The 68743-nt window shown below is 35.8% G+C and overlaps 3 protein-coding genes across 4 annotated transcripts; 2 read left to right on the top strand and 1 right to left on the bottom strand.

The window, feature by feature from the left end:
- The first annotated feature begins 15266 nt into the window (after positions 1-15266).
- On the top strand, positions 15267-16703 carry LOC115696570 (uncharacterized). The gene has a single exon (XM_030623464.1). The coding sequence runs from the start codon at positions 15267-15269 to the stop codon at positions 16701-16703; it is 1437 nt and encodes a 478-aa protein (XP_030479324.1).
- Positions 16704-33670: 16967 nt separating this feature from the next.
- On the top strand, positions 33671-43382 carry LOC115698026 (CBBY-like protein). 2 transcript variants are annotated; one of them, XM_030625208.2, is made up of 12 exons: positions 33671-34072; positions 35502-35551; positions 35658-35721; positions 35898-35946; positions 36040-36108; positions 38259-38320; positions 39411-39491; positions 41093-41247; positions 41343-41427; positions 41765-41908; positions 42598-42705; positions 43120-43382. In XM_030625208.2, exons 1-11 carry the CDS (start codon positions 33783-33785, stop codon positions 42698-42700), a joined length of 1152 nt encoding a protein of 383 aa, XP_030481068.1. In that variant the 5' UTR covers positions 33671-33782; the 3' UTR covers positions 42701-42705; positions 43120-43382. The 2 variants fall into 2 exon arrangements, with proteins under 2 accessions (XP_030481068.1, XP_030481067.1); XM_030625207.2 differs by lacking the exon at positions 43120-43382 and having other exon boundaries at positions 42598-42926.
- Positions 43383-57058: 13676 nt separating this feature from the next.
- Positions 57059-57883, bottom strand: LOC115696568 (uncharacterized). The gene has a single exon (XM_030623462.1). It carries the CDS (start codon positions 57881-57883, stop codon positions 57059-57061), a length of 825 nt encoding a protein of 274 aa, XP_030479322.1.
- Between the last annotated feature and the right edge of the window lie 10860 nt (positions 57884-68743).

Raw genomic sequence — 68743 nt, 5'->3', positions numbered from 1 at the left:
AAGATCAGGCATGACCTGATGATCACCACAGACGACAGCACCGCCTATGCTCAGATGGTGGAGAAGGCACTGCGAGCTGAGGGCGCAGTGGGGTGCATGTCAGAATCAGCCAGTACTTCGGTGAGTGGCGGAGCTCCTACCCCTCCTGCATCAGGCTATAGCAGGGGGAGTAGTGGTTCGGCCATTGATCAGAGGAAGAGGGCACCCACTGCTTCCGGTGGCTCGAGTCAGAACAAGAGGTTCCGGGGGAACCGCAACGAGAGGGAGTCGTCCCGGTGGTACTGAGACCCGATTCTCCTATCCCGAGTGCCCTAGCTGCAAGAGGCACCATCGGGGTGAGTGCAAAGGTCAGGGATGCTTTCATTGTGGCATGCCCGGACACTTCAAGAGGGAATGTCCCCAGCTCCGATCAGAGGCACCGAGAGCTCCGGCGATACCCACTCCGGCCTGGGGTGTTCGCTATCACGCAGCCGATGCAGATGCCAGCCCATCAGTAGTCACAGGTCAGCTTTCTATTAACAACTCGCTATATTCAGTGCTGTTTGATTCTGGGGCTACACATTCTTATGTGGCGGCCAGGGTCTTTAGTAAGTTGGGTAGACCCTTTGATAGATATGAATCAGGGTTTGGAACCCTGTTACCTGGCGGAGAATTGGTTATCTCCAATAGGTGGATTAGGTCTATGCCGATCAGGATAGATGGTAGAGAGTTAAGCGCTGATCTGATAGAGATGAGCTTAGTCGAATTTGATATTATTTTAGGAATGGATTTCCTATCTAAATATTCGGCGAGCATTGACTGTAAAAGGAAGATGGTGGTCTTCCAACCGGAAAGTGAAGAACCGTTTGTATTTGTGGGTTCAGTTCAGGGATCTCGGATCCCGGTGATCTCGGCTATGTCAGCGAGAGAATTGTTGCACGGCGGGTGCTTAGGGTTTCTGGCCGTGGTGGTGGACACCACTCGGCCAGACACCATTCGGCCAGAGGACATCAGAGTGGTTCGGGAATTTTTGGACGTTTTTCCCGAAGAACTTCCAGGGTTACCACCTCAGCGGGAGATTGATTTCGTGATTGACTTGGCACCAGGGGTGGAACCGGTTTCCAAAGCCCCGTATAGGATGGCTCCAGCTGAACTTAAGGAATTAAAGATTCAGCTCCAAGGGTTGCTTGACATAGGGTTCATTCGGCCCAGTGTGTCACCCTGGGGAGCCCCGGTTTTGTTCGTCAAGAAGAAGGATGGATCTATGAGGATGTGCATCGACTACAGGGAGTTGAACAAGCTGACGGTGAAGAATAAATATCCATTACCTAGGATCGATGACTTGTTCGATCAGCTTCAGGGGAAGACGGTCTTTTCTAAGATTGATCTTCGTTCGGGTTATCATCAGTTGAGGATCCGAGAGGAGGACATTCCAAAGACGGCTTTCTGCACTAGGTATGGACATTACGAGTTTCTGGTTATGTCATTCGGACTAACCAATGCTCCTGCAGCATTCATGGACCTGATGAATAGAGTATTCAAGGATTTCCTCGATATCTGTGTGATTGTGTTTATCGACGACATCCTCGTGTACTCTCAATCAGAAGAGGAGCATGGGTTACATCTTCAGATGGTACTGCAACGACTTCGAGAACATAAGCTTTAGGCCAAGTTCAAGAAATGTGAATTCTGGCTATCTCAGGTGTCCTTCCTAGGGCACATTGTGAGTAAAGATGGGATCAAGGTGGATCCCGGGAAGATTGAATCCGTCAGGGATTGGCCGAGACCGAAGACAGTGACAGAGATCAGAAGCTTCTTGGGATTAGCTGGGTACTACCGTAGGTTCGTGGAGGGGTTCTCCAAAATCTCAATGCCCCTAACCGAGCTTACAAAGAAAAATCAGAGATTTATTTGGTCAGATAAATGTGAAGCTAGCTTTCAGGAGCTGAAACAGAGATTGATTACTGCACCGGTACTAGCTTTGCCTTCGGACAAGGAGAAGTTCGTAGTTTACTGTGACGCATCCAAACAGGGTTTAGGGTGTGTGTTGATGCAAGCCGACCGGGTTATCGCTTATGCCTCTCGTCAGTTAAAGGATTATGAACAGCGATACCCGACTCATGATCTAGAATTGGCCGCAGTGGTTTTTGCACTGAAGATTTGGCGGCATTATCTTTACGGGGAGAAGTGTGAGATCTATACCGACCATAAAAGTCTCAAGTATTTCTTTACTCAGAAAGATTTGAACATGAGACAAAGGCGTTGGTTGGAATTAGTGAAGGATTATGATTGTGAGATCCTCTATCATCCCGGAAAAGCCAATGTAGTGGCTGATGCCCTGAGCAGAAAGGGTCCCGGGCAAGTAGCTAATATGATTCAGATCTCACCTCAGCTAGCTGAGGATATGGTTAGATCCAGCATTGAGTTTGTGGTAGGTCAACTTCACAACTTGACGCTGCAATCTGATCTATTGGAAAGAATAAAAGTCGCTCAGATGACAGATCCGGAATTAGTGAAGATCCGAGATGAGGTATTGGCTGGTCAAGCCAAGGACTTTTCAGTGTCAGACAATGGGATGCTTTTGTATAAAGCCAGGGTTTGTGTTCCGAACAGTGTGGAACTTAGAAACGAGATCTTTGAGGAGGCTCATTCTACTCCGTATTCTCTGCATCCCGGCACCACCAAGATGTACCAAGATCTAAAACCGTACTTCTGGTGGAGCGGTATGAAGAAGAATTTGGTAGAATTCGTATCGAGATGCCTCACTTGTCAGCAGATTAAGGCTGAACATCAGAGACCAGCAGGGTTGTTGCAGCCTCTAACCCTACCAGAATGGAAATGGGAGGATATTACGATGGATTTTGTGGTCGGGTTACCTAGGACCACGGGTTTGTATGATTCCATCTGGGTTGTGGTAGATCGATTTACGAAATCTGCTCATTTTCTGCCGGTCAGAACAACGTTCACAGTGGATCAGTTGGCAGAACTGTACGTCAGAGAGATAGTAAGACTTCACGGGGTACCGAAGTCTATAGTTTCGGACAGGGATCCGAAATTCACCTCCAAATTTTGGCAAAGTTTGCAACGGGCAATGGGTACAAAGCTAAAATTTAGTACAGCATTCCATCCTCAGACAGATGGTCAGTCCGAAAGGACAATTCAGATATTGGAGGATATGTTGAGAGCCTGTGTTATGGACTTTGAGGGCTCATGGAGTAAGTATCTACCGTTGATAGAATTCTCTTACAACAACAGTTATCAGAGTACGATAGGGATGGCTCCCTATGAACTGTTGTACGGTAGGAAATGCAGATCCCCTATCCACTGGGATGAGACAGGGGAGAGGAAATACTTAGGTCCTGAGTCAGTACAGCGGACCAATGAGGCGATAGAGAAGATAAAAGCTAGAATGCTTGCCTCACAGAAAGGCATGTAAGAGTTACGCAGATCCGAAACGCAGAGATGTTGAGTTCCGAGTAGGGGACCATGTGTTTTTACGAGTATCTCCGATGAAGGGGATTAAACGTTTCGGGAAAAGAGGCAAGTTATGCCCTAGATTTACAGGACCTTTCGAGATTCTCGAGAAGATAGGTCAAGTGGCATATCGGTTAGCATTGCCTCCAGCCTTATCAGCAGTTCACAACGTATTCCATGTCTCGATGTTGAGAAAATACGTTTCAGACCCCTCTCATATACTCGATTATGAGTACGCGGCTACGACCGGACATGACTTATGAGGAACAGCCAGTGCAGATCCTGGATAGAAAGGATAAAGTCCTTCGGAATAAGACCATAACATTGGTCAAGGTTCTCTGGAGGAACAGTAAGGTGGAAGAAGCCACCTAGGAGCTAGAGTCAGATATGGAAGCTCAATATCCAGAGTTATTCAGGTTAGATTTCAGGGACGAAATCCTTTTAAGGGGGGGATAGTTGTAAAGCCCGCTTAGTTAATTTGGAAATTATCAGTTGTTTGTGATTAATTATGGAATTATTTATAGCTATTTAAATAATTTATTATACTGTTATTTATGTTATTCAGTAGCTTGCATATTTTGCATTTCCGGTGTCCGGTATTTTGGAACTCGGCGTTTGGCTCAGTAGAAATCACAACTTAGTATGTTAGTAATTTGGGGACGGGTTTTTGACATTGGGAATGTCGGGAATGGCCGGGAATTTAGAATTTCCCAAAAATACCCCTTTAGTATGATTTTCATGATTTTATGGTGGAGGGGCAAAATGGTCTTTTTGCCCCATTAGTGTTTTGTCTTATGTGAGTTTATTATTTGAAAAATAAATAATTATTTAAGTGTATACTTGGCTGAAATGAATAGTGTATGTGTTATATTTCATTTTCTCTTTTTATCAAAAAAATCTCTAAGTAAAGAAAAGAAAGAAAATTTCAAAGAAAAGCCTTCAAAACCTCTCTCTTTCCTTCTCATTTTCGGCTGGGTTTTGGGATTCAAAGGCTGGGTTTTTCAAGCTTGATTCAACCTATATTTGTGAATTCTTGTTTGTGGTATGTAATCTCTAACTTTTTCTCTTTAATTTCTTGAAAAAAATGATGAAAATGGTGATGCATGCTTGAGGTTTTGATGTTGTTGCTGCTGGTTATTGTTGTTGTTATTTCTGTGTGTAAAGTGTTGAATTCAGTAGGTTTGATGAGATTGAATTGCATGCTTAAGTTCTTGTTCTAGTTGGTTAGATGTTTATGTGAAAAAGTTATGAATTTTTGAAAGAAATGGTTCAAATTGTTGCTGTGAAGTTGCTGGATATTCTTAGTTGTTTTCAGAGGCTTAATTATGCATGATTTAATAGATTCTAGCTTGTTTGAATGCATGATTGTGGGAATTGCTCAAGTTTGAGTTTAGAACTCAAAGCTTGAGCTTTAATGGTGATTTTTGCATCTATGAATTCTGGGTTAGTTTGATGCCTAGGATTTGTTCTTTGGGGTATTTAGAGCAGGTCTGGAAGGTTTGGATTGATTTGGGTATGAATTGATCAAGTTAGGAATTTTTGAAAAATTCCTGCGAGGAACCGAAATTCCGGTTGTGCAACCGGAATTCCGGATGGGTGTCCAGTAATTCCCAGAACCGGAATTCCGGTTGGGCAACCGGTCTACCGGTTGGGGAATTTTCTGAAACCCTAGTTTTCCTCGTTTTTATGTTTTTAGGGGTATTGCCATGCTTTTTATCGATAGGGAAACTTTTAGTTCCAAGTTTTAGTCCCCGGGAAGTGATTTAGCGTGTCACTTATAGCGTTGTGATTTTTATGGTTTAGGAGCCGATGTCCGCCGCTCGGCTTCGGTTCCGGTCGGGTTGACCGCACACACGAAATCGGAATCCGTGTAAGATTAGTATAACAAGATGCATATGTAGATTACATGTTTAGCGTGCATGTAGGAAGCCCGCTAGATTACATTAGTTATGTATATAGGCTTCGAACCATCCAACCCTGTCACGTCGGTACAGGCTGGAGTATGACCAGCAGCCGGAGTATGACCGGTTCGACCGATGAGGCTGACATTTGGTTGGTGGTTCAGTGCTATTGACCTATCCCGTCGGTACAGGCTGGAGTATGACCAGCAGCCGGAGTATGACCGGTTCGACCGATCAGGTGGATATTTGTCAATAGTACCGTCCCTGTGAACGTTCAAAACTCAGTACCATGTTGGACATGGCAGTAGTGGCTCAGTACCATGTTGGACATGGCAGTAGCGGGACTCAGTATCGTGTTGGACACGGCAGTTAGAATTATGTATGATATTATTATGCTTTTCTTGCTGAGTCTGTCGACTCACAGTTTATGTTCATGTGTAGGTAAAGGCAAGGCTATAGCTGATGGACCGTGAGCGAGCTTATGAGATTGTACATGTCGGAGCGGTTAGGCCTGGAGCGTACGATCCTCGGGACAGCAAGGCTGAATTTTTGTAACTGGTCGTTAGACGACTTTTATTTTGATGTAACAGTTAAACAGTTAAACTTTTTGTAAATATTTTTATAATCGGGATCCCGAGCCTTTTGTAATATTATTTTACAAGTTTAATCAAAAAGCAAAATTTTAATTAATCACGTTTTTCCATAAACCTCGTTGATTAGCAACGAGCTGCACAGTACGTTTAAAAATCACGTAATACGCCTAAGTTAGTTAGGGTGTTACATTAAGAATCTTAATAACTAATGCCTAGGATTCCTCAACTTAATTTAAAATTTAAATAAAATATTCAAATTTAAGTTAGATAAGAAAAATCAGTTGATACAACTAATTTATAACTTAAATAGGAATATTTAATTAAATAAGTTCGAGAAAGAATCTAGTTAGTTAAAATTCTTAATTTAATTAAATACAAGAAAAATACAAATAGTTTGTCTAGAAATAATATCTAAAACTAAAAGTGTTTTTCTTAAAATTAACTTTAAAATATTAAAATGAAAATAAATTTTCACATATTTTAAAAGTTAATTATGTTGCTAATTCAATTTTATTAGGTCAAACTAATATAATTAACCTAGTACAGTTATTCAAATCAGGCAAATGAGCCTTCATAATTGGGGTAGTTCATGTGAGGGGGTGCTGTGTTCAGTATGTCGTACCCACTTCTATGGCTCCCAACTCTCACACAAGGCCCAAAAGAGAGGAATTTAACCTTAAAATAAATAACTGTTATTAATTGAATAGGTCCAATAACTAAATGGACCTAAATAAAATCTATCATGCTGTGACATTTTATTTAGCAACAACCTATATGCATCTATATAATAAAATAAACACATAGGCTCACACAGGTACACACTTGGATGGATCCTATCATGTTGCTAGGTCATACACAGATGAAAGAAGATTGTAAAATTTACCTGTTACAAATTATTAACTTGACCAAGGGAGCCATCAGATCAATAGATCTGGCAAAAAAGTAACCATGGCTATTTGCAATCAAGTAATAATAGGTTTTGAAAACTTACACACAAGCTAAAACCACATACTCCTGCAACAAGGTTAGCTGGATAGTTGGAAGTAGGATTTATTTAATTTTAAATAAATAAATTTCGAAAATAAATAAATAAAATAAATATTTAATTTTGAAAAATAAAATAAATAATAATATTAATTTATTTTTCGAAAAAATAAAATAAAATAAAATTTCATTTTCGAAAAAAAAAAATTATTTATTTTCAAAAAAAATATTATTAATTTAAATTTCGAAATTATTAAAAAAGTTTAAAATTAAACTTACAATTTTGAAAAATTAGGTTTCAACTAACCTAAATATCATTTCAAAATTTGCTAACTACTTTTAAAAATTAAATGTTATTTTATAAATAAAAATCAAATAAAAAATTAAAAAAGATAAAATAAATATCTTTTTCAAATTTTAAATTTAATTTAAATAAAATAAAATAACAAAATTTAAAAGTTAGCAAAATATCTTACATGTATTTAAAATTACATGATTATAGTTATCTTATTTTAACTTTAAATAAGGTCAAATAATTTAAAAAAAAAAATTCATTTAAAAAAGTTTAATATCTGACCTTAAATTTAAAAATAAGATAATATATAATCAAATTTAAAAATAAGATAGATAATTAAGCAAAAAGATAGATATTTACTAATTTCAAATTCAAATTACACTAATATCATGAATTAAATTTAAAAAATATTAAATTAATTCATTATGATAATTAGAGTTGAATTAGGAATAGTAAATATATAAATACAAAACTACACAAAAAATCGGAACTTAAATCCATGAAAAAGCATGAAAAATCGAAGAAAAACGAAAAACTTGGGAGCTGTACGGACGGTATGCGTTGCATACTGTCCGCGCGCGCAACCTGGGACGCTGGCCGAGAAACCTCGGCGGACAGGGTGATCTGCAGCATTCCTGCGCGCGCAGGGAGGCTTCAGACAGTGATCCGCAGCAAGCTCGGTCGTTGCTGTCTGAATCCGCGCGCGCGTGAAGGTGCACAACCACCTTATCTTTTTTCCGAATCTTCAAAAAATCATAACTAATTCAAATTAAATCGAAATTGAGTTCTGTAAAAAAGTAACTTGCTTAATTTTTTCCATAATATCCAATAAAAATAATTCCAGAAACAAAATTTCAATTATTTTTTACGAAAATTCACAAACATCAATCAATCATCATATAACACTCAATACAACATGAAACCATCCAAATAACAAATAATCATTTTAAAGTCCAAATTTCTTGCAAGCAAATCAATTACCATGGCTCTGAGGCCAGTTTTTGGAAATATTTATTTTACCAGGATCTTAGATCTACTCACAAGTATGTTGTTTAAACACCCTAAATATGAACTTTCTAAAACGATAAATTAAACACATATAAAGTTAAGAAAACCTTACATTGATGCAGCGGAATTAATGTCTCCTTCCACTCAGATCTCTAACCCTTGTATCCTTTCTGTAGCAGAGTATAATCAAGATGTGAGCCCGAATGTCCTTCTTCTTTAAGTTTGATCATTCACAGTCTTCCAATCTATGATTGAGTTACTGCTTGCTGTGTGTGGGCACTCACTCTTTCACTAGGGTCACGAAATTGATGAAGAGAAAAGAGAAGGATGATTTAGGCTAGGTATAGAAAGTAAGGAAGGCTCAGTTTTTCTCAAGAGAGAAATTTCTGTCAGAAGATGTTATGAAAACTTGTGTTTTGAGTAAGCCATCACTTTCTATTTATAGGCAACTACTAGGTTTAGGTTAGGAATTATTTGGCATTAAAATAATGAAAATATTAATTTGAAATCCCACAAATAGTGGCCGGCCATGGTGTGTTAGTGGGCCCCACTTGATTTTGCAGTTTTAACAAATTTTATTTCTATTTTCTCAAAAATGCCAATTTTCCAATTCTAACCTTTTAAATGCCAAAACTATTTATTTAATAACTAAAATAGATTATTAAATAATATTTTCATTTAATTTAATTATTAACTAGACATATAAAGTCTATTAATAAATAAATAAACCTAGAATCTCTTTTCTTTACAATTTCACCCCTGCTTAGTGAAAATTCATAAAATTAGACATAGTCTAACTTTAGAATTATAATTGATCAATCACTAATCAATTAATGAGGCTTACAAGCAGAATGTTCTCAACTAAAATGGGGACCATGGATCTATATGCTGAGCTTCCAATAAGTGAACCAAATTTACCAAGTAAATTCCTACTTATTAATTCTTCGTTGAATCCACTCTTAGAACTTAGAATTGCACTCTCAGACTTATATAGAGCATATTATATGTTCCACGATATCAATATGCTATCTTATTTAACCATTGTTATAATCTTATTGTGATTTAAAGATCCTCTATATAGATTATCTACATCGAGATGGGATTTCTTTACCGTTCTCACCCCTCAATGTATTTGTCCCTTAAAACACTTAGCTACCTGTAAATAGTGTTTAGTGATCTAATAATTAGTCAGTTAAACAAGAGCTCATCCATTTACTTCTATTTGCTAAGTTCGAAGGGAATCATCACTTGACTTCTATACACCAGTAGAAGCTATAGATTCCATATTTATGTTCAGCACTCCCACTCAATCGTACTATCATGTTCCCAAAATATACGTATCACCCTGACCTAAAAGTAGGCTTAACTAATAAATCAAAGAACATGAATAGCACTCCTGAGTTGAGCCTAAGCATATCAGGATTTAGATTCTTTTAATCTTAAGATCAACAACTGATATTGACTTGGAAAGATATATATAACGGTAAGTTTGTAATATCTTAACTTAGTTGCAATATCGGTCCAGTCCAATATATACTCCATACATTCAAAACCAGTATACTTTACTAATGTCCTGGAAAGAACATAACACTTACTCCAAGTGTAAGTACACATCATCGCTGATTATCACATTAGTGTAAATCCAAAACACTGATGAAACAGGGACCTATTCTTTTGATTCATATGATCACAATCACATTCCACTGTGTTGACGATACTGTAATTGTGAATGAACATATGATCTGGATTTAACTGATTCTGTGTGTAAATGTAATAAACATATTAAACCATCAGCATGTAGAATTCATGCAAACATCAATCACTTCAAATTTCTTATATTGATAACTAATCAGATTGTAAAGAGTTTTATTTAGGGCATAAAACCCAACAAGGTCCTATTCTCGAGTTGGGTCGGTAGCTTGCTATGGGTGTCCTGGGTTTGATTTCGGGTCCTGGGATCGGGTTCAGGGTCGGGGTGTGAGTCAGGGCCAGTCTTGAGGTACATGAGGCTTATGACAAAATTAAATTTTAAGATCCCTATATAAATAGTTAATCATCATGAAATTAATAATTTTAGTACTATGTTGTAGTGGTATTTTTTTTAGAGTAATTTGCGGCAAAAATACTTAAGTTTTATTTCGAGTAGCAGATAAATACCTAAGTTGTATTTTTTGCGGTAAAAATACCTTCCGTCACACTTTTCGACCTTCCGTAGGTACCTCTCCGTTTTCTTCTAGGTAATTGTCCATGTGTCACCCTTGTATTAGTCCACATCATAAATTTTTATTTTTCATTTTAAAAATGAAATTTGATTTTATATACTTAAAAAATTAAAAAAATTTATTATTAAACCAAAACCCTAAACCCTAAAAAAACTATGACTTTTTTTTTCAAAACCTCTAAAATACCCCCTCACAATTCAAACCCATTCTGTCTCTGCATCATCTCTCTCTCTATCTCGCATCCCAACCGCCCACCCTCACCACCACCTCCGACCTCCGACCCTCACCACCACCTCCGACCACCCGCACCAACACCCTCGACCCAGCTCCACTCTCTCGGACCACCCAAATGTCGCACCCCCTCAACCCCACTCTCTCTTCCTCTCTCTGAAATCGCAAAAAAAATAAAAAAAAAATAAAAAATTCCCCCAGGTCCGATGGTCGGACCATGGGGTCCGACCATCGGACCTGTATATTTTATTTATTTATTTTTTTTTTGCGATTTCAGAGAGAGGAAGAGAGATTGGGGCTGAGGGGGTGCGACGTTTGGGTGGTCCGAGAGAGGGGGCTGGGTCGAGGGTGTTGGTGCGAGTGGTCGAAGGTGATGGTGAGGGTCCGAGGTCGGAGGTGGTGGTGAGGGTGGACGGTTGGGATGAGAGAGAGAGAGAGAGAGAGAGAGAGAGAGAGAGAGAGAGAGAGAGAGAGAGAGAGAGAGAGAGAGAGAGAGAGAGAGAGAGAGAGAGAGAGAGAGAGAGAGAGAGAGAGAGAGAGAGAGAGAGAGAGAGAGATGATGCAGAGAGAGAATGGGTTTGAATTGTGAGGGGGGTATTTTTGGGGTTTTGAAAAAAATGTCATAGTTTTTTTAGGGTTTAGGGTTTTGGTGTAATAATAAATTTTTTTAATATTTTAAGTATATAAAATCAAAATTCCCTTTTAAAATTCATTAAAACTTATTTAAAAATTATTTTAAAATAAAAATAATATATTTGAAATGTATAAAAAATAAAAATAAAAGTTATTTTTTAAATTAAAAAAATTACAAAATTAAAAAACACATAAACTTAAAATCTAATTCCTACAAAATAGATTAATATTAAAAATCCTATATAACCGTGAGAATACAATATAATTAAACATAAACACTTAAAATTAAATTAAATACAAACCTAGAAAATTTGAGAAGTGAGAACACTAAAATCTCGTTCTTCTCCCCCTTCTCTTCTGCGATTCAGGGGTCAATTTCTTCTCCCTCATCGTATTGTGGGAACAAGGGGTGCGAACCAGGGGATCATCGTTCTTCACCCTCATCAGCGTCGACCTGCGAACATCCCCCATCGTCATCATCTTCTTCCTCCTCACCATCAACAACAGCCCTATTTCACCACATCTCATCCTCTTTTTCTTCCTTTTTTTCTCTATATCCAAATTGTAAAAAATTAAAAAACCCAAAATCTCTCATCACTCGAGATCTACCGGCGAGTGACCACAGGATCGAAGTCAAAACATGCGGGGTTGAAAGGGTTAGCAAGTATCGTGCTGGGAATGAGGATCGACAAGCCGAAGAGGACCACCATATTGGAAAGTGAATCGACAGGGTTAGAAATTTTTTAGAGTTAGTATGTCATTTGTGGGTTCTTCTCCTTTATCTGAATGTGACCTTTGTTAAAAAAATCCCTCAATGTTTACAGGTCTGAGCTTGAATTTGGGCATTTAGATTTGTGGACTTTGTTCTATTTTTGGGTTTGAGTTTTTAATTCTAGGTTTGTTTACAAGTCTGACATCTGTTCTTCACCTGGGTTTTAGTTTCACTTGTTGCATTTGTATTTTGTTTGTAATATATTTTGATTTAGGATCCTGTATAAAGTTTATGTTCTTGGAAAGTTTTGGATTTGTTTTAGGGTATTAAATAAATTTTGTATTGTTGATGGATAATTGAAGATTTGGGTTTCTTTTATTCTTTTTTATTTTGTTTGTTCAAAATCTAAGTTTGCTTCAGACTTTTGATTTTAGTTTTGTTTCAAAATCTGAATTTAATTTATGTTGGAATTCCTTTTTAATTCAAAGAGAAAAGAATGGAACAAGAAATAAAAGAAAAATGCATTTAAAAAAATGAAACAAAAAAAAATTAATTATTTAGGTTTAGAATAATTTTGTAGGTTTCAGAGTACATTTTTTTTATTTTTTTTTATACATTTTAAATATATATATATATTTTGTTTTTGAATGATTTTTAAATAAGTTTTAATTAATTTTAAAATGAAAAATAGAAACTAATGATGTGGACTAATAAAAGGATGACACATAGACATTTAACTGGAAGAAAACGGAGAGGTACCCACGAAAGTTCCAGAAGTGTGACGGAAGGTATTTTTACTGCAAAAAATACGACTTAGGTATTTATCTGCTACTCGGGATAAAATTTAAGTATTTTTACCGCAAATTACTCTTTTTTTTTTTAAAGTTCTTAAAAGTTCCAAGATTCAATCCTTTGTAGGCTCACGTTTAATATTTTTAAAAAGTGCGAAAAGTAGAGGTTGGAAATTGATCTTTTACCTTCTAAATTGTATGACACTCACTATCACTACACTAAATACTATTTTATTATAGAAACATGCAATACAAGGCTAAAAAATTACTAAAATCATCAATATGCTTTAAAATTCACATGAAAACAATCCAAATTATGACTAAATCATTTAATTTTGTTTTAATATGTTCATGCATGAAAATAAAACATTACCAAAGATTTTGAGTCCAGTTGTTTGAATTATTTTACCAAGGTCTCACTTATAATCGTGTATTCTAATATTTAACCTAAATATTAGACTAACTAGAATATGCATTATAAAATAGAAATTAAACACCTTAAGTATGAGTATACTTACAGTGGGAACGCAATGGCTCCTTTCTTTAGATTTTCTAAATCCTTGAATCCTTTATGTAGCAGGGTATTGTCAAGAACGTGAATCGAACTTTAACTTTTTACATAGTCTTCCACAATAACACCTAAAAATCACCGAGACCAGTGTCGACAATTCTCAGCAAATGAGATGACTAAAGAAAGGAGAGAGAGTGACAGAGTTTCATCCATTTAGGAGAGATTCTTTCCTATGTTATCTGTTGTCAGAAAATTATAATTGTAACCTCTCTAACAACTCTAAATTTAATGTTCCTTATATAGGTTACTCATAGATTTTATTTAAATATTTATTTAATTTTTAAATATAATAAATGAGTATATTTAGCTGAAATTAGATCTCAATTAAATTCTAATTAAACTAAAAATAGATATTCACACTATCATCTTCTTGATTAAATAGTTAAATAAATAACTAGTAATCTTTATTAATTTAATTAATTAATCAATTGTATATTAATATATATTCACATACATATATAATTATATATTAATGTATAATTATATATAATATTTAATTATTTTATTAATAATTAATAATTAATTATTTTATATTTAAGTCCTTATTCATTTCTTAATAATTATGAAAAATTATATATTGGAACTTTATATATAATTATTAATTTGACACCAATTTATCATAATTAATAACTTTCCCAAAATTTTCTTTTCTTCTCTAATTTACACATTTGAGTGAAAATTTTTCAAATTTGACCAGGTCAACATTGATAATTCTAATCGATAATAAAATCAATTAATTGAGATTGTCTCGACGATAATGAAATCAAGCTCCCAATAAGTAGTTCTAAAATTTAACAAATGAATTTTCTAACTTATTTATTCCTCTTGACTCGATTATAGACTTGTAATTGCACTCTCAATTTTATAAAACTCTCTATACATGTTTATAGATATGCTATAAATTATTCATTGTTTTAATCAAAATAACTGATGATCCTCTATAAATGGTCTAAAATGAGTTGGGACTAATATTACCATTTTAGTCCAATCAGCTTGAAGCTAATTTTTTCTCCGTTTTTGCTCTAGCAGCTTGAAGCTGGAGCTATGGCGAAAACTAGGTCAAAGACGAAGGGGAAAGCAAAGGTTTCGACGAGGAAAGCGAGGAAGGGCTTTGGTTCTGTGATTGAGGACAGTATCTCGAAGGCGATTGAAGAAGAAATAGGGATTACGCCACTGAAGTTATCAGAGGAAGAGGATGATATCGTTGTTGAATCGGTCAGGAGAAGGAATGGTGATTCGCATCTCCGTGATGTGTATCCGACTCCACTGTCTCCTAAATCATCTCTGAAGGAGATTAGGCGCATGGAAGATGCTCGAATGGATATGATGCACTTCATACAGGCCAATCAGCAATGTAACAGTGAATTGCTTCAAGGTAAACATTCGAACCCCCCTGTTCTTCGCTCTGGTTCTGTAATTCGCAATTTAGATAAATCATTGCAGCAGTCAGAATTTAAGGGGAAGGGAGAGTCTAGCAAAGTTAAGATTACACTAGATGACATTGAGGAGGAAGTTAATTTTTGGACCCCATCCATTGTATGCTATGTGTTGGGGTCAAATCCTCCATTGCCGGTTATTGAAGGTTTTGTTAAGAGACTGTGGAAAGATGAGATAGACAAAGTCAAGATGCTTACTTATGGAGTTTTTATCATCAGATTTCACTCGATAACATTCATGGACCAAGTGCTTAATGGTGGCTATATCTTCTTTAATAGAAGACCAGTTATCATGAAGCCATGGGATCCAAATACAAACTTTAGAAAGGAAGATGTTAAGACTGTGCCTATCTGGATACAACTCGAAGACCTTGACCTCAAATACTGGGGACAATGATCACTTTTCAAAATTGTTGGTCAAATTGGCAAGCCTATAATGGTTGATGCAGTCACTAAGGAAAGAGAACGACTGAATTTTCCTCGGGTTATGGTGGAAGTGTTCATGAATCAAGATTTTCCTAGCCTACTGGATTTCGAAGATGAGTTTGGCAGCAATGTTCATGTAGGTGTCAAGTATGAATGGAAACCGGTTATTTGCAAGCATTGTTCTGGGATGGGGCACTTAACAGATGAATGCAACAAGAAACAGAGTGCTAAGCAAGAGTGGGTGGTTAAGGAAGATGAAGGAAAGAGCAACCACCTGTGGATGAGGAGGGTTTTCAAATGGTTTCTAAGGGTAAAAAAAATTGTAGAAACAAGAGGAGAAGACAATGGGACAAAGCTCACCAATGTTTTTCAAATTCTAGCCGAGAGAGACCAACTGGGTATTCAGGAACAAGAAGCAGAGGGAGTTGATAACACAAGAGGGGGGGGGGAGATCCCTCTCTTGGTAATGGATAAATTCATTGTTTGGAACATTCGGGGGGCCAACAAACAGCAAAAACAACAAGCTATTAGGCAGTTTATTCGAGTACAGGGGGCTGATTTTGTTGGGCTTCTCGAAACTAGGGTAAAGGCTCACAAACTAGGAGCCTTGTACCTAAACGTTTTCAATGGATGGTGTTTCTCCTCGAATATAGCACGAGACAAAGGTGGGAGAATTGTTATAGCATGGAACCTGATCCGTTTTATTGTTGATATTATCAAGTGCACAAGTCAACTAATGCACTTGAGAATCTCAACAATAGATGGAACATACAACAGTTTTTTGACAATAGTATACGGGTTTAATGATAGGCAGGGGAGATTGGAATTATGGAGAGATCTGAATGGTCTTAAAACAAAAGAATCTTGGATAGTCATGGGTGATTTTAATGCAATTACAACCAAGGAAGAAAGAGTGGGGCACCGAGTGAAATACCAAGCTGAAATGGAATTCATAAGCAGTATACAACATTGCCAGCTTGAGGATGTAAAGTCTACTGGTAGTTTTTATACATGGACAAATAAGCAGCAGGGTCATGATAGAATATATTCAAAGATTGACAGAGTATTAGCCAACCAACAATGGTGTGATAACTATCCTAGTGCAGAAGCGTTATTTCTCAACGAAGGAACTTTTGATCATACACCATGCATCTCATCACTATATCCCAAATGGAAATGTGGCAAAAAGCCGTTTAAGTACTTCAGAATGTGGAAATCTCATCCTGAGTATGACAAGCGGGTTGAAATGACATGGAGGAAAGTGATTCATGGTACTTTAATGTATCAGGTCGTGTCTAAACTAAAGGCACTGAAACCGGTTCTAAAAGAGATCAATCAGTTGGGTTTCTCTGATTTACATGCCACATCGATACAAACTAAGAAAGCACTGGATGAAGTTCAATCCAAGCTACAAGAGGATCCCCTAAACACAACACTACATGATTAGGAGCTTGCTGCTAGGATTGCATTTGTAACGGCTCAGCAACATTACAGCTCTTTCCTGCAGCAAAAAGCAAAAATCAGCTGGATTAGAGATGGGGACAGCAATACTTCCTTGTTTCATGCGAGCATCAAACATAGGAATAAACAAAACCAGGTGTACTCAATTGAGAATGAAGATGGCATTCGAGTATTTGAACCAGAATAGGTCACAACTGCTTTCATCTCTTATTACAAATTGCTTCTTAGATCGAGTTTGACAGATAGAAGGAAAGTCTCACAACAGATATTGCAGAGAGGGCCTTTGGTCACTACTGAACAAGTAGAAATGCTCAATAGGCCTTTCACTAAAGAAGATGTTAAGAAAGTGGTATTTGAAAATCCTGGAAACAAAGCTCCTGGGCCAGATGGTTTCTCCAGCTTCTTTTTTCAGGATAATTGGGATTTGGTTGGTGAGGATGTATTCAAAGCAGTTACTTCTTTCCTCAGCTCAGGCAGAATACTAAAAGAGATTAATACGACTGTCCTCACAATGGTTCCAAAGATGAAATTTCCAAACACCGTCAAGGATTTTAGGCCAATTGCCTGTTGCAATGTCATTTACAAGATTGCAACTAAGCTATTGTGTTCTAGAATCAAATGCATCCTCCCTGAATTGGTTTCCCAATCACAAGGGGGCTTCATTCAGGGAAGATTCATTGGACATAACATTATGATTTGCCAGGATTTAGTGAGACACTATGGAAGGAAGACAAACAAGGCTAATTGCATGATCAAGCTTGACCTCCAGAAAGCATATGATACCATTGAGTGGGACTTCATTGAGGAGATGCTTGCAGGATTACACTTTCCATCTCAGTTTATTCAGACTGTAATGAATTGTGTCAGAACACTGAGATTTTCTATCATGTTCAATGGATGTACTCATGGATTCTTTGAATCAAAACGACGTCTAAGACAAGGAGACCCAATTTCTCCACTGCTCTTTGTCATTGGAATGGAATATTTGACCAGAATCCTAAAGAAAGTGGGGGATAAGAAGGATTTCAAGTTTCACGAAAGATGCTCACCCATGAAACTAAATCATCTGGCCTTTGTAGATGATGTTTTGTTATTTTGCAAAGGAGAGTTCAAAAGTATCCATTACATATTGCAGGGATTGAAGCTTTTCATTATGACATCTGGTTTGCAACCTAGTCCCCAAAAATCGGCAATGTATTGTAGCAATATGTCTCAGGAGGAGGTGAACAAAATACAAAGGGCTGCTGGTTTTACTCTAAAAGATATGCCTTTTACATATTTGGGGGTGCCAATATGTGCTAAAAGGATATCTGGGAATGAGTGCATTGCATTGGCTGAGAAAATGACTGGAAGAATAAGAACTTGGAGTTCAATAAACCTATCCTTTGCCGCAAGGGTGGTTCTAGTTAACTCTGTGTTGATGGCTATACACACATATTGGTGCCAAGTAATGATTTTGCCCAAGAAGGTGGTGAGACAACTTGAATCAATTTGTAGGGCATTCCTGTGGAAAGGCCAATCTCAATCAACAGGACCTGGTTTAGTAGCATGGGAAGCAGTGTGTCAATCAAAAAATGCTGGTGGCATTGGATTTAGGAAAATACATGAATGGAACCGAGCTGCAATGGGGAAGTATATCTGGGCAGTTGCTCAAAAACAAGATAGCTTATGGATGAGATGGATACATAGTGTCTATATCAAGGATAGAGATTGGTGGAGTTACAAAGCATCAGATCACAGTAGTTGGTATTGAAGAAGTCTAGTCAATTTGAAAAATCACTTTAAAGAAGTAGCTGGACATCAACTTTTCTCTCAACAATACCAGATTGAGGAAGGCTACAAGTGCTTTGTCCAACCCAAAAGCTTTTATTATGTGGTTGGCAATACAAAAAAGGCTTAGAACAAAAGACAGGTTGAAAGCTATGGGAATGGCAATAGGAGAACAATGTGAACTCTGTGATAATCACTGTGAGAATGCAGAACATCTCTTTTTCACTTGCAGTTTTGCTGCAACATGTTTACAGGAAATAAAAACCTGGCTGTCTTGGAACATAGCAGTCGGTTCACTGAATGCATTGACTAGGTGGATTGGAAGATCGAAACTCAGCAAATTCAAGAGGAATGTATTGGCTGCTGCCATAAGTTGCCTGGTATACACACTCTGGAGAGCTCGCAATCTGTTGTTGCGATATTTAGCACACGCAAGTGTACGTATCGTTTCAAGTAGTAGACTCACTAGGAGTGAGGTCGATCCCACAAGGAGTGTAGTTAAGTACGTCAAAATTAAACTTTTACTTCTATTTGATTAAATAAAAGATAGAACAAAAAAAACAATGAATTATAAGAAAAAGAGTTGGAAGCAACGATTCTAGAAAATTAATAGTTAATAAACTAGGGTGTCGATTTCAATTGTTGTTATTGAATATGGCCTAATATGATTATTTTCCTAATTTTAATTCCTATGCAATAGCAGGTTTACTAAGGTAATTTATAGTCTTCTCAGATATATAAACCTCAATTACATGCAAACTTTCTACTCTCGTGATAAATTTAACATGCAACAGGCATTAAACACAGAAACTCTATAAGCTATCTAAACCATATAGGTACTCTCGTCCTATATCGAAATTCAGTTCTATTCTACTATAGCATATTTGACACTCACTTCTCAGATCTCGCATCAAAATCATAAACAGTTAATTGGTGGCCAGACAATTAAAAGTAATTAAGCACAAATAAAATAGAATACATAGAAATTAGGGGGAAAATAAATCATATTAAAACCATAAAACAATGTTAAACAATATCCATCTAACCCTAATTAAAGTGTTTAGTTGCTCATGTTCATTGAAGCACAAATACACATATTAACTGATATAAAAGAGATGAAAAATAGAGAAGAGAAGAAAAGAAGAATGCTGAAAACCCTGAGCAGTATGTCTCCAGTATTGCAGTTGATCTCTCTACTCTGTATCTGAACTCTCACTTTTTTCTCTCTGAAATTGCTTGATGAAATCAACTCTCTTCTGCTCTTTAAATAGGCATTCATGGCCTAAAAAGATGGAAAAACGCACATGTTAAATGCCTATTCGAACTAGGAAACCCCCAACACCCACGTGAGATAAAAATACGATTTTTGTGCTGTTTAGGGAGGCGGGCCGCGGCATGCTAAATCCATGCCGCGGCCCGTGTTGGAAGCGATTTTTCTGCTGCGTCGGCTGATAGTATTTTGGCCATAACTCTCTCAATATTGCTCGGAATTGGATGATTCAAGATGTTCCGGAAAGATAAAAAAAGAGATCTAGAACATTTATGTTTTGACTTTTTCCAAAATCTAATCAGAAGACAGTCGAATTCAGACTTGAAGTTTCAGCTTTATTTTCTTGCACAGTTTTCTCTATTTTAAATATCATGATATTTTTATCTTTTTTCCATCTTTTTCTCTGATATTTTTCTAATCTTCTTCTATTTTAAATCTGCAAAAATAAAAGATAACAAGCGTAAAAATGCTCCAAACACGATTAAAACTCAATTAAAAATATACTAAACTTAATCTAAAATTAATACTAAAAATAACCTAACAAATTCCCCCAAACTAAGCTTTTACTCGTCCTCGAGTAAAACACTAAATAAACATTAAACAAGTCAATCTCCAAAACATGAATAATTTTCAAGTAGCTTCAATAACATGATTATGAAAAAAATTTACTTATGCATATAATCCAGAATTTCAGTTTAATTACACCCTTGACAGATTTCAATTTATTTTCATGTAGCTCGTGAAACCATAGAATGCAATTAACTAACAATTAAACCACTTTATGCATGCCAATAACAATCATCAATCCACTAACCCAAAATTCCATATGCTTGCAATACTTACTATTCTCCACTAATATAGATTAATGCACAACTAAGAATCAGAAGGTCTTTCTAGGCTTGTAATGTTAGGCTTAGGGTAAAGGTAGTTGAAATGGTCATTTAGGCTTGTCTATACCATAAGCTTCTCCAATCATGTCACCCAAAATATTTTTCACACAATCCAAATACCCATTTTTCTAATTACTTGAGAGATATTTAATTTTTTTTTCAACAAAATTGTAACAACTTAATATTTATCTTTTTTTTTTTCTAGATTTGACACTGATTGTCAGATTTTTCTTTTCTTTTCTTTTTTCAAGTTGTTTCCAATCAAATTTTTTTATATTCTCTCAATTTTCGCACCTTTTCCACACACATACAACAAACTTTCCATCAAAATTCCCCCAAACTAAAGATCTACTTATGGTATGGTTAGGGTTAAATTGGGTTAATCTTTTTAGGCTCAATATGTGTAGAACAAATAATAGGTTAAGGCTCAAAAAAGGGTAACTAGGATAAAATTACAGGGATGGCTTGAAAGGCACAATCGATCCAAAAAAATGCCTAAATCACTTTCCTAGTCATGCATAATTTATTATTTCGCCTCAAATAGCAAGCAAGCAAGTTCTAGAATTTTCCAAGCAACTTTCCACATGTCAAATTTAGCATACATAAATCAATTCAATTACTAGAAAATTAGCTAATATGATTCTATGCTCTTTTAAGGCACAAAATTAAAATTAGTCAAGAGTATAACATCACCAAGCACACGGATTTTTCGAAAAAAATAAATAAACTTTTCAAATCATGCTATCTACCTACTTTTAGATTGACTCATATTAAGAAAATTAACTCAAAACAATAAAAACTAAAAACTAAAAATTAAAAGACATCAAACTCAAAATAAAATAATAAAAAAAAACTCAAAATAAAAATAAAAATTAAGTCACCCCCCAAACTAAAGTGACACATTGTCCCCAATGTGACATTAAAGAAAAAGGAAAGGAAACTTACCTGAGTGCCACATCAACAAGCGGTTGACGCCCGTAATAAGCGTCATGCAAGACAACTTGAAAATTATTGTTGTACTTGCCTTCAAGCTTGGCAAGCGATGAGTTTAAACAAAAGTCAACACCAACAACATAAGACTTTGGTTGATGAGCTTGGGGAGAAGCCTTTTGTAGCTTGCAGAGGATATAATATGGTGTTGATGAAATATATGGATTCATTGGTGGTTTATTAGTCAATATCATTGATGAAGTTGAATCAATGATGTCATGTTCTTCCTTATCCTCCAATATCACAGTATCTACACTTTCATCTAACAACCCTTTTTCTTGTTGCTCACTCTCCACTTGGCTATCCATACCCTTGCTTGTGATTTCATATTCAATGAGTTCTTCTTCACAAGGATCTTGATCTTCAATTGTAGGCTCATTGTCTTCCTTGTATTCAACTAATGACCCTTCTTCATTGTAGCAATAACTCTCATAACTTTCATTATTGGAGTTATTACATTCTGAATCATGAGCCACTAAATTATCACATAAGGATCTCACCATGTCTGTTAAGCGATTAATCTCTCCTGGAAGTGATTGCATAAGTGCTAATAGTTGCTCCTCTTTTTCAGTTTGTTGGGATGAATTTCGGCAATAAGGTGGGTATTGGTGACTCCAACCCTGCAGTGATGGATCCCAATGCCAGTCATAATCAAAATCTGCCATATTGTTCAATAGATCGATTACGTCATAGCCTCTCATTAATAGAGGTGCTCCAGTTGTCTCTGCTCCATAATCAACCCAGCTTCTTGTTTCATCGTTAAGTCCATTATAAAAGAGCCACGTAAAACACCCACTTGAGAAAGTGGGATAACATCTCTCTCCATACTCTTTAAATATCCTCCAAGCAGAATAGAATGGCTCATTATGTTGTTGGGCAAAATCCTCAAGATATAGCATCTGGATTTGTCTTGCAGGTCAAACTCATGAGTAAAACATTAGTAAAATTAAAAAAAAATAAAAATAAATTAATACTAAAAAGATAAAAATTTGAAACAACAAAATTAATACTAAAACTAAAAAGAAAAACCAAATTAGAACAAAATTTAATTTTTAATAATATTAACTATCACTCCCCAGCAACGGCGCCAAAAACTTGTTGCGATATTTAGCACACGCAAGTGTACGTATCGTTTCAAGTAGTAGACTCACTAGGAGTGAAGTCGATCCCACAAGGAGTGTAGTTAAGTACGTCAAAATTAAACTTTTACTTCTATTTGATTAAATAAAAGATAGAACAAAAAAACAATGAAGTATAAGAAAAAGAGTTGGAAGCAACGATTCTAGAAAATTAATAGTTAATAAACTAGGGTGTCGATTTCAATTGTTGTTATTGAATATGGCCTAATATGATTATTTTCCTAATTTTAATTCCTATGCAATAGCAGGTTTACTAAGGTAATTTATAGTCTTCTCAGATATATAAACCTCAATTACATGCAAACTTTCTACTCTCGTGATAAATTTAACATGCAACAGGCATTAAACACAGAAACCCTATAAGCTATCTAAACCATATAGGTACTCTCGTCCTATATCGAAATTCAGTTCTATTCTACTATAGCATATTTGACACTCACTTCTCAGATCTCGCATCAAAATCATAAACAGTTAATTGGTGGCCAGACAATTAAAAGTAATTAAGCACAAATAAAATAGAATACATAGAAATTAATTATTAGGAAAATAATCATATTAGACCATATTCAATGAAAACAATTGAAATCGACACCCTAGTTTATTAACTATTAATTTTCTCGATTCGTTGCTTCCAACTACTTTCTTAGACTTCATTATTTTTTTCTATCTTTTATTTAATCAAATAGAAGTAAAAGTTTAATTTCAACGTACTTAACTACACTCCCTGTGGGATCGACCTCACTCCTAGTGAGTCTACTACTTGAAACGATACGTACACTTGCTTGTGCAAAATATTGCAACATCTGTCTGTGTGGGAAGGCACAAAACCGGTTGCAGAGAAGATTACAACAAGGGTGAAACAATAAGTGATATATAGAATTAATATAATCTGGCCAAAGAAAGTTTCTACTGAGGATACTGTATGGTTCCACATGCTGTAAAAAGAGGGAAAATATGTAGTTGGTTAAAGAGTGGATCAAGAAATAGAAAACTATGTACATATTTTATTATTTAGGCCCTGTTTAGGGTGCTATTGTTTGTAAAAATTTTGTTGTGAGCAATACAAATTTCCTTATTCATCAAAAAAAAAATATTACCATTTTATCTCTCAATGTATTTTATCCTTGATATTTTAGTAAACTAATATAATTAGTTAAATGAGATCTCATTCATTTAACGCCTTTATCCAAGCTCAAAGGAAACCATCACTTTAACATAAAAGTTATAAATGTCCACATCTATGATTAACACTCCCACTCAATTATACTATCGAGTTCCAATTAGACATTTAATGCTGATTAATTTTTCTCACCTTTCCAATTTCTATTCTATCTGTTGAGACTATCGACATGAAATCGATAATGTTTAGCCTAAATTTCTTTTATTCACGTATTATCGACAACCTATTGACAATGCATCAACATTCTATCGATAAATACACATTGCATGTCTTACATGTCTACAATTACACATTTAATTTTAATTAATTTTTTCTACCATCCTAAACAAGTATTCTGCTCTATAAAAGCAAATTCTTTTCTAATTCATAAGTGTTCTTCTCTTATACTTTATAAGTGTTCTTCTCTTATACTTCTAAATGTTTAGTAAAGAGAACAAATAAAAACTTCTATCTGCCGAAGAGATCAAACAGGAACCTAGTGACGAAATTACTCTAGAAATGCAAGAACATATAGATTGGTTTAAAAAATTTGAAAATGAAAGGCTCACAAACGAATGGAGGTACCTACAACTTCAAAAAAAATTTCACAAAACAAATGAATGGCTGCGTCCACCACCATGGTTCCCCGAAGGGTGTCGTCGTTGCATATTAGGTTATTTCAATGGTGAACTGGTGAAGCCTGGATCTTTTTGCCCGTATTGTGAGTCTCACCGACACAATAAAAGCTTTCAGATTGTTATGCTATGATTGTTTAGTGGTTAGTTTTAATATTTGTTTAGTCTTTACTTATGTTTAAAAATTTTCACTTGTTTCCTGTCAACTGTTTAAAGATTTTCATAGTTTTTGTCTTAAAGTCGACAATATATCGACATTCCATTGACATATTGTCGATAAACAGTCGACTAAATGTCGACATACTATCGACAAAGTGTCGATACATTGCCAAATAAATTAAACTATTTAAATTGTTTTTCATCGACATGTTTGTCGATATTATGTCGATAATGGTCATCCTTGACCTTCCTTCGCATATCATCGACATTGCATTGATATTCTGTCGACAAACTATCGATAACCTCTAGAAAACCCAGATTCCGACAAAAAACAGATCTACCAGATCTACCATTTCAGACTAAAAAATACCTGTTCCAACAAATACCACAGATATAACGAAAACAAATTACATACTATTACTAATATCTAACAAAATGCTTAAAACACAACTTACCCATTATAATTGTGAAATATTCTTGAGTGATTGGGGGTGTGGCCCGGTTTTCCACCATCGAGAGAGAAAGAGCGTCGACAAAAGCTTAGAGAGAGAGTGGGGTGGTGGTTTTTAGTTTTTGTCAAAGTAGAGAGAGAGAGAGAGAGAGAGAGAGAGAGAGAGAGAGAGGGGGGGGGGGTGGACAATTTCAGATTTTAACAATTTTTTTTTTAAAAGGATATAAAAAGTTCATATAATTAAAGGAATTAATTTGTATAAATTAATAAGGGATCTAAAATTTGATATTGAGTATTTTATTATAGCTGAAAAGTGAAATTTCCCCTTCTAAATTAGAAAAAACCCAAAAGCATAAAAAATATCACAATTCACAAAACATAAAAGCAAGACAATATACAAATAACAAAGAATGGAATGTGTTTTCTAATCCTACATATGTACACACACAAAAATGTTTTAAAATTGAAAAGAAACCATTATAAAACTAATAAACAAAGAAAATAAAACAAAGCAACTACACCATGTAAAAAAACATTACATACACTAATTTATGGCAAACCCATAAAAAAAAAATCACAAAATATAAAAAGAAAAAGAATACAAATTACTAATAATAAAACAAACAATAAGAAAGTTGCAAAATTGAAAATAACCCTAAAAATAAAAAAACAACTTAAATCTAAAATAATTTCAAAACAATAATAATATTTCTAATCAAACATTCAAACATAAGAAAAAACTAAAACCTAGAATAAAATCAAGTGTAAAAAACAACCCATAACATATGTAATATTTAAAAGCTTAGGCAAAACAAAAATGAAACGGAAATAAAAGTTTAATGATTTCGTCTGGTTGCTTCTTCAACTTCTTAGTCTCAGGGAAATAAGTTTTTTCATCCTCAATAATTTTTGATTTCTTCTAAGGAGAATGACGATCACATTTGCTAATGGGGAGAGCAAAATAATTAGAATCATTGTCTTTATTAATAGAGCGTTTACCTTTAGCTTTATTGGCTAGAGATTTAACACTCATTTTCTCTAATTTTTTTAACAATGGATTGGGGGAATGGAGATGGTGGAGAAGATCAAATTTTTAAAAAGAAAAAACGATTTTGGTTTTTGATTGTGGAGAGAAAATGAATATCAAAACTGTAGTTGAAAAATTGAATTGAAAACTTTTTTTTTTTTTTTTTTTTGAAAGAAAGGAGCCCACTAGGAAGACAGAAAAACAAATAAATTGCAGGGGTCGTCTCCAATCCAAACGGCTGCTTCATCTAACCCAAGAGCTCGGTGAGCTAGTTTATCGGCCAGGATGTTGGCATCACGATTAATGTGGCAGAGCCGAGCAGCTGGGAAATAAGATAAAGTATTCTTGATTTGTTTAATGATGTCACCAAAAACCGACATATCTTCTTTATGGCCAGAGAGAGCATCAGTAATGGCTTTGCAATCTGTTTCCACCTCTTGGACTAAGAAATGCTCGTTGATACACCACTGAAGCGCTGAAAGGAGAGATTTTGCTTCCAAGGTTGGGACCGAGCCTCCCCCGGAATGAGGTTGGGCAAAGGCGGCAACTACCAGACCGTCGCTGTTTCTGATGATACCTCCGAAGCCCGCTTTTCGGGAGGTTTGAGAAAGTGCTGCATCCACATTTAGCTTGAGAAGACCCGCAGCTGGAGGAGTCCACGAAGAAGGGCCTGACATCTGTCTGGGGCGAGTAGGTGAGGGGGCCCGCTGGGAGGAATGATAGTCACCAAGGTAGCTTTGAGCCAAACAGAAAATCGCATGATCAGGATCGTGGGGTTGATTCTTTAGAGCTTTGTTCCTGTTATACCAGACAAGCCAAGCAGTACAAAGAAAAGTCTCTACATCTTTCTTGGTCAGAGAAAAATAAATCATATCAACGATATCATGGAATAATATTTCTAAAGAATTAGCAAAAATGCAAGGATAAAATTGCGTACCTTTCCAGACTCTTCTAACGCTCCGACAATAAAACAATGCATGAGAAACCGACTCTTCCATTCCTCCACACCGGTCACAAACAGGGGAAGGGATGATTTTCCTATGGGCTAGGTTTTTGGCTGTGGGGAGGGTGGAGTTTGTGGCACGGAAAGCAAAATGTTTTACTTTAGAAGGGAGGGAGAGATGCCACAAATTTTTCCACCAAGGCGAGGGTTTAGAGGAGGAGGGGATATCCGAAGGGGAAGAGCAGGAAAAGCTGATATGGTAACCAGATTTGGCAGTATAAATGCTTGATTGGGTATGTGCCCAAATGAACTCATCGGGGCATGGGCTGAGGGGGAGAGGGATGGAGAGGATCTGCTCAACCACATACGGCGGAAAGCATCTTTGTAAGCTAACTAAGTCCCAGGAGGAGGAAGGCAAAATGAAAGAAGCAACTGTGTCAGGGACATGGGAAAGGGTGGGAACCTGACGGAGACCCGGAATCCAGTGATCGCGAGTCGTGGAAGTGTTCTGCCCATTACTAATTTTGGAAATTAAACCTTTGTGCAACAGCTCTTTTCCCCAGCAAATGCTGCGCCAAACAAAAGAGGGAGAGTGCCCAGTCGAGCTATCAAGAAAAGATGAGTGAGGAAAATATCGAGCAGACAGAATTTTTGACACCATTGAGTTTGGCTGCTGGAGGATTCTCCAGGCTTGCTTAGCAAGAAGGGCTTGGTTGAAATGGGTCAGGGATCGAAAGCCCAAGCCTCCTTCCTTTTTGGAGCGACAGAGTTTTTTCCAACTTTGCCAATGAGTTTTGGGCCGGTTATTATCATTGACACCCCACCAGAAATTGGCCATAACCGATTCGAGAGAGTGACAGGTGGCTACCGGAAGGCGAAAGCACGCCATTGAGTAGGTGGGAATGGTTTGTATGACAGATTTAAGCAGGGTTTCCTTTCCGCCTTTAGAAAAGACTTTATTCTTCCAATTATGGAGATGACCCCAGACCTTGTCATGCAGATAATGGAACAGTTGTTTTTTTGTTCGCCCAATATGCTGTGGGAGGCCCAGGTATTTTTCAAAAGAAGACCGAACCGGGATACCCATGTAATCGGATATCAAAGTTCGATCCCTTAGCTCAACATTAGGGGAGAAATACAGAGAGGATTTCTGGAAATTAACTTGCTGCCCCGTGGCCCGCCCATAGGCCTCGAGAACCTCTTTGATGACATTGCAAGAGCTGATGTTGGCTTGACAAAAAAGGAAGCTGTCATCAGCGAAAAGAAGGTGGGAGATAGCGGGGGCTCTTCTAGCAACTTTAAAGCCAAGAAGAGTTTTCCTTCTTTCCTGTTGATGCAGCAGGGAAGAGAAACCCTCCGCACATAACAGGAAGAGATAAGGGGAAAGGGGGTCGCCCTGGCGGATACCCCTGGAAGGATTGACGCTGCCTGAGACTTTACCGTTAAGATTAAATTGGAAGGAGGCAGTGGAGATACAGGAGGAGATCAGATGGACAAACCTCGAGGGGAATTGGAATTTCCTGAGGATAGCTATTATGAATGGCCACTCCACACGATCGAAAGCTTTAGCCATGTCAAGCTTGATCGCCATCCAACCTTTTTTTCCTCGCGTCTTGAGCTTGATGGAATGCGCGACTTCCTGGGCTATAATAATGTTGTCGGAAATGAGACGGCCCGGGAGGAAGGCGCTTTGGTGAGGAGAGATGAGAGAATTCAGAACAAGTTTCAGCCTGTTAGCTAAGGTCTTGGAGATGATCTTATAAATGATATTACAAAGGCTAATGGGTCGAAACTCTGAGATGCACTTAGGTTGGTGGACTTTGGGAATAAGCGTAATGAGAGTGTTATTCAGAGGGGCCACACTCGCATTTCCATTGAGAAAGCTGGAGGCCGCTTCAAGCACATCGTTCCTGACAACATGCCAATTGGCTTTGTAGAAATGAGAATTGAAACCGTCCGGGCCAGGGGCTTTGTCAAGGGGAAGTTGGAAGAAAGATTTCTCTATTTCATCCAGGGAAAAGTCCTCGCTCAAGAGGGACTTGTCAGAATCAGAAAGAGAGCGACTAATTCCTTCCAAAGCGGAGTTCATATCAGAAACCGTGGGGTTGGAGGAGGTGAACAGCTGGTCAAAATGAGACTCAATTTCACGAATGATTTCATCCTCGTCGGAGACCATTCCACCATTTGCCGTATGAAGTTGGTGAATTTTGTTCGTTTTTTTCCTCTGAGAGGCAAATCGATGGAAGAACTTTGTGTTCTTGTCTCCCTGAGCCAGCCATTGAGTTCGGGAACGTTGTTTCCAGTAAGCTTCCTCTTTGTAGAGTAACGCATCGAGCCAGGATTGGAGATCTTTAATGGTCTCGATAGTGCGGTTGTCCCAGTTAGAATTGGATCGGGCTCGCTCAAGCTCTTTTTCGAGCTTACTGATTTGATTTTTGAAGTTGAAATTTTTTTTATGGTTCCAAGAATTGAGCTTTTGAGCACACAAAGATTGAGTGGCAATAAGATTGGGTATAGCATCCTCTGCGGTTGAGGGGGAAGTCCAGGACTGATCCAAAATTCGATCCCAGCTGGGGTCCTGGAGCCACACGTTCTCGAAGAGAAATCTTTTGCTATGGGAACTTTGCCCCGTTCTCGGGCCAGGGGAAGTGATTAATTCCAACGCTCTGTGGTCTGACCCGAAGAAACCTAAGTGGTTAAGAGCGGTTCCAGGAAAAAGACTAGTCCAAGAGTTGTTTATGATCCCCCAGTCCAACCTCTCTTGGATATTCTTAGGATGGGCTACATTGTTGTTCCAGGTGAGAGGGGGCCCCACGGGATCAATCGGGGATAGATTAAATGAGTCCAATAATTGCCTAAAATCCGAGGAAGGGCCCCTGTCAGGATTGCCCCCTTTTTTGTCGTGGGAGAAGAGGAAAGCATTAAAGTCCCCGATGAGAAGCCAAGGGTCGCGAGAATTGTCGCGGCCGATTCTTTTCAGGATTTGCCAAGTGTGAGGTTTAAGAGAATCAACGGGAGAGCCATAAAAACAGGTGAGGTGAAAAGAAACATTAGTAATGGCACACGACACATAACAATCAAAATGACTAATAGATTGCGAATAAAGAGAAACTTTTACATCATCAGTCCATAACAAAAGTAAGCCCCCGCTTCTACCAACCCTCGGGATTTCTAATCCCGAAACAAAATGGAGCTTTGTTTTTACATAATTAATAGCATTCTTAACAAGCCTAGATTCCATAACAAACAAAATAGAAGGACTACTAGTAGATACTAAACGGGAGAGGTTCCGGAATGCACGATCACTCCCGAGACCTCGTGCATTCCAACTCACAATCTTCATGGAGGCGGGCAGGCCGGCTCAAAGGCACAGCCTGCCATACTAGTAGAATCATCGTTGGCTTGAGGAGTGTCGGAACGGGAGCGCTTTATTTGATGCCTGAGCTCCCCATTGATCATCTCAGTTTGCCTCTTGAACTTGTCTTTGGAATCAGGTTTGTTCCGTTTCCTTGAAGCTTTCGAGCCCGAGGGGGTGGCCAATCCCGGTTGATAAGTGAGATTCATGGCTTCAAGTTTTTTGCTGGTATCCAGGACGGGAAGGTTGTCAGGGAGAGGAACCTGACAGTATTTGGAGCTGGTGGAGTTGGAACTGCTAGAATTTTGGGGTGTGATTGTATGGCTCAGGTTGGAGGTGGGAGAAACTTTTTGGACACTGGAGTTACTCATTGTGGCATTGAGGAGGGCAGTGTACGAGGGGTTGACGGTTTCGGTTTGGATCCCGGTGGTTTGGATAGCAGTGTGGGGATTTGTATGAGCGTCAAGTTGTACCATGGGAGGAGGATCTTGGATGTAAGAAGTGGGACCGGATTTGTAAAGGCCCACCTGTTGGGATAGGCCGTGGGAGGGCCCTTGCTCAAGGGTGCCATAGGTTGGAAAAGGGGGGGAGTTTTCCGGGGGGGCAACACAAACAGCACTAGCCGGATTGGAAGTCATGAAAGACGCCACCGGGGGGTTGGTGAAATTGAGCTGATCATGACATAACAGAGTGTTAGTTGTAACTTTAACTTTACCCATGATAGTTTTGATGTCATACCTTAGTTCCGGAGGGAACGGGGCTTCATCGCAAGCTTTCATGTAATCCATACACCCTTTGTTGTAGCTATGACCCATGCGGCCACAAAAGAAGCAGATGTCCGGGATGTTTTCATATTTCAGTTCCAACCAAACCACTTTGTTTATTCCAGAGAAGTGGATAGGTAATCCCCGTGGTAAAGGATGGGCGACATCAAACATAATTCGAAGCCGAAAGTAGGGGCCCCAGGTTTCTCGGAGCGAAGGCCGGTAAATTTCAAGAAGGTGGCCAAGAGAAGATGAGACAAGGACCGCCAGTTCCTCGGATCGCTTGAGGAAAGGTGTGTTAAAAACTTGGACCCATAAGGGAAGTTTCAAAAGACTGTCTCCATTTAGAACATCCAAAGAGTTCGGGATGTCCATGAGAATTGCTTGGTTAAGATAAGTCCAAGGTTGCTGCAGCAAAACTCGGCGCCTATCTCCATCACAGCCAAACTCAACAAGAAATAAGCCATTGGATCGGTCAGTGATGGTCACCGGATTCCGAGAAATATTATTCCAATCCTTGGTCATTTTTTCCATGAAGTTTTTTCGGTTGAAAGATTTGACAGTATGGACTTTGACAACCAAAAATAGAGGGAGTGGTTGTATCTCGGAGTCGGGAGTATTTGAGGGGGCGGGCTCATGGAGAGTTTGAATGGTACATTCAGTTTCTGTGAGATTTAGAGCAACAGACAGAGATTTGGTTAGATCATCCATGGTGCAAGTGAGCAAGTAGTAGCAAGGCTCAAATAAGATGGTGTTAATGTGATAGGGCCTAGTAGTCAAATTTAAAGAACAATTACACACAGGTTGGTAGATTAAACGGGACAGGTGAAAGTGGAACAAGGATAACAACAAACTGTTTGGAGGATGGACAGAGGTACTCGAGAGTCTAAAGACAAGATAACTGTAAGGAAGATGTCTATGAACTATGGGGTAGTATTGGTTAAGAGATTTCAACAGCGGGCGAAACAGGGGGCTAATATGATACCTTAAGCTAAGACAGCAATAAGCAGAGAGAATATATGTGACTATAATGCAGACCTGGAGACTATGAACAAGGTGAGGATTGGAGAAGTCAGAGAGAGTATATGTGGGGATTATGTAGAAACCTAGGCTCGACTGGGTTACTATAATATTATAGTGGCTGTAGTATATATTTAAACTATAGAAACTATTATAGGAAAATTCTTGCAGAGAATAATATTTAGTGATGGTAGGGATATATGTACCAAATCGCAGAAGAGTTCTGCACTTATATAGGGGGTAAGTTTTGGGATAGTTATGACCAAATTTGGTAACTATCCCATCTGGAGCATTAACTAAAGAACAGAGCTGCTGCACAAGGAGATATCGCATGGTACGAGGCAGATCACGATTGCAGGCAAGAATTAATGCTAAACTTTGAAAAATTTTGACAGAAAGAATAAAACCATTTCTGGGAATTAATATAAAAACGATTTTCACATCTAAATCCCTTATCTGGCATCGGGTTCCATCAATTAATTTAATAGGAAACCCAAATTTATATCTAAAGTACCCTAGGAAAAACCCATTTCTCTGATGGGATTTGACAGTGAATAGGGAAAGAGGATCAAAGAAGTAAATACCTGTGAGAGAGTTATTGCGAGTACGAATCGAGCGTTTGGTACTGTGGCCGGAGTAATGGTTGACACGACCGGGGTGGTTGAGGCGGGACGTTTTGGAGCTGCTAACACAGCTTGGGCGCGTCGAGCTGCCTTGGGTATCATTGGAAGATGGATCGGAGCCACCTAGATCGAGAGATCTGGGGCTTGGCAAAGGTTCCACAGAGTGGGAACGTGAAGGAGCAGAATGTGAACGCAGTGGAGAGGAAGGAGAAAGCTTGTTCATATTGTGCATGTTGAGAGGGAGAAGAAGAAGAGTCTGGAAAAAGTTCTGTTTCGTGGCTTCAATTTTCTGCCTAAATTGAATTGAAAACTGACAACAATAAAGAAAATGGTAAGAAAAAGAAAGGGAAAATGGGTAGAGTGACAAGATGAACGAGTGACTTCATCATTCCATACAAAATGTGTGTGTAAGTAATATTTTGATAAATAAAACAATAAAAAATATAAAAATATACTTGTTACCTTTTGTATTTTTCATGTAAATTTTTGGAAAATTACTCCATATATTTTCATTTTTTAATTTTTTTTTTTTTAAATTTAGAGTTTCTAAAGTAGTTGCAACGCTAGTTGCAATAGGATTTCTACGTAAAATTTCGTAAAAAAAAACTATCTTACAGTGTAAAAATAAAAAAACTCCTAAATTTTTCATAAATATATTATTATAATAGAAAATGGACAAAACAAGTATGAAAATTGAACCAGTCAATCACTAGTTACCTTCTACTATTTACCCATTGGATGTCAAGAGAGATCATTCCCCAAGTAATCATCTCTTGAGGTTTCTCATCCCTCAAATTCAATGAGGTACTACTTCATAATTTGCCATAATAATAATAATAATAAAAATAAAAGCTTCGCACGGAATCTGCCATGGAGAGTCCTTCGCCTTCCTCTTCGTGTTCACTTTTCAAAACTTCTCACCGCTTCGCTATTCCAACCAATTCTTCAACCCTTTACACTACACACTTCTCTTCTTTACCCACAAACCCTCTAACTTTGCTTCCTCCATTTCGCTTTACTTTTCCGGGAAAATCACACTTTCCTGGAAAATGTTTGGACCTCAATTATTTCACGGCTTTCTCCTCACTTCCCCGCCAGGACTACCTCAACGACGACCAGAACCCGTCTCAGGAATTTGCTGTTCTTCTCGAGTTTGAAGGGTATCGCATATACATTTATATAATTTACTTTGTACTGATTATGAAGCTTGCATTGAATATGTGATTTCTTAGTTCCAGTGATGACATTTGATTGAAGTGTTCTTTTACACTCTGATTTTAGAAGACCATTTTTGTAATTATGTGATAAAGTTGCATGTTTTCCCTTAGCTTCCATAAATTTTCATTGAAACAAACAGATACGAAGTTTGTTGTTGTATCTTATATTTTAATTAATAGCTTTTTTTTGTTAAACTATACTCTTGTTAGAGTTTTGCTCCCCTAGTTTTTTTGTTGCAATTTTTTTTTTTTTTTTTTAAAATCCAAACTATAAAAATTATTGCAAGTATTCCTTTATATTTTTTTAATACAATTTGCTTATTTGCTTATGTGACCATGGTTCACAGTCATGGGTCACAAGTATAGTTGGAAGGTCTATTTAACACTTTAACTACCCAAAAAGCCTGTTTATTGATATTATGCATACAAATATTAGCTCTAAGAATGCATAGAAATATTCCCTTTATTAGCTCTAAGAATGCATAGAAATATTCCCTTTATTCATCACTAGACTGCTATTTATGTATTTATTTTGTGTGCATTCTTGAAGTGCATTGGATTAACGTCACGCTATATCAATAAATTGTTTAATGAAATTAGCAGAGTGTAATAAGCAATTGTTTTCATAATTCAAGGAAAACTTTTGCAACAAAAAAAGGTTTATGGACAAAACTTTACAAGGGTCATAGTTTGGGATGACAAATTCTATATATTCTTTTTTTTCTATTCTTGCTCAGAGTAGTCAGGGCCCTATTTCCATGGTTTTGCATAAAATTTGAAATAGTAAGTTGCATAACAGAACTACTGTTGCTAATTTGCAGGGCACAGTAGAGTCTTATACACTGGATTGAAGAACTAATCTTCTGTTTGTTTCTTTGAAATGAATTGTGTTTCTCTAATTCAATTTTTAGATTGTAGCCCACAAGAGAACTTGGCGTGTTTTGTAATTTTTTTGTAGTTTTGCATTCTATCATTAGTTTTTTGGGGAGAATTTTTGTCTACTAAAATAAACAAATATCATGGTTTTGCTTAAATTTTAAGTTTCAAACTTAGGAATATCAAGGGGCACTAGCTTGTAATCTATGGACCTTAATATTTTTTCTACATACTTTATTTTTGTATAACCAGTGTTAACATAATTGTAGTAGATGTCCACTTTCTAGATATTCAAAATGATGTAAGAAATGGGAATATAATGTGTTAAATGGGCAACATATTATCCTTTATTTTTTAATGATTAAATGGAGCTTAAAAGCCTGGCTACTCTCTCTCTCTTTCTCTATTATTATGCTGTCATTTAGGTTTTTTTTTATATCTATATTTTCTGCTAGATGGGGTTGTGTTGTCCTGTAATTCATTTTCCTACTTTCAGGGTCCTTGTGGATGCACATCGTGTGGGAAATCGCCAAGCCTTTAACACAGGTATTGCATGTGCTAATCTATGTATTTCTCACATAAAGTGTTAGACAAGAAGTATTTTAAGGGTCATGTATGTTTTTTTCCTAACTATTTTATCTAATTACGGCAGCATTTCGGAAGCTTGGGTTGGACTGTGCAAATTGGAGCGAGCCTGTCTATTTAGACCTTTTAAGGTGGGAATAAATTTCAGTATAACCTGCTTAAAACAATTAGTAAAAAGAATTATTCTTTTCCTTGTCCTATGCATGAGTAGATCCACAAGTACAACTTCCCATTGTTGAAGTTATTTTTTTGTAAAGATCATGAATTCTGACGAAGTCAATACATATTCTTTATAATAAATGATCAGGAAGAGCGTTGGTGATGAGGAAAAGATGTTGATTTTGTTTTTCAATCGGGTCAGTTTTGTTTTCTTATAAGTATTGGATAGCTTAATGCAAGTCTCTGGACTTGTTCCATTTTGTGATTTAATGCTTGAATTACATTTCCAGATTGGTTGGCCTACATCATTGCCCACAAGTGAAAAGGGGTCATTTATCAAAAGTGTTCTGCGAGAAAAGGTGGTTAGTTTTACATGTAATAATTGAATGAATGGCTTACCAGTAATTATTCTTCAGCAGGATAGTTTGAGGAATTATTATGTTTATGTTGGAAAGTAAAAATTTCACAAAAATGAATATTCTTGTTCCCTTACCAACGATTGACCATATTACCTTTCTAGCATAGAGTATACTATGGTCATGCATTTGTATTAGGGAATATGTTTAAATCATCATATTTGATTACAAAACTTGAGTTTTTGATGCAGAATACATATTAGATAACTAGACTTTATATTGCATTTTAGTAGTTAAGATTTAACTTTGTTTTAGTACTTGAATTTATTTACTTTTTGCGTGTACTAAGTACAGGAATGGTATTATGGATGTAAATGAAGGTAAAAAGTTATAGAAGGACATGCTATCATCTTAGAGCTCACAACCTGGTAGTACACTGACTATATCTGAAAATGATAATTCCTTAAATATGTAGTTTCAAGAACCTAAAGAGCCTGCCAATGATTGACTATAGCAGATAAAACTTTTTAAAACCTTTTAAATCTGATGAAGAAAAACTATTATTTCTATCAAATCATAAAATGCAACATAAATCCATCCCTAAATTTGTTCTCTTGACCTCTTCTGCCCCAAAAAAAGTGCATTGAGGAGGCAGACACAAGACAAACCAAACTAATTAGACTTTATGTATTGTTTAAATTCTTAGCGTTAGGTTCTACTTCAGCTAGGTGGTTAGTTGTATGAGTGTGTGTGAGTGGTCTCGTATTCAAAGGGTTCAAGTTCCTCAAATGTATAATATAAAAAAGAAAAGAAAATTCTTGTGTTAAGTTTTTAGTTAATTTGGAATTTATTAGTTCTGTATCGCTTCTAGCTAATTCAATTATGTTTTACTGCCGGCTGGGAACTGTCTTGCTCTGTCTAGATTTTAGTCTCTTGTTTGTAGATTATTTTTCCAATGAATAAAGGTTTTGTAACTTATATATATAATATACATTAAAAAAATAAGTTTAAGTGTTTTTATATTTACAAAATCATGTTGCTGCCTTTTCTCTTATCTTTTTTCTTTTTTTTTTTAATTATTTTTTTTAATTTCTTGTTTTATTTCCCCTCTCTTCAATCTGTTCTTCTATTAGCTTTCTGGATACCACATCCATTGTCTTTCAATAAAATCATTCTTTGAAATTTTTAAGATGAAATTGTAGGGAGTAAAAACTTGAAGTACCTTGATTGAAATTAGATAGGCATAGTTTTAATGAAGTAACCTCCACAAAAGAAAAACTAACACCATTAGCTCTTTTAAAAAATTCAACAAATGAAACTTGATAACTCAGGAAGTGTATTTGTTTATCTTTTGTGTGTTATAGTTTTTCTTTCTATTGTCCTACTTTTTTTTAAATTAAACTCTTCTACAACTACTACAATTAGATTTATACTTTTTTTTTTGTTTTAAAAAAGAGGCATAGGTCAAATGTCTTGGACTGAACTCCTCCCAAGTTTATTGAGAGTCCTTGCTTGCCTTGTTAACATGAGATCAAGGGAGAATTTGCTATTAATGAAACAAAAACTATGCTGACTCAAAGCTAAAAACATTAACATAGTCTCTTAAGTTACAAACAACCAGAAAAAAACATATGAAAACTAGTACAGTAGGTTCTCCTATTACATACGAAGTAATATTTAAACAAGAATTTTTGGGTTTTCCATGATTTTGTTGAAAGGGAAAGTTAAATTATGTTATGAGATTTTCTCTCTTTCTCTCTCTCTCATGCTATGAAGAAAACTTGTGGTTTTGTTGTTTAAATCTTACTTTTTTTGGCATATTCTACTCCCTGCTGTTTAAACCCTATTATCGAAAGGAATAGAAGAATCTTTTGTTGGACTAGGAGAAGGTTTTCTTGGACAGAAGGGAAATGCAGTTTCTCTTATTAGTTTTTAGGATAAATATTTTCGACGTTTCTCATTGTCTTTGATTTTTGTACAGTTGGTTGGCTTTGTTGTGATTCAAGAAGTGAACATTTTGTTCTATATTCTTCTCTTATCAGTTTTTCTTTCTTTCTTTTTTTTTTTTTAAAAAAAATTGATTAATTAATACTAAGGAATCGTTGCATGATAATTTACCTTAAATCTACTGATAGTTGCTCATTCATTGCCAGGGTAATGCATTGAATGAATTTTTGGTGTCAAACAGTTTACCTTTAAGGCCTGGAGTAGAAGAGTGAGTTGCCTTATCCTGATTAGATATGGATTTGACCATCTAATATACATTCTCTTCAAATGTGCTATCATTTCTTTAGCTCTGTACAGTTTTTATGATTATAATTTTTTCTGTAGAAACTTCTATTTCAAAAGCTTCACATGAAATTTTATTTGAAAAAAAATGAAAAAAAAGCTTAAAAGAAATTTTATTTGAAAAAAATGGAAAAAAAAAAGCTTCACAGGAAATTGTGCAATTTTAGACTTCTCTAATCATCATTCCATTGTGTTCAGACAATGTGTTTGTTTGATGACCGTTTTTACTCAAAGCTTAAGAAAGACTGGAGAGAGCAGTTTCAAGCATTTGATATTCGACACTAATTGGTCTGATATTGATAAGAAATTCTTTCAAGAGTTAATTCTTAGCAAATCATGATTTGGTAGTTTTTTTTTTCTGTTTATTTTTATAAAATCAGAATGAATGCTTGTAGTAATGAATTAAGATTATGAGCAAACAGTGGATAAAAGACTAGACAAAACAGGCAAAACTGATACAACTAAAGTAAGATGGAACATTCCCAATCACTACATAAGTCAGAGAAAGGGATATCTTTGAATTCTTTAGCATTAAATAGCCATACAGCCATCCGATATGCAATCATTTCACATGTTTGAAGGCAATAAGTGACTGGACATAATTCATTTGCATTTTGTATTCCTTCAGCTGCTAATACTTATGCTTGATCAGCAATTATTGAAGTAAAATTAAACTATTACATTCTTGAATCAGATACCAAATGTGTAGCTTTGCATATGCATGCAGGCCATGTGAAAATTTTACATTTATTCTCTATTGGAGAGTTAGGTCTAATATAGAAGATCAGTTAGCCATGCTCATGTGTAGAACTTTCAACTCTTTTCTTATTTCATATTCAAAGAAAAGTGTCAGTGAACAAAGTAGCCCAAGAATGCCCTGCATTTTCATGTTAAAATTGTTAGCAGTGTTAATTAAACCTTGGCATGTTATGTAAGAACCTCAAAAGTATTAATTATCACAAAAATATTTATTAATAATGCATTTGAAACTATTACTTTTTCATTTGAATTTGCAGTTTTATTGACAATGCATATAATGAAGGCGTACCCGTGGTCATACTAACCGCTTACTGTAAAAATGCTGATGACGTTGCTAGGTAAGTTTGGTACATGCCTTAAGTGCTGGATACATGGAAGCAAAATGCAGTTAGACTCTAGCACATCATTGTCTTTGCTACAGATTACTGAATTTTCTTTTAAAGTTTCAGCAATAGCTTCTGATAAATACCCAATTTGGTATAACCTATGCTAGGCGTAGGTAGTAGTAGTGAGGGGGGCTATGTATGGAAAGTTTGAATTAAATGGGAATATCTTTTGTTATCTGTTTAGTTTTGGAATATCCGAGATTAAACTTTTTGAGATTATTCTGTATTGAGGCTTGATCCTTTGGGGAGAAACTAAGAGGTTGTTTGACTGTATTTTCAGTTTTCAGAATTCTGTTTTATTAAGTGACAATAGAAAATAGTTTTTGGTCATTTTAAAAATTTAATGGTATTTGACTCAAGTTTTTTAAAACTATTTTTAGGTTTTTTTTACTAAAAAAAATTAAATATTCTACACCATACCATGACATGAACTCATCCTACCTCAGACCGGACCCCTGACCTGGACTCCGAATCGGACCAGGACCTCGGACCCTAGAGCCAGACCCCAACCTCGGACCCTAACCCTGAACTCGGACTCGGGGCTAGGTTCGGGGTCCGGGCCAGGGTCTGGGTCCGGGGTTTGGGTCGGGGTCTGGGTCCGGGGTCCGGGCCGGGGTCCGAGTCCAGGTCCAAGTTCGGGTCGGGTCCAGATCCAAGTGTGGGGTCCGAGTCCATGTCGGGGTCCGGGTCCGACCATGTCGGGGGTCGGGTTCGGTTTCGGAGTTCGGTTCCCAGTCCGTATTGAGGGTCCGGGTATGTAAGCAAAAATGTAAAATATAATATGTTAGACCAAAAAATAATTGTTTTTGAAAATAGAAAATTACATTTTGATGTAATCTGTTTTTAAAAAACTTGGCCAAACGACCCCTATTAGTTTTTAAAAGTTATTTTTTGTTTTAAAAACTGAAAATAATTTTTAAGTTATGAAGCCAAACAACCTATAGAGCTCTCGAATTTCCTAGAATTATCAATAATAATCACTCTCTTTTCTTTTATTTCAGTGTTATTCTTACTGTGGTAATTGGTATATCAGTCTCCCATTAATATGCAATAATTTTAGTGTCAAACTGAATTTTGTCAAAGAGAATGAATAAATTAATGAGAAATAGCAATGTTTAAGCTCTTATATAGTGCTTGCTGTGTATTATACGAGAGCGATGAAGAGAAAATAGATCATAGGCCTTCCTTGTTAAAGATCTAATCATCTATGGTTAATAGGTACTCCGTTGTTGATCTTCCAGTGGATTTGATTGGTTCTGTTGGAGAGGAATAGATAACCCTTGAGATTCTTTCGAGGATGATTTTGTTGGGAGTTTCATTATTATTTATTTTACTTTTTAAAAGTTAGTATTTTTTGGGTTGGGTAAATCATATATTTTCACTTTGAACTATCACCCTCTGAATTAGAAGTTATGTTTAGGAGTGGCTTAGCCTAGGCATACAAATATTGATTTTGCTCTAATTAGTTCATATTTCCTCTTGTTTGATGGACTTTGATTTCAGAATCTTTCACTGGTATCTAAAATTTTCTTTCATATGTTTGGTAATTTTAGATCTATTACTGAAAAGCTTGGCAACGAAAGAGTTTCGAAGATAAAGATTATTGGCAATGAGGAGGTAGAACAAAGCATGTATGGTCGACTTGTACATCATAAACAATTTTCTTCTGGTTTAGATGAGGAAATAGCCAAGGAGGCCAAGAAAGCAGGTAAGGTCTTCCTGAATTTAATCTGTATTTGTTTAGTGAGACTTTTGTGCATAGTGTTTTGGTTGTGAAGACCTTTATTTTTCTGTTTGCGCCAGTTTCTGCGGAGAAACAAAGGATAGCAGAGAAGGTTGCATCCACACTAAAAGTTAGTGTTGAGATTGATACCAGTCCCTCTGAAAGGTTATTTTTTTCGAATGCTCTTGTTGGCCTTTGTGTCTTCCATTACTTTCTCTATTTGTGCCTTTATATAAGAATTAGGATAGAAATAGCCAGAATGAATTTAAAGAAACTTAACTCTGCTTATCTTTGAAAAAAAAAACCTCTGCTTAGGGTTTTTTTTTTGTGTACTATTTAAATTATTTGTGTAGTCCCATGGTCTTAGGCTTTGACATCTGAATAATGCCAGAATATGTTTTATAACATTTAATGCATAAATAAAAATTAGTAGCTTCTTTACATCTTCATGCTCTGTTGTTGTTATAATTATTGTTTTCCTAACAAGTTGATGGTCATTCAGCTTAGAGAAGATCATAGCTGCACTGCGTGCAGGGGCAGAGAGTGCCGGTGTACCTGTTTACAATTGTATCCTCGTGGCAGGAAGTCAATCTGGAGTAGCTGCAGCTGAGCGAGTAGGCATGCCATGCTTTGTGCTTCGGAGCAGGTTACTAATTGACTTTTCCTCAACCCCAGAATTACATGACTAATTAACCACACAAATTATGTATTCATGCATCATTAGTTTCGGTGCAGTGTTTTGCTCTTAAAATTTAGTTTCAAATGACGAAAATTAGTTGTTTAGAAACTAACCCGTGAGAAATAGATCGATTTGCTGTCCTCCATCATAATTGAGGCAAAGATTATGGGAACATGCTTTCCTTTTCTAGCAGCTTGTAACCAATTTCTTCTCTGTATCACAAGTATATTTAACCTAATTCTAATGCTCCGGAAAGTTGATTATTCAGCTATTAGGTGATATTTAATCATTCATTTCTGTTTCCAAAGAGATACATTATCATCAAGGGAACAAAACTTACATATAAAATACATAATTTCAGAAATGATCACAGATGGAGTGGTTGGATGCACAAATAAGATGTGTCCTGTTTTGCTTTAGAAGAAAATTGTATGTATTGGTGATGAATATTTGTTAACAGGGCCTTAGTTACTTGACAATATCAATACATATGCCGATAAGATAAAACAATGGTTACAAGTAAAATTTGGGATATGACTCTTACAGACATGTTGCCTTCTGCTTTATTGAAACCATTTTTGTTGATTATTTTGCCTTTCGTTGTGTACTGAGTGATTAGTTTAGCTTACTATCTCAATTGTTTTCCTTTTTTACAGTTTGACGTCTAGAGCTGAGTTTCCTTCGGCGAAAGCTGTAATGGATGGCTTTGGAGGTGCAGATCTAACGATCTCCAAGTTACGCCAAAGGACACAAGGTTGACTTCTGTAAGTTGATCTCTACGGTCACTTTTTGCTCCTTTTTTTATTTTTTTCCAAAATGATTCATGTCCCTACTCTCTAATAAACATGTTAAGTTCTTGTCAACGTTAATTTAAAGGTTAAGGATAAGGAGTTTTTAAGCTAAGAAAAGCAGTGTTTATTTTCAACACTTAAAATGTAACAATTCATTTTCAAATAATTTATTTGATTGATGACTGTTGGTGCAATATGCAAGATTACAATGTCCATGTTTGCTACTTTTGCAAATAGGAAAAGAAAAGGTTCAGCTGTCTCAAATAGTTTTAAACTTTTATTTTTCAATTAAGGAGTGTTATTGAACACCATTGGTACTGAAACAATCCAAAAAAATATTTGTCGGAATTGATGTTTCAAATGCATAATCTTTACTTTTTTTAATAGTTTTTTTTAAGGGTGAACATAATCCTGTTGGAAGGACTGCAATAATAAACGCTGACTTGTCACGATAACACTTCATTGGAGATGACTGTGATGACTTCAGCTCTTCAAGCAATATTTTTATCTATATAATTTCACAAATGCTGTGAGCAAGATGTAAGATATTAGATTTAAAAAATTCATAAAATTCATATGATCTTAAACTTATGTCAAATTATTAAGATTATTTTATGAAATAATAAGATGGAAGACATTTGATTTTATTATATTGGATGTTAGATGAGATTGTGGGTATATAGTCTTCCACACATTAATCTTCTCTCTATGGGTTCTCATTCAATTGATGGGAATAGAGGATAAAAGTGGTTGAGATTAGCTTTGGAGACCAAACTCTTGTGTTCTTTACATAGCAAATTAATTAGAGCCTCATAAACTCTAATTAGATTTACTATTGGGTATTACACATTACAAAGCTCATACTGAATAAGATGTTTATTAGACTTATTTAATTAGATCACTTATTTATCTTAATTTATAATATTAGTTCAAATAAATTGTCTTAATTTGTAAGTTTACATATTGGATTATTAAAAATAACCCAACAATCTCCTACTTGGGCTACACATTAATTCTCATGACAATTATATTTAATAACCTTGTATGCGCACAAACTTGCTAATTATTCTCAAAACATCTCCTTTAAACAATTTGGTTCATCTCCTAGACCAATATTAGACCAGAGCGGCCTTTGTTACATTTATTGTAACTGGACTCATCAATGATCACCATATCAAATATATTCAATTACATAGATTAAGTATGAATGTGTAACTAAAAATTACATGCTATGTGATCTTAGTCATGCGTATTTCCAATTGGTCCTTTATTTCTTATTGAGATCAATTCTTAGTCTTTCAAACTACAATTGAAAGATAACATATTCAGAGCATTAAAGATAATAAAACCATCAACTTTGTTTTGTAAAAAGTTGAACCTTACTTAAAGTAGTGTAATAATGTCAATCAACAAAGTAACTAATACTAAAAAAAAAATTCCCACTAAAACTGCACATTTTCAAATAAAACAACACCCTCGTAAGCTATATGCTCATGAAAGACCTTGGGTGTCAAAGTTTTAGTTAATGAGCTTGCTAGCAATAATAAGTTTGTTCCTATATACTCAATAGACACTATCTTATTCTAAATTCTATCTTTTACAACTAGAAACTTATTAATGTCTATGTGTTTAGACTTTAATAAACTTCTATTGCTATTTGAATATATAGAACTTCTGAAAGATTGTCACAATATACTTTTAACGGTCTTTCAATTCCTTACACAACTTGTAGCTAAGTGATGAAATTTCGCAGTTATATCACATTATTGGTTGCCTCTAACAAGCAATGAATTCTGTTGCCATGATATGATGAGCTATGAGCATCTGCTTAGCACTTTTCATGATATAGCTCCTCCAGACAATAAGTAGATATAGCCAGAAATGGACCTCTTAGTTTCTCAACAACACACAACATTAGAGTCAGAATACCTAAATGATCTCTAAATTTTTAGACTTCTGACAAGTGAACATATAATCATTTGTTCTTTATAAGTACCTCATGACTCATTTGACTACCTTCCAATGATTCATACTGGGATCACTTAAGTATTTGCTCAACATAGTCACTATGTACGTCAAAGCTAGATGCGTGCATACCTAAGAATACACAAGACCTCCAATAGCCGAAGCATAAAGAATCTTCTTGCATCTTTACTCTTTAATTCTCGTTCATGAGACACTATTTGAGACTAAACCTGTGGATATGAGATGAGATTGTGGGTATATGATCTTCCATAGACTAATCTTCTCTCTGCGTTCTTAATTGATTTGAGATTAGCCTTGGGGACCAAACTCTTATGTTATAAACTCTAATTAGGTTTACTATTAGGTATTACATTACAAAGTCCATCAGAATAAGATGTTTATTGGACTCATTTAATTAGATGGAAAAATTTAATAAATATGAGAATTCAAATTATAGTTAACTTTTTAATGGCAAAAAAAGGTAATTAGAAAAAAAATATGGAAATACAAAATATTCAATGATCAAAATGTGGAAAACCAAATCATATATGAAGAAATTTACTTTTAAAAAACCCATAATTTCCCAAACATAACAGAATGTAATCTCTCTCCAATAGTCTCTCCACGAATCACTCCTCAAAGATACGATCTTCTCCTGCGAATCACTCTTATCAACGATCTTTTCTTCATTTGTGATTATTTGTAAGAAAATAGATCACAAAAAACCAGAAAATAATTCTTCTCTTGTTTTTCACCTTTGTTGACTGCTACAGATGATGTCAGGGTGAAAACGACAATTGTTGATCATCTTCTTTAGCTACGGTGACCTCAATAATTCCTCCTGATCGTCCTTATCAGCAACAAAAATTAAAAAAAAAAACGCAATCATGAATGCTTAGACAAGAAAATAAAGCTTAAAGACAAATCGGAATAAAAACTAATTATACAGAACAACAAATTTTTAACAACAATTTTCTCCAAATATTACAATCACGTGCACACATTAAACAAGTAAATTTATATATTATCATATAATGATTTATTAAACTATCATACATGAAAATACAATTAAACAAATAAATTTCGATTTTAGTAAACGAATACGAACATATAGAGATTTCTAAAAATAAAAAAATTGTTAAATAAACAAATGAAACAAATACAAAAACAAAAATACGTTCTTATATACATACTTATATTAATTATGTATTCATATAAAAGAATTGTGAAAAACCTGTTATAAATAATATAAGCTAAATCTGATGTAATCAACCATAAAAAAAAAAACACTAGATAAATTATTTTTAACCAGATTACTAAATATAACCAGTTTTAGAAAAAAAAATTAAACCAACAAAGCACTCTGCGATGTCCTTTGTATGGTTCTCGCTTTTAACAAACTTTACCAACATATCGTTTATACATAGACCTCCATATTTCGCTCTATCTAGTTCTTGAATATATCATTCACGAGATATTGGTATGTTGTGTTGGAAATTATTTTACCAGGATCTTAGATCTACTCACAAGTATGTTGATTAACACCCTAAATATGAACTTTCTAAAACGATGAAATAAACACATATAAAGTTTAGGAAACCTTACATTGGGTGCAGCGGAATAATATGACTCCTTCCGTTCAGATATCTAGCCCTTGATTCCTTTCTGTAGCAGAGCATTATCAATATCTGAACCTGGATCTCTTTCTCTGAATCTTTGATGCTGAAACTCCTTTGCTGATGATCTTTCTTCACGATCTTCCTCACTATGATTGAGGTATTGCTTGATGTGTGTGGGCACTACTCTAATCACTAAGGATTTCGAAATTCATGAGGGAAGAGAAAGAAGAAGTGACAGCTAAAGATAGGGAGAGAGAAAGGCTCAGTTTTTCTGAATCAGAAGTAGTGTAATTTTCCTGAAGCCTTCACTATCTATTTATAGCATTCCACTAGGGTTAGGTTTGAATTATTTGGCATTAAAATAATAAAAATATCAGTTTAAATTTCCTACAAAAGTGGCAGGCCCTATACTAGTGGATTTGGGCCTCACTTTTTGCAATTTTGCAGTTTTACCTTTTCTGTACCTGATTTTCTCAAAAACGCCAATTTTCAAATTCAACCATTTAAATGCCAATTCTAACTATTTAATAACTATAAATAATTATTAAATAATATTGTCATTTATCATATTTATTAATTGAACCATACAAAGTATCATAATTAACAAATATGCCCCTATAAACTCTTTCTTTACAATTTCGCCCTTACTTAGTGAAAAATTCACAAATAGACATAGTCTAATTTGAGAATTATAATTGATTAATCAAAACCAATTACATGAGTCTTACAAGCAATATTATCTCAACTAGTGGGGGGACCATGGGTCTATATAACCGAGCTTCCAATAAGTAGATCAAGAATTTAGGACTAAAATTCACTGACTTATTAATTCTTCGTTGAATCCACGCATAGAACTTAGAATTGCACTCTCAGTATATAGAATGCTCTATATGTTCCACCATATAGACACATGATTAGTTATCCATTGTTATAATCCTAATGTGATCAATGATCCTCTATATGAATGATCTACACTGTAAAGGGATTAGATTACCGTAACACCCTACTATGTATTTTATCCTTAAAACACTTGACCCCGTATAAATGATATTTCAGCTTATGTGAAATGAGATCTCCACCATTTATTTTCGTTTGTTCAAGCTCGAAGGAGATCATCCTTTGCTTACTATTCGCCAGATAGAAGCTATAGATTCCATGTTTATGCTAGCCCTCCCACTCAATTGCACTACCGTGTTCCCAAAATGTACGTATCACCCTGACCTAAAAGTAGGCTTAACTAACAAATCAAAGAACACGAATAGCCTTTCAAGATTGAGCCTAATCATAACAGGATTAAGATCATTTGATCTAGGATCAACTAGGCGATATTGACTTGAATAGATTTTACGGTAAGTTTAATTAAATCTAAGTCAAAGTCCAATATCGGTCCCTTCCGATGCATACTCCATGCATCCAACCTGAGCTTTACTTTAACCAATGCTCTAGAAAGAATATAGTATTTCTCCAAATACAAGTAAACTCTTGTTGTAGATTATCATATCAGTAAAACCCTATGTCTGATAAATCTAGGAAACTTTATTCACATAGTCATGTTTACTTTCCAATGTGATGACAACACAATAAACAGGATCAAGTATGTGAAAAGGGTTTCAGATGAATTCATACATTATGTACATATAATCATGAAATAAATCATGTGAACCATGCAACATTAAATGTTATTTCTGATCTATATTAATAAATAAATCTGATTATATTGAAATGAGTTTTATTTAGGGCATAAAACCCAACATGTTGCTCCAGCATTCTTTAACCCAAATGACATCACTTTATACCAATAAAGTCCCATATTTGTGACGAAACTTGTATGCTCCTGATCTAAGAGATGCATTTTAATCTGATTATAACCTGAATATGCATTCATGAAAGTCATTAGTTCATGTCCTGCTATCGCATCTACCAATTGGTCGATCCTTGGTCATGGAAAACAGTCTTTAGGGCATGCCTTATTTAAGTCAAAGAAGTCTATGCAAGTTCTCCATGTCCCATTTGGTTTTGGGACAAGAACTGGACTAGATATCCACGAGGGGTAAAATGCTTCTCTTATGAAGTTATTGGTCAACAATTTGTTGACCTCTTCTTTTAATGCAATTTATCTCTCGGGATCTAAAGGTCATTATTTTTGACATTTTTAGGGATAAGCTGGGTCAATGTTGAGGTGATGGTATATCACATTTGAGTTGATCCCGACCGCATTCGAATGACTCCAAGCAAATTGATCTTGGTTTTCCTTCAAAAAAGTGATTAGTTGCTATTTTAATTCTTCCTCCAAATACTTCCCAATGTTAACACACTTAGTAGGATTGTTTGGATCTAAATTCATCTCTTCTAATTCTTTGATAGGTCTGAGTTGGTTATTTTCATCATGGATTCTAAGATCTAAATCTTCCATCTTTTTCTCGTTTTCTTCTATCAAGATTACCATCAATTGATGGCTTGCCCTTTTATTCTTCAATTTCACGCTATAGCATTACTGAGCTAATAATTGGTCGCATTTCACAGTCACTACCCCTAAATGAGTGGGGAATTTTAGGGATAAATGCTTGATTGAGCTTATTGCTCCCATTCCTTTTAATGTTGGGTGACCCATCAGAATGTTGTAAACAGAAAGGATGTCAACAACTAGAAACTCTTGCATCTAGGTAGTGGATAATGGTGGTTCTCCCATGGTAAGCGGGAGTTCAATTGTGCCTAAACTTGTGACAGTATCGCTCGTGAAACCGCATAGGTTAACTATACATGGTTTCAACCTTGCTTCTTCTAAGCACATTTTCTTTAAAGTTTTTGTGTAGAGAATATTTATAGAACTCTCGTTATCTATGAGAACCCTCTTTCACTCTTATTAGTGAGTTGAACTGTTATTACCAGAGGATCTGTGTGGTGAAAACGCACATGTGATACGTCTTCATCAGTAAAGATGATGGGAGGTTCATCAGAGTTGGCTCATTTTAGGGGTTTTGGAGCGAAAGCCGATTTCTCGTTCTCCACTTCATTTATATATCTTTTTTGAGCATTATTGCTGTTTTCTGTGAGATGTTTCCCTCCAAGAATGACTAAGATGTCCTCGCCCTCAACTGGGGGAGGTTGTAATCTTTGGTTATTCTGGTTGATGGATGGATTTTGTTCATTTCCTTGAGGTCTTACATATTGCCTTAGATAGTCTCTGAGATGAGATTTTCAATCTCGTCTTTTAGTTGACAACATTCTTTAGTGGTATGTTCAATGTCTATATAGAAATGACAATACTTGTTAGGATCTCGCTTATTTCTTGCATGTCTCATTAGATCGGGTCTCCAAAATGCGATTTGATTTTCATTCGCGGGATAGATATTTTCACGAGTTTCATTTAATTTCGTATACACCAAGTATATAGGAATATATTTCTCGTGCTTCTTTTGTGTTTTCTTATCTTTTGATGAGTCTCTCGAGTCATTCTTTCTCTTGGCATTTAGGCCATTGGGGTTTGATTTTTTGGCTTTAGTTGTCACAGTGCTCACTGTTACGGTACTTGTGCTATGTTTGTCTCCCGAGTCAGACTTTAACAACTTCATTTCATTTTGCACTTCTTCCTTTTGCAAAATTTTTTTTGATCTTTCATTAAACTCATTAATATTTCTTACAGGGCGACCTTGCAAATCATCCCATAGTTCACCTCCTGCAGTTGACAAGTCAATTGTTATCCCAACTTGAAGAGTTGTTAATTGAATACTATCATTCAAATTTTTGACTTTGGCTGCAGCCGTACTAAAACGGCTTAAGTATGCTTTTAGGGATTCCCCTGGTTGTTGCTTAACATTGGTTAGTTTAGATGCTTCTGGTCTTCGATCCCTTGTAGCTCGAAATTGTTTTTTAAAGTCCTTTGATAATTGCTCACAGACAGTTATGGAATGGTTGGTGAATTTGTCAAATCGACTGCTTGCTGCTCCTATTAGAGAAGTTAGGAATAAAATGCGTCGTGTTGTGAAAAATTTTATACGCAAGTGTACGCAATCGTAACAAAGAATAAAGTGATAAATCGAGTATCGTCTCCACAGGGATTGAAAATTGGAAATTAATTTATAAAACTAATTACTCACAAATTGGTTTCAACAAAAATAAAATAAAGTGATGAGAATATATAAAAAATTAACAAACACAAACTATGAAGAAAACAAGCTAGAATTATTAAATTGGCCTAAAAAATGCAAAGTTGATATAATGGTACTAATGAGTATTGTTGTAAATTGATAATGTCAACTAGGAATTTAAAATGTCATAATCCTTTTTCCAAAGTGTTTATGGTTTGATTCTCTAATTAATTAACATATTCCTCAGCCCAATTAATTTTAAGAATACCAATTTAAGTACAATTCCTTCAAGTCATACATGGAAAATAACATATTCCTATGTCATTTACAAACCACATTTTTCCAAAGTGATATTGTTATACCGAAAATAAATACAATAAAATCGGAACGAATTACCGATAGAATAATCTGGCTGAGTCACAGACAATGTCGCTCTCTTTAAGACGTTTCGCGGCTCTGCCCGAAGTGTGCACGACAGTCTAGCAACCACGGCGTCCCCAGGATAAAACAACCTCTGTATAAGTACGATACGTTCTGCACCGAATTGTATCACTTTATAACACCTTACTGTTTGCTCTGAGAAAAATCGTAAGGTAGAAAGAAAAGAATTTTTTAATTTGGAAAAGATGTATTCTTACGTTGTTCTGATACGACTTATATAGAAGTCGATCCAAGAAAAAACGGTAAGAAAACGGTAATGTTATTGTTCGTGGAGGAGTTGGATCGTGGGAGGAAAAGGCGGATCATTGACTGATCGCGTTTTACGTCTTCTGATCACGTGTTAAAATTAATTAATAAATAAATAAAAAATAAATCTTTATTTAATTAAATAATTTTTCTTTAAAAAATAAAGTGACACCTCACCCGCCGACCCAACCCGGCTCGGATCGATCAGTCGGACGGACGACGGCGGCGGCGCGCGTGCGTGTGTGGTGGTCCAGTGTGTGAGTCCTCACCCATGCGCGCAAAACTGGGTAACCCTTGGGGCCCAAACCCATATCTCAAACTTGCACTAGATATACACTTCAAATGTAGTGTTTCTATCCCATGTGGGACTCCTACTCACACACTTCACTTTTCTATTTTACATAATTTCATACAAAGTTCCAACAATCCCCCACTTGAAATTTTTAAAAATATTTTCTCGAGCAACATCAAACAACTATAAGACAGTGCTTCAGCAAAGATATCTTTCGATTTGAATCTTGCATAGTAAATACGATTTAGATTTTACTAGAGTGACTCGAAGTCTTGAACTCTATCTCTAACGTCGTACCACGCACCAATCTTTCAAGGGTGTATTCAAATAAGCCCGTGCGTGGCCATGCACGTCTATCCCAGTATAGTGAATGCTCTAGACATTTCGCCCCAAATTCCATAGGAAGCGGCCCCACTCCCACATTCACATAGGTGAGTCTATCAAGAGTACTCTTGTAGCTCGGTACTCCACTCTACATAGAGTATAGATCTCATTAAGAGTTTCTATTAACTCATCCTCTTATCGCTCTAGGACTTCATGCTTCTCGTATAACAATAGCATGATCAACACATATCACCTCATAACCTGTTATTACCCGTTGAACCTAATTCTTGGGATCTCCAGTCATTAGGTTGGGTTACCATTATGAGCGACTCATCTTTCTAAGGGCAATAGTCCCATTCCTTTCGAAGTTTTATAGACTTTCTCTCTAGCTAGTCCTTTCGTCAAAGGATCTGCTAAATTGTCATCAGTGCGTACATGATCCACTCTAACAGCTTCTGTTGAGAGGAACTCTTTAACAGTGCTGTGCTTACGATGGATTTGTCGTTTCTTACCGTTGTAATAACAGTTCTGGACTTTTGCAATAGCTGCGGTACTATCGCAATGGATCAACACAGCTGGTATCAGTTTTTCCCATAAAGGGATCTCAGCTAGCAGGCTTCTAAGCCAACATGCTTCTTCACTAGCAGAGGCTAGTGCTATCATTTCAGACTCCATGGTGGACTGTGCTAAAATAGTCTGTTTCTTTGACTTCCAAGAAACAGCGCCACCAGCTATGCTAAAAATATAGCCACTTGTAGCTTTGGAGTCATCTAACAAAGTGTTCCAGTCTGCATCACTGTATCCTTCAAGGACAACTGGAAACCTTTGATAGTGTAATCCAAGGTTCATGGTTCTCTTAAGGTATCTCACTACCCTCTCAATAGCATGCCAATGCTCTATACTAGGCCTACTGGTAAACCTGCACAATAATCCCATGACATAGGCAATGTCGGGTCTCGTACAATCCATGGCATATCGAAGACTGCCAATGATGCTCGCATAGTACGATTGTCTCACACTGTCACCAGTGTTATTGAATAGCTTTACACTTGGATCATATGGTGTGAAAGCAGGTTTACAGTCAAAGTAATTATATGTTTTGAGAATCTTCTCAATGTAATGAGATTGATCTAAAGAAATTCCCTTTTCAGACCTAGTAATCTTAATACCAAGAATTACATCAGCTTCTCCGAGGTCCTTCATATCAAAGTTAGCACATAATAATGATTTCACAGCATTAACATCATGGATATTTGAACCAAATATAAGTAAATCATCCACATATAGGCATATAATAGTGCAAATGTCATTATCAAATTTATAGTAAATACATTGTCACTTTCATTCACTTTGAAGCCATCTGAGATAACTAAATTGTCAAATTTCTCATGCCATTGCTTAGGTGCCTGCTTAAGACCATACAAAGAGTTATCGAACTTGCAAACCTTATGTTCCTGGCTTGGGATCACGAACCCTTCAGGTTGATCCATGTATATTTCTTCTTCTAATTTACCATTAAGGAACGCTATCCTAACATCCATTTGGTGCACAACTAAATTGTGTATAGTAGCCAGAGAAATTAATATTGGAATTTATTTTACCAAGATCTTAAATCTACTCACAAGTATGTTGTTTAACACCCTAAATATGAACTTTATAAAACAATAAATAAACACATATAAAGTTAAGAAAACCTTACATTGGTTGCAGCGGAATAATGTCTCATTCCACTCAGATCTCTAACCCTTGTATCCTTTCTGTCGCAGAGTATTATCAAGATCTGAGCCCGAATCTCCTTCTCTTTGTGTGTGATCCTTCACAGTCTTCCAATCTATGATTGAGGTACCACTTGCTGTGTGTGGGCACTACTCTATCACTGAGGGTTTCGAAATTTATGAAGAAGAAAAGAGAGAGGGTAGGTTCGGCTATAGAAGAGAGAGGGAAGGCTCAGTTTTCAGAAAATAATTTTCTGACAGAAAAAGGTTATGAAAACTTATGAAAAATTTGTTATTTGACTCAGCCATCACTTTTTATTTATAGGCAACTACTAGGTTTAGGTTAGTAATTATTTGGCATTAAAATAATGAAAATATCAATTTGAAAAACCATCCCAAGTGGCCAGCCATAGGTGTTAATGGGCCTTACTTGGATTTTGCAGTTTTCACAAATTTTATTTCTATTTTCTCAAAACGCCAATTTTCTAATTCTAACCTTTTAACTGCCAAAACTAATTGTTTAATAACTAAAATAGATTATTAAATAATATTGTCATTTAATTTAATTATTAATTAGACATATAAAGTCTATTAATTAATAAATAAACCTAGAATCTCTTTTCCTTACAATTTCACCCCTGCTTAGTGAAAATTCACAAATTAGACATAGTCTAACTTTAGAATTATAATTGATTAATCAAAAATCAATTATTGAGTCTTACAAGAAGTATAGTCTCAACTAGAATGGGGACCGTGGATCTATATGCTGAGCTTCCAATAAGTGAACCGAATTTACTAAGTAAATTTCTACTTATTAATTCTTCGTTGAATCCACTCTTAGAACTTAGAATTGCACTCTCAGACTTATATAGAGCATATTATATGTTCCACGATATAGATATGCTATCTCATTTAACCATTGTTATAATCTTATTGTGATTAAAGATCCTCTATATAGATGATTTACATCGAGATGGGATAATTTTACCGTTCTCACCCCTCAACGTATTTTGTCCCTTAAAACACTTAGCTACCTGTAAATGATGTTTAGTGATCTAAGAATTAGTCACTTAAACAAGAGCTCATCCATTTACTTCTATTTAGCTAAGCTCGAAGGGAATCATCACTTGACTTCTATACACCAGTAGAAGCTATAGATTCCATATTTATGTTCAGCACTCCCACTCAATCATACTATCATGTTCCCAAAATATACGTATCACCCTGACCCAAAAGTAGGCTTAACTAATAAATCAAAGAACATGAATAACACTCCTGAGTTGAGCCTAAGCATATCAGGATTTAGATTCTTTTAATCTTAAGATCAACTACTGATATTGACTTGGAAAGATATGATGGTAAGTTTATAATATCTTAACTAAGTTGCAATATCGGTTCAGTCCAATGTATACTCCATACATTCGAAACTAGTATACTTTACCAATGTCCTGGAAAGAACATAACACTTACTCCAAGTGTAAGTACACATCATCGCTGATTATCACATTAGTGTAAATCCAAAACACTGATGAAATAGGGACTTAGTCTTTTGATTCATATGATCACAATCACATTCCACTGTGTTAACGATACTGTAATAGTGAATAAACATATGATCTGGATTTAACTGATTTTGTGTATAAATGTAATAAATATATTAAACCATTAGCATGTAAAATTCATGCAAACATAAATCACTTCAAATTTCTTATATTGATAACTAATCAGATTGTAAAGGGTTTTATTTACGGCACAAAACCCAACAATTAAAACTCTAATGGGTGTTATTCTAGTGACAGGTGAAAAATTGTCAAAGAAATCTACATTCTCTCTTTGTCTAAAACCCTTTGCTACTAAGCGAGCTTTGTATTTGTCAACAGTTCCATCAGGTTTCAATTTCTTTTTCAGAATCCACTTACAACCTATAGTTTTGCACCCATGTGGTAAGTTTGTATAATGCCAGGTTTTGTTCTTAATAAGTGAGTCCATTTCACCATCAACGGCCTCTTGCCACAAGTCAGCATCTATGGAAGACAAAGCTTCTTCGAGGTTGGCAGGATCCTCCTCTAAGGTGTAAGCACAAAAATCTGAACCAAAAGTTTTTTCTACTCTAGCTCTCTTGCTTCTTCTAGGTTCTATTTCATTACTCTCAGTGTGCTCATTATTCCTAATGGTAGGAACATTGCTAGTAGATGTACCCCCACTATTTCTTAATTTAAAGGGAAATCTATGTTCATAAAATTCAGCATCATTAGATTCCACTATAACATGTGCATTCAGATCATAGAATCTATATGCTTTGCTATTCACCGCATATCCAATAAATACACATTCATAGGCTCTACTAGCCAGCTTTATTCTCTTAGGATCAGGAATCCTAACATAAGCTAAACATCCCCAAGTTCTAAAATAAGACACATTTGGTTGCCTATTTTTCAAGATCTCATAAGGTGAAATTTTACTCTTAGTTTTAGGAACTCTATTCAGAACATAACAAACAGTTAATAAAATTTCACCCCACCAGTGAGATGCAGCACCAGAATTCAACAAAATAGCCACAACTAATTCAGTAAATGTTCTATTTTTTCTTTCAGCATTACCGTTCATTTCAGGTGAATATGGTGCAGTCCTTTCGTGTATCATACCATGTGAATTATAAAATTCAATAAATGAATTTGATTCATATTTAGTTCCTCTATCACTACGAAGCATTTTTATTTTCTTATTAAATTGATTCTCAATTTCAGCTACGAATAATTTGAACATGTCAAGTGCATCATTTTTATTTTTCATCAAGTACACATAAGTAAAGTCAGAAAAATCATCTATGAAAGTAATAAAATAACGTTTACCATTTCTAGTTAGCGTTCCATCAAGTTCACAAATATCAGAATGTATCAAATCTAAAGGTTCAGTTTCTTTAGTAAGTGATTTATGTGGTGTCTTAGTTATTTTTGCTTGACTACAAAAGATACATTTTTCAAAATCCTTTTCTGACATTTTCGGGATTAAGCCAATATTACTCATGTTCTTAATGATACGTTTATTAACATGACAAAGTCTAGAATGCCAAACATTAAAATCACACAGCAAGTAAGCAGAAGAAGATACTTTATTAAATTCATTTAATTTAAACATTCCATCAGTCGCATAACCCTTCCCCACAAAAGTACCATTCTTAGTGATGGTGTACAAATCAGCCCCAATTGTTTGAGTGAACCCAGCCTTATTAAGCAAAAAACCATAAACCAGATTCTTTCTCATCTTAGGAGTGTGCATTACATCTTTCAGCAATAAGGTCCTTCCCAAGGTAAACTTTAGCTCCACGTTTCCAGTTCCAACAACAATAGTGGTGTGGGAATCTCCCAACAACACTTTCTTGTCATCAGCAGCAGTGTATGTCTTAAACATAGCACGATCATAGCAGACATGGCAAGAGGCGCCAGTGTCTACCCACCACCCTTTTGATGCACCAATCATGTTGATCTCAGAGATCATAGCTGTAAAAGCTTCTTCAGTCAAGTTAGCCTACGGAGCAGTGCTAGGCTTGTTCCGACACTTTCGTGCCATATGACCCGACTTGTTACAATTGTAACACAAAAACTGTGCGGGGTCATTCTGTTTATGTGGAGGTGGCTACCTTCCATGTTGGTTCCTATTATGGTTCCAACTCTGATTATTGTTACGAGGAGAGTTGTTGCTATTAGAATTGGAATTCGAGTTGCGGTTCTGATTCTTAAAATTTTTGCCATTAGGCTTCAGAACCGCTGGTGTGGATTTCATAGTGTTGTTGTTTGAAACAACAAGCACTTCATCTTTCTGGTCTTGTTTTCTTGCTTCCTCCTCTATATGAAGGCGGGTGATCAAACTTTCTAAGGAAAATTCCTTAGTCTTATGCCTGAGAGTACTTTTGAAATCCTTCCAGGAAGGGGGTAACTTATCAATTAATACAACAACTTGAAACTGTTCATCTAAAGTCATACTTTCTGAGATGATTTCATGTGCAATTTTCTGAAGCTCGTGAGATTGGGCTTCCACAGGTTTGTCGTCCACCATTTGATACTTGAGGTAGCGACTGACATCATACTTTTTAGTTCCAGCTTCTTCAGTATCGTATTTCTTTTGTAGAGCATCCCATATTTCGTTTGCCGATTTATCTGAATTATAATAGTCATATAGATCGTCAGTTAAACCGTTAAGAATAAAATTCTTACAGAGAAAGTCATTTTCGACCCAAGAGTCCAAATCCTTTTGTTGCTTCTCGCGTTCAGCCTCTTTGTCCTTGTCGGTAGAAGCTTCAGAGACAACCGGCTTCAGAGCAGTGAGAACGAAAGCAACTTTTTTCATCGTCAGGTAGAACATCATCTTCTGTTTCCATCGCTTAAAATGTAATCCCTCAAAACAGAAAGGCTTGTTTATATCATTAGAAGCAGAGCCAGAAAATTCATCGGCAGTAGCCATAGCAGAACGAAACGTCTTAAAATTGTTATACCGAAATTAAATACAATAAAATTGGAACGAATTACCGATAGAATAATCTGGCTGAGTCACGAACAATGTCGCTCTCTTTAAGACGTTTCGCGGCTCTGCTCGAAGTGTGCACGACAGTCTAGCAACTACGGCGTCCCCAGGATAAAACAACCTCTGTATAAGTACGATACGTTCTGCACCGAACTGTATCGCTCTATAACACCCTACTGTTTGCTCTGAGAAAAATCGTAAGGTAGAAAAAAAAGAATTTTTTAATTTTGGAAAAGATGTATTCTTACGTTGTTCTGATACGACTCATATAGAAGTCGATCCAAGAAAAAACGGTAAGAAAACGGTAATGTTATCGTTCGTGGAGGAGTTGGATCGTGGGAGGAAAAGGCGGATCATTGACTGACCGCGTTTTACCTCTTATGATCACGTGTTAAAATTAATTAATTAATAAATAAAAAATAAATCTTTATTTAATTAAATAATTTTTCTTTTAAAAATAAAGTGAAACCTCACCTGTTAACCCAACCCGGATCGGTCGGGCGAGCGGCGGCGCGCGCGCGTGTGGTGGTCCAGTGTGTGAGTCCTCACCCATGCGCGCAAAACTGGGTACCCCTTGGGGCCCAAACCCATATCTCAAACTTGCACTAGATATACACTTCAAATGTAGTATTTCTATCCCATGTGGGACTCCTACTCACACACTTCACTTTTCTATTTTTACATAATTTCACACAAAGTTCCAACAGATATTCATGCATCATTCAAGCAATTCCACTAATCCTATTTTTTCCAAAATCAAGATTAGCTAGTACTTACTAATGGTGATCAAACAAAAGTAAGCAATTGCACAAAATACTCTTGAATGAACAAAATCAATTCACTAAACATAGCAACAAAATATCAAATCACAATTTAAGTCGACAAAATAATTCTAGGAAAAGAAAAATCAACTCATAATAGATTGTGCAAAAATTACAAAATTTAAAAGAAAAGAAAGATAGAAATAAAAACCCATTTAGAGCTTGTCACAAGACTCTAAGTTTCTTCTCCAAATCGCTCTTCTTCTTGATTTTTGCCAATCTCAAAATAAAAATACTAAAAACTAAAACTCAAATAAAACCCTCTTTTCTTCTTTTTTTCCTTTTCTTCATTTTTCTTCTTTTCTTTGGCGTCAGGAACAAGCAACAAAAACCCAACCGCCTTTTTCTTTTCTTCCAATCAAGCCTCCTTCTTTGCTTTTATCATATATCATATATGTATATATGTATATATATATATATATATATATATATGATTTTACTAAATTGTTTATCCAAAACAAAGTCATGGGCTGCACAAATTTCTTCCTTTGGGCTTTTTTTTTTTGTTTCTTGCCCAACATCATGGCCCATAACACTTAATGTCAATTTTGCCTTTAAATTCCTACAACACCACACACAATTGTATTTAATTAATTGGGACACTAAATAAACAAATAAAAATTAAGAAAATTAATTAAAACTAATTTCAAATACTAAAATTAATATTTATGCAAAATTAAAAAAAACAAAATGAAAGTCACTAAAATAAACTAAAAATTCTTGAGAACAAAACTAATTTAATGCCCAAAAAGATATAAATAACTCTATTTTCATAGAGTTATCACACCCCAAACTTAAAACTTTACTTGTCGTCAAGCAAAAAGAAAAATAAACTAAAATCAAAGTAAAACAATAGGCAATATGACACTAAAGTTGGTGATCTCCAAAATTTCCGTAGAGATTGATAAGTGAACATAGTTTAGAGAAAAATAAAAAGATTGTCCAATAATTGTGAAAAATTCAAGCACAAGTTTCATTCCGATTTTGATTACTCCAAGTGTGTGTGTGTGAAATGCCTTTTCTCAAAAGTTTGCTTACAATTTAGATCAATTTATGTAAATATGAATTAAGCACAAAATCTATAAAATGACAAAGTCTCATAGGTTTATTTTTCATCTCTCTCTCCACTAATGTAGACAAACACAAAGCTAAAGATCAAAAGGACTTTTTCAAACTTGTAATGTAAGGCTAAGGTAAAGGTGGTTAAGAGAAGTCATTTTTGGCTCAAATCGCCTAAAAGCACCTTAATTTTCCTAAGACTAAAATGAGACTTCACACTTACTTCCTCAAATAATATCCCACAAAAAATTTGAATATAATATTGCCATTATTTATTGCCCCAAAATTTTTCAAAATAACGTGCTCCCAGGAGTTATAGCAATGCCTTAGCATAGCATTTTTTTTTTTTCTGTCTCTGCTCCAGAATGCTGAAGCAATGCTATAACACCTGAGACTTCAAGCTTCTAAAAAAATCCTGCTCTTTTTTTTTTTTTTTTTGCAAGGGGTGGCACACCTCAAACTTAATTTTAAACACTTTTTTTCAAGGGTCGGCACACCCCAAACTTAAGTTTGAACACTCTTTCTTTTTTTTCAAGGGGTGACACACCCCAAACTTAATTTTAAAAATTCTTTTTTTTTTTTTTTGAATAACTAACAATACAAATATAATAATGGCAATATACACAAAATTGGTAACTCTTCCCCAACTTAAAATTCAATATTGTCCCCAATAGTGAGAATAATAAACTACCACAATGAAAGACTCACCCAATTACCACTACCAAAATTGCACCCCTCCCATCCCCTTCATGACACAACAAACAAAATCTTAGAATAATAAGGTGCTCAAAGGGTATATGGTGAGAAGATTTGTATTTAGCTAGGCTTACATGTGGTTAAAAAAAAAATAAAGGGATTCAATTATGCTCAAAGAGGGTGACTAGGGATAAAATTATATCATGGTTGGCTCAAAAGGCTCAAACGGTCCATAAATGGCCTAAATCATGTCTTTGGTTAAGTGTCGTCTAAGATTTCGCCTCAAGAGAGAATCAAACAAATTCTAAGACTTGTGATATCACAAAATCATATATTTACACAAACTTTCACCAAATCACACACAATTAAATGATCAAGGCATTTTTGCTCAAAATTGGACATATCTCAATCAAAATGAAAACTAGCACAAGAATTAGTCACAAGCTCAAGCAATATTTACATTTTTCAACAAGCTATGCACACTATCAATCATGTATTAGAATGTGGAAAATCACCAAACCAAAGCACATATGCCTCAATTTTTTTTTTTCAAACAAGCAAAATAAAAGAAAAGGAAAAAAATATTTAGTTTTCCAAAACATTGTATGCACAAAATTCTCAAATATGTGTGAGCAAGTTTAAAATTAATAAAGAAGAGTTAAAGAAGAACTTCCCTTTCAATGATGTGCAAACTCGCTAGTGTCAACCTCCGTAAGTGCGCCCAATTCTACTTGACTTTATGCTCGCACCTAAAAGAGAGAGAAAGAAAAGAAAGAGAGAAAAAAAAAACTACAATGCAATTGTCAAAGCCATTTAACGTTGCATGTTTATTGAATTTAAAATAAAATAAAGATAAAGTTTAGAAAGCTCGGGTTGCCTCCCAAGAAGCGCTTGATTTAAAGTCGTCGGCTTGACTTTTTGAGAAGCACTCATCAAAGAGCGGCTTCCGCCCATAGAGAGTGGCATATGCCCTCAAAAATGGGTCTTTGTCATGAACGCCCTCAAGCTTGGCGAGATATGGAATTGAAAAGGCAAAATGCTCAACTAGACTTGAATTCGATGAATGCACATGATGGATGCCAAGGTACCATGCCAATGGTGAAGGAGGAGGTGGTGGCCAAAAAGGATCTTCATAAACATAATATTCCATTACCATGAGCTATTTGACTTGAGGAATGCAAAAATATTCTTGCTGAATTTTTTCAAAAACTGGGCAGTTTTGCTGTGATAATGCTACAGCATTATGAGCAGCAATAAATGTTGACCAACTTGGAATGCTTGCTTCCTTATCTTTTTTTTTTTCACTACTTTGGATTGAAGTGAGCTCTTGTAATTTCTCAAAATTTTCCCCAAGTATCTCCAACTCATTACCACTCCTCAAAATGACATTTTCACTTTCTTCTTTCTCCCTTGAATTTTCCATATCAATACGCAAAGTTTCGTGGGATTTATCACGCAACTCATTCACCAAAAGCTCAAATTGGTTCTCCATTTTCCTCAATGATGAAGCTTGGCTTTGATTGGGGCATCATTTTTCGCCATGAACTCCATCATCAATACCTCAAATGAGCTTGATTAAGCCATTTGATGAAGATCTTCTTCTATGTTGAACTCTTGTAAATCTTCTAAAATCTCATCATTTGGTCCTTGAGTGTAAGTTACAAAATTTGGCTCCAAATTATTGTAGTTGTCCTCCCAAACATGGTCTTTGTTTGGACAATTACAACACCACTCATTGTACTCCGCCATGTCTTCCAACATCCAAAAGGCTTCATCGATTGATAGTTGGTAGAAATTAGTGGTACCATTTCCTCTTTCTACCCATTTTCGTGTGCTTGGATTCAACCCATTTAGGAAGATTTCTAATTGACACTCTTTGGACAACCTATGATATGGAAACCTCACTAGAAATGCCTTGTATCTCCACCATGCTTCATACAAGGGCTCCAAGTCATGTTGAACAAAATTCATAAGGACTTGTAGATGAGACATCTCAAGACCTTGCAAAAGAAACCAAAATAAGACAAACAAAGCGTAAAATAGAACAAGGAAAATAGAATGAACAAACGAAAAACTAAAAAAAAACCAAATTGATAGTAATTAAGTTCCAAAAATAAAATTTCACTAAATCAATCCCCGGCAATGGCGCCAAAAACTTGTTGTGAAAAATTGTATATGCAAGTGTACGCAATCGTAACAAGTAATTAAGTGATAAATCGAGTATCGTCTCCACAGGGATTGAAAATTGGAAATTAATTTATAAAACTAATTACTCACAAATTGGTTTCAACAAAAATAAAATAAAGTGATGAGAATATGTAAAAAATTTACAAACACAAACTATGAAGAAAACAAGCTAGAATTATTAAATTGGCCTAAAAATGCAAAGTTGATATAATGGTGCTAATGAGTATTGTTGTAAATTGATAATGTCAACTAGGAATTTAAAATGTCATAATCCTTTTTCCAAAGTGTTTATGATTTGATTCTCTAATTAATTAACATATTCCTAGGCCCAATTAATTTTAAGAATATCAATTTAAGTACAATTCCTTCAAGTCATACATGGTAAATAACATATTCCTATGTCATTTACAAACCACATTTTTCCAAAGTGATATTCATGCATCATTCAAGCAATTCCACTAACCCTATTTTTTCCAAAATCAGATTAGCTAGTACTTACTAATGGTGATCAAGCAAAAGTAATCAATTGCACAAAATACTCTTGAATGAACAAAATCAATTCACTAAACATAGCAACAAAATATCAAATCACAATTTAAGTCAACAAAATAATTCTAGCAAAAGAAAAATTAACTCATAATAGATTGTGCAAAAATTACAAAATTTAAAAGAAAAGAAAGATAGAAATAAAAACTCATTTAGAGCTTGTCACAAGACTCTAAGTTTCTTCTCCAAATTGCTCTTCTTCTTCTTGATTTTTGCCAATCTAAAAAAAAAAAATACTAAAAACTAAAACTCAAATAAAACCCTCTCTCTCTCTCTCTCTCTCTCTCTCTCTCTCTCTCTCTCTCTCTCTCTCTCTCTCTCTCTCTCTCTCTCTCTCTCTTTTCTTCTTTTTTTCCTTTTCTTCATTTTTCTTCTTTTCTTTGGCGTCAGGAACTGTTGATACAATAACAGAATATGGTTAAGTAGTTAGACAGTTAGAGGTTCTGTTATAGAGTTAGTTAAGTGTCGGTTGTACTCATATCATTATAAATACCAACACTTGTATTAAACTAATTCTGTACTGAAATAAAGATTCAATTCATCTTCTTCTACTGCTTCTTTTCTCTATTTCCTTAGCTCTGTTTTCAGCTCAACTTGGTATCAGAGCCGAAGGTGAATATCCATGGCATCCTTCTCCGGTGAAGCATCTCATCAGTCTATAGTTCCAACCACGATGTTCGTTCCTCCATTACAACTAAATCGGAACAATTATTTTTTCTAGAGATCTCAAGTCCTTCCTGCAATCAGAGCACATGATCTTGAAGGAATTTTGCTAAATTAAAATCGGCCTCAAGCAAGGATTCGACAATCACCAGAATCGACAACCACGGTGAGTAATCCTGAATTGAATAGATGGATGCGTCTTGATCAATTTCTCCTTTTTTGGTTGATGTCAACTATTTCTGAGTCTATGATTGGGCATGTGGTGAATTGTGCTACTTCGTCTGATATCTGGAACACGCTCGAGCAATTGTTTGGGACTGCCTCTCGAGCAAGACAAATCCATCTAATGAATCAACTTCAATCCACCAAGAAAGGCTCTCTGGCCATTGACGAATACCTTCTCAAAATGAAGAACCTGGCAGATGGTCTTCGTGCAGTAGGGAATCCAATCTCAGATGAACAACTCATCTTGTATGTTCTTGCTGGCTTAGGGACTGAGTATGAGGCTGTTGTTGTCAATCTGACCTCAAGAGACAATCTTACTCTTGCTGAAGTGCAATTTATGCTCCAAAGTTATGAAGTTCGAATTGAAGCAAATCAAGTTCATACCACTATTGATCTCAGTGGAGCCACAAAAAACTATGCCCAATTCAAAAGAAACCAATCTGGCCCTCCCAATCCCACAGGCCATGGCTCTTCAAATCAATTTCGAGGACGTGCACGAGGCTCGTATGGTGGCCGATCGAATAACAATGGTGGCAGAGGATCTTCTAACAATAATCGACCAGTTTGTCAACTTTGTGGCCGAATTGTTCACACAGTTCACAAGTGCTACAGAAGATTCGACATCTCATACAATGGTCCTGAAGAAAATGACCCAAACACTGCCTCAAATCCACCACAGGCCCTTGTTGCTTCAACAGGCCCTACCACAGATGAAGCTTGGCATCTTGATAGCGGAGCTTCTCACCATGTCACTCAAGACAATAGTAATCTCCACCAGCAACACACCTACAAAGGCAAAGAAAAGATTGTTGTAGGTAATGGTTCTTCTCTATCTATACATAACATTGGTAATAGCACTCTTGCTGCAAGAAAATCCCTTTACCTCAATATTATACTTCATGTTCCAGCTATCACAAAATATTTGATTAGCATTTCCAAATTTACTAATGACAACAATGTTTCTGTTGAATTCACTCCTAATTCGTGTTTTGTCAAGGACAATCAATCGAAGATCCCTCTCCTTCAGGGTGCCCTTAAAGATGGGCTTTACCAACTAGCACCCAAGTTTACTCATCAAGCAAATATGTCTCCTCAGCATTACAACTCCTCTGCTGCAGCAAAGAACAATTCTTTGTCTCAAGCAAATGTTGTTTCTGCCTTTACTTGTAATAGCAATTCTGCTACAAGCACTTTCAACTCTTGTAATACAAAAAATTCCAAACTTGTATCTTTGTGGCATAATAGACTTGGCCACCCCAACATTCAAGTTCTCAATAAAGTTCTTAAATTTCTTAATATTTCTACTGCTGACATGTCCATTTGTCATGCTTGCCAATATGGCAAACTTCACCAATTTTCATTTCACTCTTCACACAACAGTACCCATTTTCCATTTGAAATCGTGCATACCGATCTTTGGGGACCATCCCCTCATCCTTCACCCGAGGGTTTCAAATACTATATTTGCTTTATTGATGATTTCACCAAGTTTTCTTGGATTTTTCCTCTTACTGCCAAATCAGAACCAACAAATGTTTTTAAACACTTCAATATCTATGTTGAGAGACAATTTAATACCAAGATTAAGTCAGTTCAAGCTGACTGGGGTGGAGAGTATAGACCTCTCAAACCTATTCTTTATGATTTAGGTATCATCTTTAGACACCCTTGCCCACATACACATCAACAACAAGGCCGTGTGGAAAGAAAACATAGGCATATAACCGATATGGGACTTATATTACTAGCTCAAGCCAAAATGCCTCTATCCTTTTGGTGGGATGCCTTTGTCTCATCCACCTATCTTATCAATAGACTTCCCATCCAAAAGAATCAATACATCTCTTTTTATGAAAATATGTTTCACACAAAACCGGACTATAGTTTCTTGAAAACTTTTGGTTGTGCATGCTTCCCATTATTAAGACCATACAATAAGAACAAGTTCAATTTTAGAACATCCATGTGTGTCTTTTTAGGCTATAGTCCACATCATAAGGGTTATCGATGTCTCCACCCTTCTGGCAGAATATATATTGCCCGTAGTGTTACTTTTGATGAGCTATGCTTTCCTTACTCTCATCTTTTTTCCGAGAATTCCACTCCCACATCCCCAATCTCCACTGTCCACCACATTCCTATACCATCTGCTCTATTTCCCTCTCATCAGTCACCAATAGAACAGCCAACACCAACTCAGTCACCAACTTCATTTCCACCAGATACTGTTATACCTGCTGCAGATCCTATATTGCAGCAACATGAGCCACCTGCTGCCTTACCAACTGCCTCTGCTGCTCCCCTTTCTCATACTTCCCATGTACCTCCAACCACATCCTCTCATCACATGACTACCCGTTCCAAATCAGGTATTTACAAACCTAAAATTCTTCCAGCTGAGTTAAAAGATTATGAATGTTATCTCAAAGAACCTACTTCTCTTAAAATGGCCTTAAATAATCCTTTATGGAACAAAGCTATGAGAGAGGAATACTATGCTCTTAAGAAAAACAATACATGGGTTCTAGTCCCTTATCATCATGGTATGCATGTCATAGATAACAAATGGGTGTACAGGATAAAACTACGGGAAGATGGAACTGTTGAAAGACTAAAAGCTCGGCTGGTAGCCAAAGATTTTCAACAAACTGCTGGAGTGGACTACTTTGACACCTTCAGCCCTGTTGTCAAAGTAAGTACCATTCGCATAATGTTTACTCTAGCAGTCACCTATGGCTGGGACATACAACAAATTGACATAAATAATGCCTTTCTAAATGGTGACTTAGAACAAGTGGTTTACATGCAACAACCACAAGGGTTTGACAATCCGAATTATCCAACTTATGTGTGTCAACTGAATAAGGCATTGTATGGATTAAAACAGGTACCTCGAGCTTGGTATGAAAAGCTCAAGATTGCCTTACTAGCTTGGGGTTTCACTAATTCGGTTTCTAACAGTAGTCTCTTTTTCAGCACCAAAAATGGCACTCCTCTCCTCATTTTGGTCTATGTTGATGATATCCTCATCACAGGTGCCAGTTCTAAAGATGTTCACAAAGTAATCAATGATCTCTAAGCCAAGTTTGCTCTTAAAACTCTCGGCCCAGTTAGTTATTTCCTTGGTTTTCAGGCACACAGAACCAATGCATCTCTCCATCTGTCCCAAACTCAGTATGCTATGGACATTCTAAAAAGAACCAATATGGAAACTTCCAAGTCATGCATCACACCATTATGTACTGGATACAAACTGTATACCTCTGACAGTGAGTTGTTCCACGATCCCACTCTCTACAGAAGCACAATTGGCTCCCTTCAATATCTCACAATGACCAGACCTGATCTTGCTTTTTCAGTCAACAAGTTAAGCCAATTCATGCAACAACCTACTGTTGCACATTGGAATGCATGCAAACGGGTACTTCGATACATTAGAGGCACTCTTGACTTGGGTCTTGTCTTTAAACCAGCCACTCATCTCACTTTAGAAGCCTTTTCAGATGTAGATTGGGCCTGCAATCTAGATGACCGCAAATCGACTACTGGTTTTTGTGTAAAACTTGGTGGAAATCTCATATCGTGGGGCTCAAAGAAACAAATTCAGTGGCTCGATCAAGCACTGAATCCGAGTATAGGTCTTTATCAACTACTGCTACTGAAGTGGTGTGGATAACCTCTGTGTTAACTGAAATAGGTATCAAACCTAGTGGCAAACCTGTTATCTGGTGTGATAATCAGGGGGCAAAACAGCTTGCCTCTAATCCTGTGTTTCACTCATGAACGAAACACATTGAAGTGGATGTCCACTTTGTTCGTGAATTGGTCACTCAAGGCAAGTTAACTGTTTGCTACATTCCCACTGAAGACCAGCCAGCTGATCTCTTTACCAAAGCTTTAACTTTTCCTAAATTTAATTTCTTATGTAGCAAACTGTCACTGGGCAAATCCCGGTCCAGTTTGAGGGGGGATGTTGATATAGTAACAGAATACGGTTAAGTAGTTAGATAGTTAGAGGTTCTGTTATAGAGTTAGTTAAGTGTCGGTTGTACTCATGTCATTATAAATACCAACACTTGTATTAAACTAATTCTGTACTGAAATAAAGATTCAATTCATCTTCTTCTACTGCTTCTTGTCTCTGTTTCCTTAGCTCTGTTTTCAGCTCAATTGGAACAAGCACCAAAAACCCAGCCGCCTTTTTCTTTTCTTCCAATCACGCCTCCTTCTTTGCTTTTATCATATATCATATATGTATATATATATGATTTTACTAAATTTTTTATTCAAAACAAGGTCATGGGCTGTACAAATTTCTTCCTTTGGGTTTTTTTTTTTGGGTTTCTTGCCCAACATCATGACCCATAACACTTAATGTCAATTTTACATTTAAATTCCTACAACACCACACACAATTGTATTTAATTAAGGGCCAAGATGCAAAATGCCCCTAAATCTAACAATAAAGTTAATAAATGTCCCTTTTTAAAAAAAATTAACAAAATGTCCATTCTATTAAAAGTTTGATAATGAAATTACAATTATAACCTTGAATAATTAAGTGTTTGGTATAGTTATTTTGCACAATAGTATATCGTTTTTA

The sequence above is a fragment of the Cannabis sativa genome, chromosome 7 (assembly GCF_029168945.1).
Source record: "Cannabis sativa cultivar Pink pepper isolate KNU-18-1 chromosome 7, ASM2916894v1, whole genome shotgun sequence".
Lineage (NCBI taxonomy): Eukaryota > Viridiplantae > Streptophyta > Magnoliopsida > Rosales > Cannabaceae > Cannabis > Cannabis sativa.
Note: the sequence above shows the minus strand (reverse complement) of the source record. Positions and strands in the feature narration are given on the sequence as shown.

Excerpts from the sequence above, each read along its gene's own strand:
- LOC115696570 (XM_030623464.1), top strand. The coding sequence starts at position 15,267 with ATGGTTGATGCAGTCACTAAGGAAAGAGAACGACTGAATTTTCCTCGG.
- LOC115698026 (XM_030625208.2), top strand. The coding sequence starts at position 33,783 with ATGGAGAGTCCTTCGCCTTCCTCTTCGTGTTCACTTTTCAAAACTTCT. Across the intron at positions 35,552-35,657 it reads TCGCCAAGCCTTTAACACAG|CATTTCGGAAGCTTGGGTTG; the intron begins GTATTGCATGTG and ends TAATTACGGCAG. Across the intron at positions 41,428-41,764 it reads GATACCAGTCCCTCTGAAAG|CTTAGAGAAGATCATAGCTG; the intron begins GTTATTTTTTTC and ends ATGGTCATTCAG.
- LOC115696568 (XM_030623462.1), bottom strand. The coding sequence starts at position 57,883 with ATGGCTACTGCCGATGAATTTTCTGGCTCTGCTTCTAATGATATAAAC.